Source organism: Borostomias antarcticus (assembly GCF_949987555.1).
Source record: "Borostomias antarcticus genome assembly, chromosome: 6".
Lineage (NCBI taxonomy): Eukaryota > Metazoa > Chordata > Actinopteri > Stomiiformes > Stomiidae > Borostomias > Borostomias antarcticus.
The window spans coordinates 12,974,209-13,046,297 of record NC_140239.1 but is presented as its reverse complement, the minus strand read 5'-3'; the positions used below and the strand labels follow the sequence as shown (position 1 = coordinate 13,046,297).

At 44.9% G+C, this 72,089-nt stretch overlaps 2 protein-coding genes across 2 annotated transcripts; both read left to right on the top strand.

The window, feature by feature from the left end:
• Positions 1-17,120: 17,120 nt before the first annotated feature.
• paip1 (poly(A) binding protein interacting protein 1) lies at positions 17,121-31,156 on the top strand. The gene is made up of 11 exons (XM_084439736.1): positions 17,121-17,454; positions 18,156-18,304; positions 18,469-18,666; positions 18,867-18,979; positions 19,858-19,969; positions 23,643-23,768; positions 24,081-24,187; positions 24,667-24,784; positions 26,092-26,146; positions 26,235-26,316; positions 29,830-31,156. Exons 1-11 carry the CDS (start codon positions 17,259-17,261, stop codon positions 29,915-29,917), a joined length of 1,344 nt encoding a protein of 447 aa, XP_084295862.1. The 5' UTR covers positions 17,121-17,258; the 3' UTR covers positions 29,918-31,156.
• A 406-nt stretch (positions 31,157-31,562) lies between these two features.
• On the top strand, positions 31,563-36,053 carry cUnh5orf34 (chromosome Un C5orf34 homolog; the record flags this gene model as incomplete). The annotated part of the gene is made up of 9 exons (XM_084440004.1): positions 31,563-31,772; positions 32,028-32,261; positions 32,555-33,046; positions 33,186-33,448; positions 33,667-33,768; positions 34,274-34,406; positions 34,861-34,943; positions 35,193-35,262; positions 35,811-36,053. The coding sequence occupies 9 exons, from the start codon at positions 31,563-31,565 to the stop codon at positions 36,051-36,053; spliced, it is 1,830 nt and encodes a 609-aa protein (XP_084296130.1).
• Positions 36,054-72,089: the final 36,036 nt, after the last annotated feature.

Genomic DNA, 72,089 nt, shown 5'->3' with positions numbered 1-72,089 from the left:
GCTGTGGGGGAGAGAAGTTGCTAGAAAACTAGATCATATATCAGAAAATACTCTTGGTAATGACGAAAAAAACATTAAAAACAATAGTGAGTACAATGAATAAAGGAAGTAAATGTTTGATACTTAACCACTACGTTTTGACTGTATTGAAATTAAATTATTTATTTTGTGTAATATTTAACAGGAGGGGGAAACTTACAAGGCAAAATATCTCTTTGCATTCTTTACTTTTCATAGGAACTCTCTATGTGAAAATAAAATAGTCTTTTCCTCCTCAGTAGCTGTTGTGTGTACTTCTTTGACCTCACTACAGCAGGCTCTGGCAGATTCATACTTGTACGCAAGGGCAGCCTGGGACATGCAGGGCAGCCTGGGACATGCAGGGGAGTCTGGGACATGCAGGGGATCCTGTGACATGCAGGGGAGTCTGGGACATGCAGGGGAGTATGGGACATGCAGGGGAGTCTGGGACATGCAGGGGATCCTGGGACATGCAGGGGGACATGCAGGGGATCCTGGGACATGCAGGGGGACATGCAGGGGATCCTGGGACATGCAGGGGATCCTGGGACATGCAGGGTAGTCTGGGACATGCAGGGGATCCTGGGACATGCAGGGTAGTCTGGGACATGCAGGGGATCCTGGGACATGCAGGGGTGTCTGGGACATGCAGGGTTCACCCACTTTACACAGAGTAAACCTGCTTCTCTGTACAGTTATGCAAAGGTGCTATTAGATTCAGATTCAGATCAATTTATTGCCATGGTAGTTTACACATACTAGGGATTAGTTATAGGTTGATGATGGTGCATACACTGGAGACAGCATTAGACAGCCCAGGACAGTGCAAAGAAAACAATATATCAACAAAAAAAAAGAAATAATAAAAATGCAAAATACACAATATACACACAGGATGGGGTGTGGTGATAGAGTATACAGTGTGTGTATGTGTGTGCAGAGTGTAGTGTAATGCTATACGATGTGTGGCACGTTCAGAGCGGTAGACCTGCTTCTTCTTTAGTCACCACAGCAGCACAGTCCGGTTGGATGTCTGCCCCTTCCTGACACTCCCAGAATGCATCTGGACAGCGTGTTGACAGACAGCAGCCCCAGAGCCGGTGGAGTGGTCAGGTCACAGTGAGTCTGTACTCTTATCAGGTCTGTGGTGGGGAGGAACAAGGAGGCAGCCATTACTGCTCACCAGATACCCCATGTGGCAACCATTGCACTAATGATTAGAGTTCCCAAACAAACTGGAAACATACAGGCCGACCACATCAAAATGGGAGGGAGGTAACTGCCCTAATACGGGCTTAATGCTGACATCATTTCCTCCTACCACCCCATTAGCCTACTGCGTAGCTGCAGCATTCCTGAGAGACAGCAGGCCCAGGAGGATTGGTCTCATTCCTGAGAGACAGCAGGGCCAGGAGGATAGGTCTCATTCCTGAGAGACAGCAGGGCCAGGAGGATAGGTCTCATTCCTGAGACAGCAGGGCCAGGAGGATAGGTCTCATTCCTGAGAGACAGCAGGGCCAGGAGGATAGGTCTCATTCCTGAGACAGCAGGGCCAGGAGGATAGGTCTCATTCCTGAGAGACAGCAGGGCCAGGAGGAGAGGTCTCATTCCTGAGAGACAGCAGGGCGAGGAGGATAGGTCTCATTCCTGAGAGACAGCAGGCCCTGGATGATACAGTAGGTCTCATTCCTGAGAGACAGCAGGGCCTGGATGATACAGTAGGTCTCATTCCTGAGAGACAGCAGGGCCTGGGTAGGGCAGGAAAGGTCTGCACATACACACGCTGGAAACGCTTGTTACCATGGTGATGTGAAAGCCAGTGAAGTGGTTTTAAAGTGTAGCTCGTTCCCCTCTGAGTTGTGTTGTGTTGTGGGGAATCACATCTAGACCACATCTGGGCCATGAAGTAATAAGTAGAATGACACAAAAGGTGTGACAGTGATTCTGTTTGAGGCAGAAAGACAGAGAGAGAGAGAGAGAGAGAGGGGGGGGGGGAGAGGGAGGGAGAGATGGAGGGAGGGAGAGAGGGGGAGAGGGAGGGAGAGGGAGAGAGGGGGAGAGAGAGGGGGAGAGGGAGCGAGAGAGAAGGAGAGAGGGGAGAGAGAGATGGAGAGTGGGGGGGTGGAGAGAGGGAGAGGGAGGGAGAGAGAGAGAGAAGGATAGAGGAGGGGGCAGAGAGAGAGAGAGAGAGAGAGAGAGAGAGAGAGAGAGAGATCAGTGAATTGACCTGTGTCTGTCTGGCCACCCACTTCCTCCAGTAATCATCTGCAAATGCAGTAATCAATGCCAGCTGGCCTGATGCCAGATCAAAGAGCATTAACACCACAAGCTTCCGGCTCTGCTCTGCCTCACCCCCCACTCCCAACAGCCCCGCTTCAGACGGCCACGACAAATTAGGGAAAGTATGAGAGGAGGCAGAGAGGGTGTGCAAAACAGGAAGTGAAAGATGAGGGCGGGGGGCGTGTGAGGGGGTTGTGGAGGAGGGGGGGCGGGTGAGGGGGTTGTGGAGGAGGGGGGGGGGCGGGGGGATGTATGAGGGAGTTGTGGAGGAGGGGGGGGCAGGGTCTGTCAGGTCATATCTTCATTCCTAAATTCCTGCAGGTCACCTGGAGTCCGTGCTCTTCCTGTCCCCGGGGGGAGGAGAAGGTGCTGGTCTGGTCTGCTCCCTGCCCCCGGTCTAGTCTGGTCTGGTCTGGTCTGGTCAGGTCAGGTCTGGTCTGATCTGGTCTGGTCTGGTCTGGTTTGGTCTGGTCTGGTCTGGTCTGGTCTGGTCTGGTCTGGTCTGGTCTGGTCTGGTCGGGTCTAGTCTGGTCTAGTCTAGTCTGGTCTGGTCTGGTCTGGTCCTGGTCTAGTCCTGGTCTGGGTCCTGGTCCGGTCCGGTCCGGTCTGGTGTGGTCCGGTCCTGGTCTTGTCTGGTCTTGGTCTGGTCTGGTCTGGTCTGGTCTGGTCCGGTCTGGTCCGGTCCTGGTCTGATCTGGTCTGGTCTGGTCCGGTCCGCTCCCTGCCCCTGGTGTGCTGGAGGTCAGCGTGGTCTTCTCTCTGAGCCAGAGACGCTCATGGCTGACTCAATCACCCGGCTGACTCAATCACCACCATAGTGAATGATGAATGCCCTGGAACGCTGCAGCTCATTCCATAATCACCATCGGACGGATGCCTGCTGCTTCCTGTGGATGCGGACATGTTGAATTGTTGAATTAAATTTATTTAATTAAATTTAACGCTCTATTTAAACCCAATATTGTTCATCACATGAAGTCTATTTGCTAGTTGTAAAAACATACCATGAGTAATTAGGTGCATGATATAATATTGTCCCTTGCAGTTGTGGTGTACGGGGCTGAGGTGAATGAAACCACATCAGCTAACACACTAGTGCTAAGCTGCAATTGGAAGTCTATTAATCCGGGTGAGAAACACATATACAGTATCTGTAACTTATTGTACAATATGTGATTGTAATTGTTCAAAGGCCTTGAATGAACAGTAAAGCTCACACCATGGCTGGGTCTGTCTTCCTCTGTGTTGAAGGCACTCTCTCAGCTTTCATCCAGAACATTCCCAGGGCTTGACTATGAATGTTTGAACTCCCTCCAAGACACTCTTTTGGGGAAAAAACAGCAATAACAGAAAATAGGGGCAGCAATCTTTTATCAAAGTGGGTCTCTACAGTTCTAGAGCGGGAATGCTCTTTCACATAATCTGATCCAGCTTTGGGGAAGCAAGTGGAAAATGACCAGGGGCAAAACAGCTAATGAAGGCTTGTTCTGAGAGCAGCCATGGAGGGGATGAGGAGGGCAGCAACACATGTTTGTAGCTTGCAGCTACTGAGAGGAGGGTGGGGGGGCACACTTCTGAGAGGAGGGTGGGGGGGGGGACACACTTCTGAGAGGAGGGTGGGGGGGGGGGGGGAACACTTCTGAGAGGAGGGTTGGGGGGGGCACACTTCTGAGAGGCGTCATCCACAGCTGCTCAAGCTGCTCTGGGTTGGGTTTGTGTGTCTATGGGTTTAATAGTGAAGTGATAGGAACCCATTTAACTTGATAACCAAGCTCTTCCATTGCCGAGGCAAATATACTAGCAATGACCTGATAAGTGTATGCATTAATAACTTATTTTATTATTAAAGTTGATTCTATTGTATGTGAGGTCACAATCATGTCCACATGGAGGAGGTGTGGTCTGTTGTTAGAGGAAGTGGCCCATGCAGGGGGGAAGGGCTCTTTTATGAACTGAAGTAGAAATTGTACAATTGTACAGGGGTGGCGGTATAGCTCAGGAGGTAGAGCAGGTCGTTGGGTCGGTGGTTCGAATCCTGGCTCCTCCTGACTACCTGTCGAAGTGTCCTTGGGCAAGACACTGAACCCCAAATTGCTCCCAATGAGCAGGCAAGCTCCTTGCATGGCAGCTGCCGCCATTGGTGTGTGAATGGCGCTCCGGGCAAGTGTAACTGGATGGGGAGCGTGTTACAAATGCAGTACCTATACCTACTAGGTTTGATTTGAGCTTTGGTAGGGACACACTGGGTTGTTGTTGTTTCACGTAGTCTGGATTGAATCTGGGTGGTGGCTGAATCAGATTCATTTCTGTCGCCACTGATTGGGCAATGTGACAACGAATGACAAGGTTTATCCACAAAACCTACATCTGTTGAGTCAGACTATAATCTCACCTGTAACCCTGATGCATCTCCTGCCTCTCCTGATCCTGCCTTTCTGCTGTTTGACCCAAAAAATTCTAATGTCCATTTTTGTCTTCTTTTTTTCTGGTGGCATTTTGCCCTCCACTCACCATCTATCATAAAAGGTAAATGACTGACAATATCAAACTACTTGCAGACATGAAACACTCTTTTCCGTGTAGACTACAGCCTATTCTGTGTAGCATATGAAACATGAACATAATTACGCTGGACTTGAACTATTGAACTGAATTGCATAAACAAACCAGACGTCTACGTCTCGTTTGTTTAGCCTACCATGCAATTCAGTGGGCGAGTGAACCTAGCTAGTCATTGCTCAAACCTAGGAGTCTGTAACGGTTATATCAAAACTGATTTATTACTAGCTAAAGACAACTGTTATGACAACATAACAGCACCTTATCTGTCTAACGTTATAGCTAATAGCTACAGTAGCTAGCTCTGACTAGCTGCACCACCAGCTAGCACTAACATTACAGTTTATAGGCATTTAGTAGGACGCAAACTAAACTATTATCATTGATACAATTCTGTACAGAAAAGTAATTGTCGGTCAACATATTTTATTCCCTATTGTTCAATAACTTCAATCTTACTTGCTGCCTAATCAAAATTCCCGCTGTTGCCGACAGTTGATGCTCGATGTGCTGTGAGCTGCGCGCTGAGCTCGCGAGGCAGGCACTCCCTGGGTCACAGAGGCGAGGCTACTGTAAATTGTTGATTGGATAGCTTGCTTAACGCAGCTGTCAACCAGGGATTAATTCCCAACTGTTTTGCTTTCGCAAGTTGTGAATGGTAATTAACCAGGCCAGGTCCAGCCTGACTTATGTGTGTTGGCTGGCGTGCGGGACTGGTAGGACGGTAATGTCTGATAAATAAAGATGGGTCTTGTCACCTGGACACATCAGTTCCTATGCTTCCAATGCTAATCCAGCACAATGAGAGCGGGATAGCCAGTAAGCTCATGGGCTCACAACAACTAGCAGCAGCTTCCATAACATTAATGGTAGCGGTCAGTGGCTAAAGCAGTTACACTGACTATTCCTGTAATGTTAGCTATTTTGCTAAAATGGGTTCAACTTTTGTTTCTGGATAAAGGTCATGACTTGCTGTTTTGCACTTGAATAAGTAGACCCAGGACACAGTGGGTTATTTGGACATCTACTAGGATCTTGATATTATATTGATATGAAGATATGAAAGTAAAGTATTTGCTCTTAGAAGTAAATTGTAATTAAAATGGTTCTTAGCTTAGTAACCTAAGTGTAGGCAGACATGAAAGGTCAATTGTAATAATATCATGAATGAACAATTGTAAACATAGTACTCAACAGAATAGGTAATACTCAAGTCTTGATTGAAACTTTTCCTAAATGCTTTATTAAACATACAGACATGCACATTAAAAGTAGCCATAAGTTGTTATTTTGCATGTGCTCTCAGGACATGTTGTGGTTGTGACCATCTTTGTAAAGAAGAGAGGCATGTAATGCACATGTATACAGTAGTACAGAGTCAGTTGTCTATTGTATAGACAAGGTGTTCAATTGCTCAGGTGTTGGTTCGAGTGTACATTGGTGCATAGTCAGTTGTCTATTGTATAGACAAGGTCCAAGGTGTCACGTGTTCACTTGTTGGTCCAGGGGGTGGCATGTGTGCCATTGTTATAATGAGAGTGAGGGCCTATGTATAGTACAACCAGAGTACTGTAAACGGACAGTCTTTTTCTGAGCTGCTGGTTGGCAGGGGGCTTCTTCCGAGCTACTCTTTGGCAGGGGGCAAGTGATGTCTTGAGCCTCATCAGAACAGAAGTGAACATGTGACACATTGCACCTTGTCTATACAATAGACAACTGACTCTGCACCACTGTACACTCGCACCAACACCTGACAACACTTGAGCAATTGAACACCTTGTCTATACAATAGACAACTGACTCTGCACTACTGTACACTATCACTTGAATCAACACCTGACAACACTTGAGCAATTGAACACCTTGTCTATACAATAGAGAACTCACTCTGTACTACTGAATACTACTGTACAGTATACTTGACATGCTATGTAATTGCACTGCCTGTATCATGGACACAGTCACAGCCATCCATGATCAGATACTGCTGTCTGGCCATGTCCAATCCGGGTGGGGCTTGCACCTGAAGACCATCTTAGTGGGGGCTGGACATCAGCGTTGCACAGCAGCCGACACCTGACTGGTGTTGCATCACGGTGTTCTCTGGCCTCAACCACACCAGGCATCCCAGCATCAAAGCTGCAACAGAACAGAAGGGAGATAGTGCATTAAAATAGTGCATTAAAATATTGGCCACAAATAACATTTATATAAAGCCTTTTTTGTGTCATGTAGACATACAGTACATTTAATCTGGATAATAACATGATATGGTGTTGAATAAAAACAGTGGTCAGAGCAGATTCCTGGTGCCACAGCACAGGTGGTGTTGTAGTCCTATCCCCAACAGAAAATATTGATCTAGTGATTAGTCAACCCATTGCTAAATCACAAACTACTAAGCTATCCCATAGGAATGAGCCTATAACCATACCAGCTGGGCAAGCTGACTTTGCTACATCAGCTACCTAACCTAGCCTTAAATGATATTGCCCTGCTCGATTGCTGTGCAACATATCAACTGACCAGTTGTTAAATGTATTTCACAACACTGGTTATTACTCACGAGACAGTCCCAGTCAGCTGACGTTGCTTGCTGTAATAGTTTAGCTACTTACTGTACGTTGTGAGGCAAGTGTTGGTGACAAGGACTAGCTAGCTTGTAGTAACTAACCATAGCTAAAGCACTTTGAGAGAACGTGCACAGTATCTCCAACTCCTCGGGCCTTGAGTTAGGTAGCTAAAACTAGCTAGCGTGTTAGCTAGCACTAGCTAACGTTAGCTAGCTACAGATGTGGGAAGTTAGAAATTTCACATGCTGCAGCATTTCACGTCGCGGTATTTGGCAGGGAAATCCCGTTGGAAATCTCGTGGGATTTCAGACGGGTGTTATTTCGATTTAGTGATGCACCACCGCCAGGTGGCGTCTTTGAGTAGATTTAGCAGGCTGGGCTCTGTTTTTCTCCTATAGTCTACGAATGAAGCATCATTAAGTTTCACATTCTTTAATTTAAATGCTCTGTTGTGAAGCACTTTGAGCTGAATTTATCTGTATGAAAGGTGCTATACAAATAACGTTTAATTGTTATTATTACCTTGTTCTCAAACACATGTTTTCTCCATCTGGATGTAATTTAATTATTAAGAACACCTATATCTAGGCCTACAGTAGCCTATCTATCTCGGTAACTGACGTCGGGTCAAGACGTGGTGGCTGTTAGGTCAAATGCGCAAAATAACAGTATTGTAAATATATTTGTAAGTAAAGATATGGTGAACGTGGGGGTTTTGCGTTTTGTTTCTGGAACGCATTCAACTGGTAGGCTACTCGTAAACCCCGGAAGTAAATTTGAAGACGGGGCACCAGCTAATGTAGCCAAGTCTGAGCGCAGTAGGCTATATGGCTTCAGCACGATACAAAGAAAAAATAAGCTTGATCGACTTGTGGATCCATACAAAATTGACATAGTCGCCATGAGTAAAGATCACTCATTGCCAATCATATCCGGACATTAACTATCTTGTGCATAGATAGCGGCAGGTTTGACAGTGAGTGCCTTCACATGCACAATATACACAATATTTTGTTATTTGAATGATCTTGAATATATATATATTCAAGATCATTCAAATAAGAAAATATCGTGTATGTTTTTATTTATTTATACCGGCCGCCAGTCGTTCCATGAACGGCTATAGGGAATGCGCAGTTTCGCGCTGGCTACAGCCTATTATATGCACAGTTTCGCGCTACGTAGGCTATTATAAATAAGTATTATTCATTGGGGGAGCTTGGACTCGCTGGGGACTGGTGGAGAGACGCAGAGCCTCCCCAGACGCGACATCTCCAGTTGGCTGAAGAGCTGCGCGCTCTGGCGTCCAAACAGCCACCGGCTGTTTGTCTTCACCTGCATGGTGAAGACAAGCTGCAGCAAGAACAGAACTGTCTACCAATGCATGAAGTGCACCTAGCTGTCTGTGAGAGGCTATAGCAGAGGATATGTGCGAAGTGTATTTGAGCTGCCGCCTCAACCGTGCGTAAGAGCAGAGCGCATCAACTCGTGTATAGCTACAACTAGTAGCCCATAGCCATTAAAACGGCTTATTTTTTTATTCATATATCAACTAGATAATTCGATAATAATGGTTGAGACATGAATGTAAAAATTATGTTTTATTGATGAAAAGGGTAAAACTGAAAAACATGGAGAGTCATTGCATTGATCGATGCAGTCCGTTCAAATAGGCATCAAAAGATAAAGTAGGCCCATTTAAAATGACCAATTACATCTTCAAATCCCTTCTAATCTTGGCCTTTGATAGGGTTTTTTCCCGCCCTACTGCCAATTATATCCGAACATTAACTATCTTGTGCATACAGAGCACAAACAATGAAACAATGAAACGAAAAGATTTCCTGTCTGTCTGTGTCATTCGCTACCAGCAAACACTGAAAATACAGGTCCTCAATTTATTTAGATTAGACTAGCCTATCCAACTGGACCACTCCAATGAATGTTGAACGTAGTCTACTTTTATTCTTTAGGTTTTACAGAATCGGCCTACAATGTCCACACATGCATGCGCCATCTGACTAGCTCGTCACTCGCCAGCGAACCTGGACTAGACTATTGTAACACCCCCCCCCAAATTCTTTTATATTAAAATAAACTGGATGAACCGGTTTCCTAGCCCTGGATCGTGGGGAGGGGGGTAGCCTGCGTTAGCGGGTGCTTTGCCATGACCGGCCATTGAATTCGCTAGTTTGATTGATAGATGGATTTAACGTCCAAAGTAGATTGTGCAAGTATTGTATAGGCCCATGTGTAAGAGATGAATCGTTGTAACCATGAACTCAGCCAGAGGTAGGCCCTACTGTAGATTATCAGCATTATCACCAGTCTCAATTTATGTTTTCCTCTAGGCTACGTGTTGCCATTCATTTAAACCACCATCTCATCTAGACTACTTCTGTTGCTGCATTTTTACATTTATGCTTTCATGATTTTAGAGCGCAATAAACATTTTCCAGGATTCCAATAAGTCCATCCATTCATCCAACTTTGTGCTGAGCGCAGCGCAGGCTGGTAGCCTACTGTCAAGGATCACGACTGATGCACTCCCTTAACACGTCTCGCAACTCCCCAGACCATCAAGAGAATTTCAATATGAAAGACCTTGGGATTCCAGGAGTCAAGGCCGTTTCAGACGGGGAGCGACATTCCGCCTGCGTTCTCGCTCGGATCAGCGGGGCACGCACGCGTCCTGCGCGCAGCGGGGAAAGCTGACTACAATTCAGCTCTTGTCGCGGGCGGGCGTGTGCAGCCTAGTTCCATATGAGAACACTCCTCGGTCCAATTCCGTATAGTAGATCCGCCTGTGTACTTTCAACGAATGTATTATTAGACATAATATCATAATAATATATATAGCCTTCATAATAATATATATAGCCTGAGCTGCCTGCCTGATGGTCTCAGGGCTAAAGAGACCGCGCGTCGTTTTCCTCCCCCTAACTATTGGCATGCTATCAATGAAAGAAAATACATTGTAAATAAACATGGTTTTAGGCTATTGTTTTTATGTAGGCCTATAGGTTAAGCTATTTGTGTTCATAAGGTAACGTTATTGTAAACGAAAGTAGCCTATAGCCTAATCCAATTGACTGGAACGAGGGGGTTTGACAAAAGTTAAGAGGCAAAATAATTTGTCTTGACTGCATTCAAGATGTATCTTTCACATTAAAACTACATACAAAGCTGACCAATAGCATTAGAAAGATCTCTTCGAGAGCTTTCATTTCACCTGTTCATTCTGCCCAAATGTCACTCGCGCACCCCTGCAGCTATGTTATCATGTAGCCAGTAGATATGCTAAGAAAATTGCATATGTTTGCAAACTAAAACAAGTGAACACAATTTTACAATCGAAAAATGCTTATGAGACCATTATTTTACTTATATGGGGCAAAAGTGGTTTCTCTTCCTGCTTCTGCCTAAGCCCTCCACAATACCACAACACAACGGTGTCATGTTTTACCGAAGGAGAAGTGAAGAAGACGGTAGCTAGCAGTAGCTAAAGCAGTTAGCTAATGTAAAGATCATTCCTCTAGCTGCTTTGCTGCTAATGCGAGTTCGTCTCCGTTCCTGCCCGAGAAACAGAAGTTGAACTAATAGCATCAAAATCAAAATAGCTACAGGAATCAACGTTGTAAAGTTAGCTATCTGTTTTTTAGCCACCGACAGCTACCTTTAATATTATGGAAGCTGCTGTCGTGAGCCAACTTGCTATCACGGTCTTATCGTGCAGCTTCACAGCCTGCTATTAGCAGTTGACGAAAGCAGTTGAAGTTGACAAAATCACACTTGCACATCATTAGAATTCCAACCATTTATATGGGATTTATCATTCAACTAAACATGGAACCTGAATACTACCTGATATTTCAACCTGCTGCCATCAGTGATCAGCGCGTCTGCTTGTTTGAGTCATGAATATCTTACGCAGTTAGTTAAATCATTCCCCATGTAGTTCACTATGAGTCGCACTCAATACATCCATGGTAATAGGGAAAAGGGAGTGAGTGAACCATTTCAAACACATCTCTGGTCATCTCCGTTAGCCATCTTACTCGTCCTGATGCCATGTTCCATATGAGAACACTCAGCCTAATGTATTAAACTTCTACTTGTCCCGACAGTTAACAGATATAGACCCGGCGACATTTACAGAGATATAAACTATAAATAGATAGGCTTTGTTCGTAATAATTAAATTACAACCAGACAGAGAACAAGGAGTTTGAGAACGGTAGGCTCATCTAATGTGCGAGATGAGCTACAGCAATGGGTCAATGAGTGGTATTACTGCGCCCCTATGGGCAGGCGAGCGGTGGTGCGGAATGCCGTAAAGCGCCTGTTAGAATACCGCGGGTCAAGTTACATTCTTATGTTCCCACATCTGTATCATTGGGCTTCATTTCCTGAACTTAGCTTTAGCTTAGCGTGCAGCCAGGTTATGGGTTACTGTTTACTTCAGATATTACTCTACGTTTCAACTAGCCCTTCTCAGTCCCTCAGTCCATTCACTTTGCCGTCAAAATTAATCGGTGTCGGCCTAGTTAGGAGAGGCGCTCATATTTACAAGTGTCAGATAAACATGAAACTTCACTTACCTAAGCAAACGGGTGTATTTTAACAAATGCTGGGTTTTGAAGCCTCGGCGCTACCAATAAATAACTTATTTAGACGTGTTCTGTCCGAGTGAAATAATTTTTCCAAGGTAGTCTTCTTCTGTGGTGGTGGCGGTGCATTGAAGCTTCAACCCAGCATTTGTTAAAATAGACACTTTTGCTTAGGTAAGTGAAGTTCCATGTTTATCTGACACTTGTAAATATGAGCGCCTCTCCTAACTAGGCCGACACCGATTTATTTTGACGGCAAAGTGAATGGACCAGCAAAGGACTGTTGTCTGGCATGAGTGAGCGGAATGCAACAACGGGACTGAGAAGGGCTACATTTCAACCAGACATTCCAGTGAAACCAGGTAGTCAAAATAACTTACCTGATATAAAATGGGCACCGCAAACGCGGGCATTTTTGATGATGTCCTCAGTCCAGTCCGTACGCTTAATAATGGCGATTTCGTCTGTCTTCCTCTGCTACTGTTTCAAGAATGCGTGCGCATACCTGTGCTGACTAGGCTGTAAAAGGGTCTATAATGAAAAAATATGACCCACGCTCGTTACATAACTTATTGACATCCAGTGACAAACTTACAACCTTTGCGGTGATAAGCAGCGCACATGGAGGTATAATATAAACAGCGCACTATCCACTCAGCCTGACCTAGGAAATCTGTGGAGTCTTTTTCTTTTGATGTTCTGGGACCACTGCCTCTTGTGGTAGCAACAATAGAACTGCAGGTCAACAACGACAACAGGGAGGGAGTGAAGGAGCGACAAATAGGATTCCCTCTTCTTGGTGTCGGCTTACAGCCAACACACAAAAACTACAGTTTTCACTCTGTATTATTTTTGCTAGGGACAATTCGTGTTTCCGTAGCTTTGGTATGGACATGTCCATAGCGTCCATACCTAAAACTACGCCTATGCCTACAACAGTATACAGTATGGCTAGTGATCCCGCATCAGCAGTGGGCTCTTTAGAAAACGGGACACACAATACAAACATAATTATAACCTATTAAAAGACAAACAAATAATAGTAAAATAGCTGTTTTCTTTTTCTTAAACTTCAGTGATTTGCAGTGCAGTGCTAGCTCTCATACAAAACACCAGTAAGCGTTATGGTCTTAAAGCATTTAAAAGAATACAGAATTTACCTAAAAGAAATAAAGGATTCAACAGAAATTCAGTTTCCTTATCCTCCATTATGATTCCAAATGTAATATGATTTCTGGTTCAATGGGAGCGAGAGGAGATTTTTGATTCTAGCCGATGATACAGTATCACACCAGAATGTGTTGCTATGAAGACAGAAGAGAAATAAGTGATCCGTAGTTCCTACTGTACAGTATGTGTCTATCACAGAATATACAGCTATTGTGATCAAAATTGAACCTTTGTCTAAGGACTTCTCCTGAAGGATATATATCATTAAATCATTTGAACTGAGGGTCATTTGTTTTTGGGGGTTTTGGAGGCAAGCATAAAAGGTTTTAAAGTGTAATTTATTTAAAGTAGGCTAACACAAGGTATGGGAAGCTGAGCTCCAGCTGAACTGCAGAGGATATAAAACATAAAGAGACCAGATCACTTTGTTGGCAAAACCTCCCATGAGAAATCATGTCCATTAATCATCTGTGAAGGGGATGGTGGGCAGCCATGTGAGGGAGGGTGGTTTTAGTCATAAAAATAAAATAAGTTGGTATATTTTAATAATCATGTCTTAATATTGTTTACAGCTGCAGTATACAATTCCTCAAAAGGCAAATTGTTGCCAGATTCATCTAATAAATGAGTGACAGTCACTGAAAAATAAAGACTTATTTCTAAAAAGAATGCATCTGCAATTCCAGATGGGACCATTGTGCAGTTTGAAATGTGTACAATAATTTGCATTCATCCATTTTGTTCCATTTATATTCACAGTTTCACTTTAATTGAGTCTCCTTTGTAATATGCACACCTAAGTATTGACCATAGTTTTAATGGGGGCACTATATGTTGCCACAAGATGGCAGTCTTTTTCAAGTTCAGTTGTAAACCAAAGGCTTTGGAAAATAAATATATCTTAAATCTGAATAACCTTGGAACCTGCTCAACATTTTTCAAAAACAAAGTTGTGTAATCTACCAGTTGTCTGACTAATGACTATTTGGTTCTCAAAGATACTCAATTGCTCATGATCTGAATTTTTTGATAAGAATTGAGAGCATTTCAGCTGCAACTAAGAAGAGTGAATGTGAAATTGGCCAGCCTTGATTTATACCTCTGTTATTGTAAAACAGCAGCATCTGTTGTTGCGATCCCTGAGCCGAATAAGCCTGAAGGGGACCCTAAGACTTACCGCCCCATCTCTGTTATGTATGCCCTTCAAGATCCTGGAGCGTCTCACCTACGCCCGCATCAAACCAATCATCGACCCGCTGCTTCCACAGGAGAAGGCTGGGTTCCGACGCGGGAGATCAACCATAGATCAAGTCACTTTGATGACTCAAGACGTCGAGGACAGCTTCTCAGCTAAAAAGAAGGCCGGAGCTGTCTTTATACACCCGACGGCTGCCTATGACACCGTATGGCACCACGGCCTCACCTGTAGGCTACTCAGCTGGAGACTGGCAGGCCATGGAGGAGACACTGAGCCAGGACATGCAGACGCTAGCAGCATACCTACGGAAATGGAGATTGAAGCTCAGCGAGGCAAAGACGGTGTCGGCGGCCTTCCACCTAAATAACAAGGAAGCCAAACGTGAGCTCCGAGTGCACATCGATGAAACACTCTTGCCATGCAGCGCCCGAACCAACCTACCTCGGTGTGACATTGGACAGGTCGCTCACGTTCCGCCAACACCTCGAGTCACTGCGCAAGAAGTTAACAGCTTGTGTGGCGTTGATGAGGCGACTGGTCCGATCAGGCTGGGGCACCGCGGCTAAAACACTGCATACGGCAGCCCTAGCCCTGGTCTACTCCACCAGTGAATACTGTGCACTGGTTTGGTGTCGCAGTGCTCAGACCCGCCTCATCGACCATCCTATCAATGAAGCCTTGTGCATCGTGACAGGATGCCTGCGTCCCACTCCTGTGGACAACCTTCCCATCCTCGCAGGCATCCAGCCACGACAGGCTCCACGACAGGCTCACTGCAACAGCGGAGCCTCCCCGGCGTCTCAAGTCGAGACACCCTTTTGTTCTTGCCGCACGGGATCTCTTGCAGCAATGCAGAGATCTTAACATCAGTGAGGCAGGATGGGTGGACCACACCTGGCGTGCGGAGTGGGAGGCAAACACCTCCAGACTCCTTATCCCGGCCGCCGGTCCTTCCCCTCCCGGGAAGGACTTACCCAGACCGGCGTGGGTGAGGCTTAATCGCCTCCGGACCGGCGTCGGACGCTTTTGCTCATCGATGCACAGATGGGGCTTGGTATCCTGTGTGGCGTGCGAGTGTGGCGCCGAGGAACAAAACGCAGACCACGTCATCCAGGACTGTCCGACATACCGGACTCCCAACGGAATGCATGGCCTGACGGTTGTAGATGAGGAAACGGTGACACGGCTCCTGGAGGTGTGCCCGGATATATAGCCCGGGTGACCCCTCACCCAGGCTTGGGGTGGTAAAAGGATAGCCCCTTGGCCCCGAGCTTGGGGGGAGAGGACGCAACAACGTACCCACACGAAGAAGAAGAAGCAGCACCTGATAAAGATATTGGGTTGTTAGTGTCATGATAAAAGCACTTGATTACATTCCTGAAATTCTCTCCGAAACCACAGAGTTCCAATGCCTTGAAAATGTGAACATGTGTGTTCTACCATGTTGACAGCTTTATAAAAATGTACATAAAAAAGAATAAAGCCATCATCATGTATAATCACTATAGGCTACTCAAGCAAGTCTAGGACTATAGGCTACTCAAGTACGGCTAGGACTAGGCTACTCAAGTAAGGCTAGTACTAGGCTACTCAAGCAAGGCTAGGACTATAGTCTACTCAAGCAAGTCCAGGACTATAGGCTACTCAAGCAAGGCTAGGGCTATAGGCTGCTCAAGCAAGGCAAGGACTAGGTGCACAGTGTTATTGATCTATCATACAGTAAATCCTGACTGAGTGTCACTTATTATATGAGAAAGCCCTTCTTTGAGATGATTGTGTGTTACCAGTTTGAAATCATTGTTGAGGGGCGTTATTGGTCACCAATTAGCCTATCCAATATTTAGGATCCATAATTATGCTTCAAAATAACAAAGGAGTGCTCTATTGAAAAAACACAGGATCATGTCCGGGGAGTCCATACTTTTGGAAGTAATTATTTTTCCAGGGATGTATTAGGTCAATAAAGTGACTTCAGTTATAAACTGAACAGGTAAGCTAATTAAAGGGACCATAATTACTTTTCTATGTAGCCAGCCAACGTAGTTCACTCTCTGACCATCTTCTCTGGTTTGATCTGTGGTCATACAGCCCGCTGCTCTCACCTCCCTGTCTGCCGGTAGGATGTGCTCTACTCTGCTAAACTTCCCATCCCAGCTCCACACTGAGCCCTTGATGAGATGCCAGAGCTCATCCCTAAACTAGGCCTACATGATGACATGGCGATGCATTCTCCTTTTTGCAAAATTTTTGCAACATTTCTCTCTCAATTCAATTTAAAGGGCTTTATTGGCATGGAAAACATGCGTTTACACTGCCAAAGCAAACATCACAAATAGGGCCAAATAGCAATCTAATTTGTTCTTTTTTTTTGTAGATTCTTTCCAGCGTGTCAGATAGTTTTCTTAAATTCGGTTTAGTTTGGTGGGGGTTCTGTTTGGTCGCTCTGCTTGTGTTTGTGGACACATCAGGACCAGCTGGCTGAGGGGACATCTCTCTGCAGTCTGGGTCACTTAACAGTTTTGGACACTGTTTTATATTTATTTTAACTCCACACGTTCGGCCACTTCTGCAATCACGCCAGTGTTGTTCCGGGACAAGTTTGTTTATGGGGAACAAAACAAACGGAGTTCTCAGAATAACAGCTAGCAGTTCGCCATTTTGCCGGAAGTGGTGTCGAAACAGAAACTATAAATATGAAAGCGAGATAGAGGGGGTGAGAGAGGGTAGCCCTCCTTACAGATAGAAATATTAGCTAGCGGGCCTACTGTATCGGGGCACGTCAGCTGTTTGAATCGAATGCTGTTGTGAATGCTGTTGTGAGTCAGAGTCCCACCAAAACAAGCAAACATGACCGAGAATTTCGAGCGAGCTCCCGGGGCAGGGAGAGCCTCAGCTCGGCTCCAGGCAGCCGCGCCCGGCCTAGACGAGGACACTAGAGCCTCCCAGTCTCTCTTCAACCAGCGGGGGCCGCTGAGGCAGCCTCGGACATCGCCGCCCTTAGCTGAGAACAACATAAACACCGGTACCGATGCTGCAGGCGGAGGTAAGATTCGTTGTTTGCCGTGTATGCAAACCGCTAATGCTAGCTATACGTGCTAACTCTGGCTAGCTAGCTAGCACTAGTTTTTTTCCTCAGATTTGACATGAATGGTTCCGCTAACGTTACCGCACACTAACAACACGTTTTTCTTTTCACTTAAGATAACGTTGTTGTAGCTAATTCACATTTTTATTGAAATAATGATGTTATTAAAGTATTAGAATAGAAATACCAGATAGCTGGACAGCCATTGTTAGCTAACGATAGCTGGCTATAGGCGTTCGCTAACATAACAAGTATTACATTAGCGAACGTCGTTAGCTAGCTAGCTAACGTTAGCCGTCAGTCTGTCGCATGTACCTGCAAGCTATTCTCTTCTTGCTAAATTACACTGGTCAGTGAGCTAGCGGCTAAGTAAAGCACACGTAGCCACGGCCAAATCCCGTGACAAACGACCAGCCGGCCAGATCTGGAGCTCCAGCTTCCTCAGCTGGACTCGACACTTGTGGTAGCTAATGTCAAAGATCACTTCAGCTTTTAGCACTAGCTACAGAACTAACAGCCGTTGGCCGTTCATTTGGATTCCACTGGCTTGAGAGAAAAAACTTGCTGCCAGACAGCTTTTTCTGACGCATGTCCGTCAGTATATCCAAATAGTTTCCAGGGTCATTATTCATCAGCTGTGTGTACATTTGTCTTCGCAGATGGCAGAGGATCAGGCAAACCTCACCCAGCCACTTACAGTAACAGCCCCTCGTCATCCAAGGGCAGTAAGATGGACTCGGTGGTCAAGACCTCCACCTTGTCAGTACACGCTCCGGAGTTCATCCCAAACAGTTTTGTCCAGTACGAAGTAGGTGAAGATGTCACAGGGGGCGTTCTTGAGTCTGGCATACTACCTTTTGGGGGTTAAATTGATTTGCTGGGCTGTGGTGAAGGCACATAGTCGCTCATCCATAGTTCAGAATGATTGAAATCAGGTCTGCCTTTCACCAATTGTCCGTCTTTCCTTTAAAGGAAACTGTTTCGGAAGATGGAAGCTACGGCTGCAACGAGGAGGCATCATTGTCCGATATGGTTCAGGAGTTCCTCGGCCACCTAAGCTCTTCACCAGGGTCTTTTGAGTCGGATGTGGAGCACATAGCTCACATGCTCAACTCCTGGGTCACCACCGAGGACATGCTACAGGAGCTAGTGGAGCTGATATACACTCAGGTGTGTATGACGCACATGCCCTCTCTCTCTCACACACACACACACACACACACACACACACACACACACACACACACACACACACACACACACACACACACACCTGCCAAGAAAGCACCATGGTGTTTTTAGTAAACCTAACATTAAACATCAATCTTCATGTTTCCAATGTATCCTAATGTGTTGTTTCTGATTTGCAGTCCACTAACATCCCAAACTTCGCCTATACTGGGGCCAGGCTCTGTAACTACCTGTCTCATCACCTGGCAATCAGCCCAGCGAGCGGAAACTTCCGCCAGCTTCTCCTCAAAAGGTACTAAGGATCAAAACTAAACTTCATCTTCCCTGCGATTAGGGATGCAAATAATTAATCGAAAATCGTTTCATTGATCGTTAAGAATTTTTACTCGATCTACTATCAAACAACGTGGTAGCGAAGCAGCCATCTCGGGAGAAATGCAGAGAAATCAACAGCGGCATATTTTGAAAATTGAAGCGGGCAAAGCATTGCATGCGACCACTTCGCAAAGAAAGGACAAGAAGCCACTTGCAAATAGTGTGATGCCGTGTACACATACAACAGCAATGCTCTATCACCTGAAGAACGTTCACTCGGATAAGTTGTCTCTCCTCCTCGTCTCACCTGCAGCAAACCCACCATGGGCTCAGTGTTTGCGAGGAGGAGCTGTGACGCGCAGCAGGCAGAAGAAAATAACCCTGTCTGTCCGTAATAAAGAGTTGATTAGGAAAAAACATGTTTGGAAATGTTGGTATTTTAATTGCAATTAATCGATTGATTGATTGTTAACATTACCAATGATCGATTCAGGGACGTGCCTACAATTTGCAACCCTAACTTGCGATGGCATTTCCAGTTTGGCTGGTGTACAGCTGCTTGTAAACTTTGACACACCTCTCTTTCTCTCCCCTTCTCCCTCTCTCTTATCCCTTCTTATTCTGTCGTCCCTCCTCTTTTGTCTCCATTCCTCTCTCTACCCGTCTCCTGTCTCCATCCCTCTCTCTCTACCTCTTTCTCTCTACCCCCTCTCCCCTATCTCCATCTCTCTCTCTCTACCTCTCTACTGACTCCATCTCTCTTTCTCTCTTCCTCCCTCTCTTTCTCTTCTTCCTTCTCATTCTGTCGTCCCCCACCCCTGTTTCCAAACCCCTCTCCCCCCCCCTCCTCTGCAGGTGTCAGACCGAGTATGAGCAGAGGAACGTGGCAGTCAGGGGTTGCCTGAAAACCCAGAAGAGTTTCCACTGCTACGTGCTCTTCCTGGGAGAGCTCTACCTTAACCTGGAGGTGAGGAGCCCACCTCCTCACCCTGGCCCACTGCCCTGCTGCCACCCTCCGACGTGGTCCCCCTCTTTTTCTCTCTCGCTCTCTCTCTCTCTCTCTCTCTCTCTCTCTCTCTCTGTCACATTCTGTTTTAACCTTTAGTGCCCCTCATAGGGCTGGCCCGAGTAATTCGAGTATTCCACTATTCGTTCGGTCGGTTGGTATTCGGAGCTCAATTCAGTATTCGGAGTTCAATTCAGTATTCGGAGTATTCGTTTTTTGTCCCAATACTCCAAATCGATACCAACGTTGTCGGATTTCATGCTCGTATTTTCTCCCTCAAAACACTCTCTGCGGGTCTCTGGTTAGGGCTGTCAACTTAAAGGAATAACACAGTGGTTGAACATGACATGCCAGTTATCGTTAGGTAAAATCAAAGTGAATGTGTCCATACGTGTTGTTATTCTGTCATTTTTAAGTACTATAAAACTCCTTTTTATATGCCCAAATTTCCCCCTCTCAAAGTTCTCCCCATTTTGTGGGCATGTCAGAGGCCGTGTCAGTCAGAAATGATTGACAGGCCGCAGCCCCAACTTCCACACATTTGTTGCTTGTAACCATAGTTACCTCGACACCAGGAAGTATACAGGCATTTACAAAGAAATGTAAGATGTCACACTGCCTTTTTAACCCCCAAACATTATAAAGATACACGCTACCTAACAGGCCATATCTTCGAATATGCATTATTCAGAAAAAGTACGATAAGGTATAACGATGGTGCATCTCCCCCGCGGCACAGAGGAAAAGCACCCTGCAGCCGGCCACGCAAGCTTGGAGGCTTGGGCTATAGACTAACGTTATAGCTTTCAGCCAGCTACGAACGCAGATGCCTATTTAGTCAAATAATTGCAGTGGGTCTTAGCAGAAGACAGATCATTTGCGCTGTGAAACCGACATTAAATCCGCACTGTTCACCGGTCTAACGTTATTTATCTTAGTAGGTGGCCAACACAGCCAGTTGAACACAGAAACGTTACTGTTCTGGGATCAGTCAGTTCTGGTGATATAAAGGAATCGAGCAGAATACCACTGCAATAACTGATTATTAGTCAGATCAATTTAATCATAATAGACCATTTCAGACTATAATACAATACGCTTTACAGAAAGGGGGAGAGGATGTAGCCTACTTGTCCTACTCCTAATTATGTGCGAGACTGCACACGTAGCGCAGCGATTCAGGATAATCGATGAGTTTGGAGAGACAGAGGGCCATGCACCAAGACTCCGTGAGCGCACAGCGGAAAGGGGGTAGGTTATAGCCTACTCCGGAGTCCAGAGACGTAACAGGTCATGCAGTCAATATATCTCGTTTTGAAGGTTACTGTAATGCCCTCTGGTTATAATAGAATATCGCCACTGGAGCTGTTTAATCCAAAAATGCGCAATGCTTCCTGCAGTTGGGTCGGATCGAGGTGCTGGGATGATCAACATTATGTGGAGCAGATGCCACTGCAGTGATGCTTAGGCTTCCACAGCTTTCATAATGTTTTGCAGAACTTACAATTCTTTGGTGTTGTAAATTATGAAAGGAAAATAATAACTTGACTTAATATCTTCACCTCCACCCACCCCGAAATGTAGTCATAATGTCATCGCAATAGCCTCTATGCGCAGCACAACACTGCAATGCAAGACCTTAGGACAAACGATTCAGTACACAGGTGTGTTTGATCAAGTGAAGATCTCATTGTGAGAATAGGCTGTTTTCTAGAATAAATACATGACAAAAAACGACACGGGTAGCCGTGTCGTTTACTGTAGGCCGTTTATTTTCTGAGGTAATTGTTGCACATACAACATGATATAAAATGAAGACAGGCTACTTTCTCATAAAACGGGGGTTGTTGCAACATATTTATAATAATATCATTAGGTGACATTGGCTGCAACCTGCCCTCCAGGACCTGCACACCTCCAGAGCCCTGAAGCGCGGGACCTGGACCTCCCGAATCCCAGTATTGGAAATGTAGTTAGTGATCTGGCTACAAGAAAAGGGGACAAATTATAAAAGCGATTAGTAATAGCATAGTTATTTTGCATATACAAAACAGCATACATTACAACACTGCTATTTATCAGTAAGTCTACAGCCTATCGAATGTAGTTTGAGCGACAGATAACAATCAGGAGATTCTTGGGGAGACAAACTGACTTCTAACCAACTTTGACTGCGTAACGTTGCCTATTGGCCTCTACAACACAGCACACTCTACAGTTCTGGTAGGCTATCGCTTCGGAAACCTTACAGCACAGTTTGCACCTGATTAATTCTGTGTTTAATGCCAGGGAAGGGTACAGTATGGTGCGCTGTGTTAATGCCATTGCACAGGAGGGCTAACGTTACCAAATGCATTGAGAGCTAACGTTAGCATGCTAGGATAACTAACACAGTTAGCTAGTACCTAACATTAGACTAGCTATCGTTAACATGCTTGATAAAGACAGATAGCTAGCTGGATCAGACAGCTTTTTAAAAACTTTTGACAATTCAGCTGAAGTTTTGTTTATCTAACATTAGCTAGGTTCGATACTAATCATAGACAGAGATCATGGTAACTTCCCAATTTGTATGTCAACCACAAATACAGTTATAAAACGTATGTACAAAATCTATAAAAATTAGTGGTGGTCATCGTTGAGACTGCAACTATTCAATTATTCTCAAGATGAGGAGAAAAGGTTCAGAGCTACCTTACCAGGTTGGATAGATGGTGAAATGGCGCAAAGATAGCAGGTGCGCGAGCCAGACAGATTTCTGTTGGGAGCAGGTTTTTCACACTTAAGTGTGATGTCAAGAAAGGGAAAAGCGTCACGAACGGGCATTTTCAACTTTCATTTTCAGTCAAATTGGACTGAAATTTTTAAGCTTCCAGTTTCTCCAAAGCTACAAAACAGATATATTTAATGTTTTTATTATGTTTCTTCAATGTCCTCTTGTGCAAATGGCACGTACAAACTCAAAAAAGTTAAAATTGGCAAGTTATACCTTAAAGCATTTTCACCTCTGTCTCTGAGCAATGCTGGACTAGGATGACGTAGCCTACGTTTGGTAGTAAACAGCCCAAAACATTTTTTAAGCCATTTTAAGTTTTAAATGACTTTAGTAGGCTACTATCAGCCTCTAGTTTATTGTGGTACAAAATATATTTTTATAAAAATATATTTTTATAAAACCGAATTGGAAGTGGTTTTCAAGAGTTTATGGATGTAGCCAGAATGCCAATATGAAACTTACTTGTCAGAACGTGAAAGTGAAACCTAAACTTAGGCAAACTGACACAGTCACAAGCCATGATAAAATAAACCCACGCATGATTAAATCATGAACAAATACTCAGCTAGCAGGAGCAAGTAGCAGGAGGCAAAAGGTGAACAACAAGGGAATGACTGTCTGGCACATTGCTCCGCTTGTCACCGGTAGATATAGACTATGCAATGCTGCCACCAGGAGTTGAGAACGAATACTATTCGCCATTCGCTCGTTCCCACCAAAGAGTACCCGAAGCCTGTTAAAGGGTATTCAGGACAGCCCTACTCCCTCACCCCTCTTTCCATCTAAACGGTATTATTAAGTGGATAGACTGATGTTGTGCTGTGTTTGTATGTGCATGTGTGTGCGTGTGTGATTCAGCTAAAGAGTGTGAAGGGCCCTCCTCGTCGAGCGGAGATCTTGCTCAGTGCTCTGAGGGAGCTGATGAACGCCCTGTTCTCCAACCCTGTGGACGCCAACCTCATCTGCGCCGTCAAACTGCTCAAGGTGAGACCCCGCACATCTGACCTCACCTGACATCGCCCGATCCCACCTGACTTTACCCGACCTGATCCAAACTGACCAAGTAACCTGGGTCCAATGGTCCTACGGTCCTAGGGCTGCTAATCCTAACACAAACTTAACATAATGTGTATGCCATTGTGTGTTGGTTGTATAGGCTGTGTTTTTACTACAAAAACAAAAAACTACAAGTGTTTGTGTGTCTGTGTCTGTGTGTGTATGTGTGTGTGTGTGTGCGTGTGCGTGTGCGTATGTGTGTGCACGCTTGTGGTTGCGTGTGTGTGGGTTCACCTGCAGTTGACCGGTTCGGTTCTGGAGGACACCTGGAAAGAGAGTGGCAAACCAGATATGGACCAGCTGATCCAGAGGATAGAGAACATCGTACTGGATGCCACCTGCAGCCGGTGTGTGTGTGTGTGTGTGGGTGTTGGTGTGGGTGGAGGATGGCACCTTCTGTTTGTTGTTAGGTTTACTAAAAACACCATGGTGCTTTCTTGGCAGGTGTGTGTGTGTGAGAGGAGGATGGCACCTTCTGTTTGTTTTGTGTGTGTGTATGTTTGTGTACTGTGTGTATCTGTGATTGACAGAACATTCACTGGTTCACTGATATAACCAGTCGCCTGTACGCCTCACAACATGAGGATGCGAGTATTTGTTAGTCAGGGATGTGAAGTGGACTCCGTCATCGATGTCTCAAATCAAGCATGGACCCTTAATCCCTTCATCCCCCCCTCTGATGTGGTGGAGATGATTAGCAAGACCGCCTCCCCTCTGCTCCGCAGTCTAGATAGCGCTCCTGCGCTTCACTCCATGTGCACTGGATTTAGGTGGAGACTGTGAACAAGGGTGGGAGGTGTAATTGTGTGCGCGTGCGTGCGTGAAGGGATGTGAAGCAGATGCTGTTGCGGTTGGTGGAGCTGAGGTCCAGTAACTGGGGACGTGTCCTGGGTGCTGCCGCCGCCAACGACGCCACGCCCGACAACGACCCCAACTACTTCATGGTAAGTTCACCTGAAACCTCCTCTCACTGTCATATGTGGAAGAAATGCCACTATGAGCATTTTGATTGGTTAACATGATCACAGTGAGCTATGGAGGCTTTGATTCTGTAGTTACCTTTTAGCTGCTGTTAACTTTGTAACCTCCAAGACCTTTTTTGGTTACATGCAGTGCTAAATAACATATCTATTATCATTATTATAATTAGGGCTGCCAATCGATAAAATTAATCAAATTACATGATCTGTAATTAATCATAATTAATCACATGTATTATTTTTTGCTGGTAAAAGCCCCCCAAATGAATATATTTAAATTAAAAGACATAACATTATTTTAGCAGACAAGTAAAGCATTGAATAGACATTACAAAAGTTGGCTTTAGAGGTCATTATATTGTTATTATTTGCAATATCTTATGCGTCAGGGTATCAATTAATCTGAGCAACATATTCATCTTGCGCCAATACGTCCGTGGATTTTCTAATCTATTGTGCCTCTTGATGCTGGCTTGTAGCTGGATTGGAGGATGTAATTTGCAACGCTTCCATTAAGCCCTTGTCTTCTACCATAGCAATTCATTGCGACTGAGTTTGTAAATTTGTCTGAGGTAGACTTGGCCTACTCATTCTGTCTGAGGTAGACTTAGCCTACTCATTCTGTCTGAGGTAGACTCAGCCTCTTATTCCCAGTCCCACAGATGCTCAGAGTGGGACATTTAAAACAAAATGCAGGAAAAATTTAATACAGGAATAAAAGTTACAGTGCAGTGTATGAGTGAATAATTCAATAAAAGGCAGCGATAAAAAGAAAATTCTTCAGTCTTGATTTAAAGGAACAGAGTTGCAGCAGACCTGCAGTTTTCTGGAAGTTTGTTCCAGATATGTGGAGCATAAGAACTGAACGTTGCTTCTCCATGTTTTGTTTTAACTCTGGGGACAGAAAGCAGGCCTGTGGCAAATGACCTGAGAAGTCTGGATGGTTCATAACATAGCAGCAGATCAGAAATATATTTTGGCCCAGTATATTTTGGGCAGGTATATGAGTTAGAGCTTCAAACCCTGGTCTTAAAGGGCAGGTCTATGAGTTAGAGCTTCAAACCCTGGTCTTAAAGGTCAGGTATATGAGTTAGAGCTTCAAACCCTGGTCTTAAAGGGCAGGTATATGAGTTAGAGCTTCAAACCCTGTTCTTAAAGGGCAGGTATATGAGTTAGAGCTGGTGGTCTTGACAACTGACATACAGTCCTGCTGTCTTCCCGCTGGTTGGTGTGTCTTGCTGCTGGTCATTGTCATGTTCTTGTCCTTCCAGAATGAGCCTACCTTCTACACTACAGACGGCACTCCGTTCACAGCAGCAGACCCAGGTGGGCATATCAAACACATCCTCCTGTACACGGAGCTTCTCAAGCTACAGAACATCTCTTGATCCCACCTGCTTCGGTCCTTTTCCAGAATACTCTGAAAAATACCAGGACATTCTAGACCGGGAGGACTGGGTGGACCCGGAGCTGTATGAGGAGAACGGCACGGACTCGTGAGTGGAACGCTATAGAAACATTATATAAGCGTCAGGGTGACCAGCTGTGTTTTATATACATGCTATATAAACGTCAGGGTGACCAGCTGTGTTTTATATAAACATTATTGAAACGTGACCAGCAGTGTTTTATATAAACGTTATTTAAACGTCAGGGTGATCAGCTGTGTTTGATATAAACGTTATTTAAATGTGACCAGCTGTGTTTTATATACATGCTATATAAACGTCAGGGTGACCAGCTGTGTTTTATATAAGCGTTATTTAAACGTCGGGCTGATCAGCTGTATTTTATATAAACGTCGGGCTGATCAACTGTATTTTATATAAACGTTGGGCTGATCAGCTGTATTTTATATAAACGTCGGGCTGATCAGCTGTATTTTATATAAACGTCGGGCTGATCAGCTGTATTTTATATAAACGTCGGGCTGATCAACTGTATTTTATATAAACGTTGGGCTGATCAGCTGTATTTTATATAAACGTCGGGCTGATCAACTGTATTTTATATAAACGTCGGGGTGACCAGCTGTATTTTATATAAACGTCGGGGTGACCAGCTGTATTTTATATAAACGTCGGGGTAACCAGCTGGTGGCCAGCGTTAGCCTGCCTCAGGGCTGTTTCTCCCTCTAGTGACACCTCTCCTGCGGTTGATGGTTCTAGAATGTCACATTCCACTGACAGTCTTAGGCCAAATGTTTTTGCATATTTGTAGTATTTCCCCCCTTTGATGATATAGGTTTTTGCAAGCATTGCAAGTGGCCATGTCATCTTGTTGCATGAAATGTAACCACATTTTAGAACGTTTATGCCTAGACGACATGTTGCTGGCTTCTCTACCGCGGTCTAATAAAACAAAACAAGGCAGTGTGTGTGACGTCATCACGCTTGCGCAGCAACGATAGGAAACGATAGCGGAATCGTTAAGGATTTTGGCTTACGATTCCAAGGAATCGATTCACTGGGAACCGGTTCTTGTTGAGATTCCCATCCCTATCCCCTCAGCCCTACTCCCTATCCCCTCAGCCCTACTCCCTATCCCCTCAGCCCTACTCCCTATCCCCTCAGCCCTACTCCCTATCCCCTCAGCCCTACTCCCTACCCCCTCAGCCCTACTCCCTATCCCCTCAGCCCTACTCCCTATCCCCTCAGCCCTACTCCCTATCCCCTCAGCCCTACTCCCTATCCCCTCAGCCCTACTCCTCATCCCCTCAGTCCTACTCCCTATCCCCTACCCCCTCAGCCCTACTCCCTATCCCCTCAGCCCTACTCCCTATCTCATCATCCCCTCAGCCCTACTCCCATCCCCTCAGCCCTACTCCCTACTCCCTATCCCCTCAGCCCTACTCCCTATCTCCTCATCCCCTCAGCCCTACTCCCTACCCCCTCAGCCCTACTCCCTAACCCCTCAGCCCTACTCCCTATCTCCTCATCCCCTCAGCCCTACTCCCTACCCCCTCAGCCCTACTCCCTATCCCCTCAGCCCTACTCCCTATCCCCTCAGCCCTACTCCCTATCCCCTCAGCCCTATCCCCTACCCCCTCAGCCCTACTCCCTACCCCCTCAGCCCTACTCCCTACTCCCTACCCCCTCAGCCCTACTCCCTACCCCCTCAGCCCTACTCCCTATCCCCTCAGTCCTACTCCCTATCCCCTCAGCCCTACTCCCTATCCCCTCAGCCCTACTCCCTATCCCCTCAGCCCTACTCCATACTCCCTATCCCCTCAGCCCTACTCCCTATCCCCTACCCCCTCAGCCCTACTCTCTATCCCCTACCCCCTGTTTCCTTGGCTGAGGCACTTGGTGGAGACCGGCTGCTGCCATATTGCTTGTCCAGTCCAGCTGCATATCCACCAGCGCACAGGGAGGTGTGAGCTCTTGTGTGTGGAGCTTGGGCCTGGGACTCACCCACTCACTACCCGCTGACCAGGTCTGCTGACCTGGGGGCCCCTTTTGCCGGACGGAGGGGATTGCGTGTCCCACAGTGCAACAGGGGAGGCTACCCCCCTCCATTCAGATGAGTCAGCAGACAGACAAGAAAGAGGCTTAGCTAGCCTGGTGCCTAGCAACCTGTCCCTGCCTCACTCACTAACTCACTAACCACTCACTGTGTGTGTGTCTCTCTGTGTGTGTGTGTGTGTGTGTGTGTGTGTGTGTGTGTGTGTGTGTGTGTGTGTCTGTGTGTCTGTGTGTCTGTGTGTCTGTGTGTCTGTGTGTGTGTGTGTGTGTGTGTTTGTCTTACTCTGTGTGTGTGTGTTGTCTCTCTTGTCCACCTGTTGTCGCTTTCATTTGCACCAAAGCAGTTAAAATTGATGCACCATCGTTTACGCTTCCTAACTGGACAGATCGATGTCCCAGAAGTTTAACTGACCTTGTGTTATACTGTGATGATTAAGTGTTCCCTTCATTTTTTTGAACAGTGTATTTGGATTTTTGTCATCCTAAAGAACAACAAAAAACCTGCATGACTGTTCTGCTAGTGCACAGCGCCCATGGGCTCGTCTGGGTCTGTTTGCTGCTAGCGCATAGCGCCCGTGGGCTCGTCTGGGTCTGTTCCGCTCATTCTATCCATCTATCTCTCTGGATCAATCAATTATCAGTGATTCAATCCGGAACCAAACACAGCAAACTCTGTGTGGCTGCACGTGTATAGAAAGCATTACTCACAACACTAGGGGCCGATAAATCCACTGAATCAAGTCACCATTCAGATCTTCACCTCCGGCGTACACCACTGATGAGAGGTTTTTCTGTCTGTAGTGCCATAGCTATTCTCAGCACAACCGGAATGAACATGACTGTTCCCATAACTGAATAAAGTCTTCCATTCGCTCATTGAAGGCAGGCTGTAACTAGCCAAGTTGTGTACCTACTCATCTCACGCACACCTTAAGTGAAGAAAGTGAGGTGCACGCAATTGGGCCGTAGCACTGCACGGGAGAGTGTTCTGTATCCTGCCGCGGAACTACTTTAACCGGATACTGACGGTCAAGAAGAGCTGATCTAAACTTCATAGGTGACACTGCATGTTCAGGGGGGATGAGGAACATGGGAAGGAAGTTTGGTTCAGACGTTGTTCGTGGCTGTTGAGATGATCGCCCACATGGTTTTCTGGAGTCATTGGAAGGATAAAAGGCGATGGTTTTTGTGTGTCATGTTCACTAAATGGTCTGTTTGGTGTGTTCAGTCATGTTCACTAAATGGTTTGTTTGGTGTATTCAGTCATATTCACTAAATGGTTTGTTTGGTGTGTTCAGTCATGTTCACTAAATGGTTTGTTTGGTGTGTTCAGTCATGTTCACTAAATGGTTTGTTTGGTGTGTTCAGTCATGTTCACTAAATGGTTTGTTTGGTGTGTTCAGTCATGTTCACTAAATGGTTTGTTTGGTGTGTTCAGGCATGTTCACTAAATGGTTTGTTTGGTGTGTTCAGTCATGTTCACTAAATGGTTTGTTTGGTGTGTTCAGTCATGTTCACTAAATGGTTTGTTTGGTGTGTTTGCAGGTTTTATGATGAAGACGAGATGGACCCTGAGATCGAGGAAGCTTTTGAGAAGTTCTGCCTGGAATCAGAGAAGACAAGAAGACAATGAGAGAGATGTGTGTGTGTGTGTGTGTGTGTGTGTGTGTGTGTGTGTGTGTGTGTGTGTGTGTGTGTGTGTGTGTGAGAGAGAGAGAGAGGGAGAAAGAGAGACAAAACTAAGCTGGCACATTGAGTACCTTTTGTGATCTTTTGATTTGTATTTTTTAAACTGTGCTTAGTTTGCAGTCCCTGGCGCGTCCGCTGCAGGTGTTTTTGGTGGCTGGGCTTGTGTTGGTCGGACGATGGGGGACAAGCAGCCGGATCTTTTATTCTGACGCTGTTCTGAGTTTGGGGTTTTTGGGGGTGGAGGAGGAGAGTTTGTTTGCTGCTGCGTTGGATTGTTTCCCAGCCGTTGGTTCTCCTGGGCCGTGGACTGGACGCTTTGCGGTGGGGAGGGAAGCTGTGCCCTGGATATTAAAACACCTGGGCTACTTGTATAGTAGCACTGTCAACTGCATAGTTTGATTGCATACTAACCTTTAAAATCATTGACAATACAAAGATTTCAGGCAGCACTGTAACATCAACATGTGTGTATTCGTAGGACACAGCTGAAGCCTGGTGTATGCTGTGTAAGATGAGCTATGGCTCAGACACACACAGCTCGTGTTTAGTGTTGGAAATCCAAGTACGGTGAAAGGAGCGTTTCTCTAAGGCAGACTCTGTTGACGGCTGCTGGAGGCCGGGCAGTAGCCTGCTGACAGAGCCGCTGGTTCTGCGCTGTTTCCATCTCCAGAGTCCTGAGTGTCGTGTCCTAGCTGAACACCTGACCGGGCTGAGACTTGGGTCAGAGCACACCTTCCCTGGGCTGGCCACGCGCTCCTGCTTGCCGGCCCGGCCACTCAGAGCTCACTATGCACTTAGGAGGACGGGTGTGTTTTACTAACTAGAGGATCTTTACTGCACTGTATACCAGACCGGTCGGCTAAGTAAAAAAGAAAATCCAGAAAAAGATCCAGTCCAAATCAGTTTTGATTTTAGGGATGTTTTAGTTCTTCCTTTTTATAGGTTCACAAGAGCCTTTTTAGAAAAGTTAAGTTATTTGACAGACATGTTGGAATACACACAGTACTTCTTATTTCAACAAGGATGTTTTGGATGCAGTTTGTCTGTTGAGCGTAGCTTCTGTCTGGCCTTTTGACACTATTTACTTTCACTGAGAAATACACACCAATGCAACAGGAAGGTCACAATGGACAGATAAAGCTCTTTAAAGATTGAATTGTTTTTACCAGCAATTTATGGATCCCAAACCAATTCATGTTTGTTTTATAGTTTGTAAATATTATTTACAGTATTTTTTGCCTGCAATAAATCCTTTATAATGTGAGCGTTGTTCGACTGACTCTTGATTCGTGTTGTAATCTTGTGTGTGCCTGTTCTGATAGTCGTCGCTGTGTTGGTGTAGCCTCGCCTGCCGAAGGGGGCGCTAGCGTGCTTCTCCAGAGAGATGTTACTTTTCTCGTGACTCCCGCAGAAGAAGAACCTCAGCCAATAGAAGCGCTAGCTCGAAGTTTGCGGGAAGTTTGTTGTTGACAACCAGACAGGCAGCCAGCCGGTAGCTAATGACTTTCATAGTTCTCAAGTTTTAGTATGTAGTTATCTAGCTTTAGTATATTTTGCACAGACAATCTAATCTATAATATCGATTTATGATGGCCACCTACGGCAGTATCAGTCTGATGATCATGTACGAGGATGAATCGGTGGACGTCCGTTACGGTGACAACTCCCGGTTACAGCTGTCACCGTGCGGCTCCGAGTTCGTGCTGGAGAAGCCCCACCCCGTTGCCCCGGCGGCACACACACTCCAGAGGGTTCAGAGAATCCGGCAAAGAACGAGATTCGCCATCAGCAGCTACAAGGTAACTAGCTAGAAAGACGTGGTTACTGCTCGTTGATGACAAGTTAATTACCTAACTTCTATCTTTAATACATTGATTAGCATATTAATTAAGGAAAATCATCTATGCATTCATCCATCCACGACGATATTGATTGGTTCTGGTGATGTTATTGTGATGGTGTAACTAGCTAAGCAGACCTGAACTAGAGAGTTAATGTCCTCAGTCAAAATACCTGTCTGTCGTGTCTGACTGTCGTGATCCATATGCTTACAGGGCTTGCTGCAGAGGGCTTTAGCGTTCAGGAACAATTATGCCGACAGACCCTACCTCCCTGGAGAACTCATCCCTGCCGACAGACCCTACCTCCCTGGAGAACTCATCCCTGCCGACAGAGCCTACCTCCCTGGAGAACTCATCCCTGCCGACAGACCCTACCTCCCTGGAGAACTCATCCCTGCCGACAGACCCTACCTCCCTGGAGAACTCATCCCTGCCGACCTCGTACAGGTAACAGCCGAGCCTGCAGAACCCAATACACCTCTTTACAGAGAAAAACAGTGGTTGGGTGATTGATTGATCGATTGATTGATTGGTCAGTGTACTACTACTCACCAGAACTCACAAGTGCATCTCCTTTCCACACAAGTGACTGAGAGCATACTCTAGTGCTGCAGGCAGAGTGCAGGAGGAGGGCATGTCCCACACAGCACCCCCCTTCAGTGTTGATGTTGGAGCACGTCAGTGAAACTGTGTTTTTACCACCGGTTTCTTCCTGACACCCTCCTCTCCCCCTGCACCAGCGGCCGTTCACCGGGGACCGGGAGGGGGCGTGGCCAGCTCTGGACCAGGAGGGGGCGTGGCCTGCTCTGGAACAGGAGGGGGAGTGGCCTGCTCTGGACCGGGAGGGGGTGTGGCCTGCTCTGGACCAGGAGGGGGTGTGGCCTGTGGCCCTCTGGCGCTGCGTGTCTGCGTGTGGCCCTGGTGGAGAGACCCTGGTCTGCTGGGCGGGGGGGTGGGCCCGCCTGCTGCTGTCCCCCTCTGGGGAGGACTTCTCTGTAGAGTTCAGTTGTAGCCTCAGCCAGGACCAGAACCACAACCACAGAGGCCCGGTCAGAGGCCCAGGAGCAGAGGGCAGCAGGCCTCCGAGACAGACCAGCTCCACGGCCTCCAGCCCCCCGCCGCAGACGCCCGCCGCCGGGGGAACCAGAGCGGCCGAGGCCGGAGGAACCACAAAGAAGCTTCCAGACCAGCCGAGGCCTGGCTCACCCCACACTGACATCAGACGTTGTGAGGTAAAGCTAAGCCACCGTTCACTGGATGCACCATGAACGTCTCTTAACTGTCACAATGGAGGAGCTAAATGCAAATACTATAATTGTATTGTATTGTAATGTATTTTTTTTATTATTATTATTGTTTAATCTATTGTAGTCTCAGCCAGCAGTGCCGTACCAGTCCACCAGGGTGATCCAGCATCACTCTTGCAGCTGTGTTCCTGAGGTGTGGTCCTACCCCCTCTCCCTGGCTCTGCACCGCCGGGCCCTCGGACAGAACCGGGCCCCCCAGGACCCCGGGGGAGAGACGGGGGCAGGGCGGACCCCGGCGGAGCCAGGTCCATGCGCTGGACAGAGGAGGAGGAGCTGTACCCTGCCGGAAGCCCTGCCCCTGAGATGTCCCTCTCCACACCAGCACAGGTCTAACGCTCCTGGTCACATGACGTCTGATGAGGCGGAACTCCCAGCTGTTAACACAGCAAAGCCCTGGCGCTTCACCAGTAAAGGCTGTTATAGCTACTGATTATTTACTGAACTAGTATTGCATGTAACGTCATATTCACTGTGTGTGTGCGTGTGTGTGTGTGCGCGTGTGTGTGCGTGTGTGTGTGCGTGCATGCGTGTATGTGTGTGTGTAGGTGGAAGTTGAAGGACAACCTGTCCTCAGGTGATCAGAACTCAGAACAGGACCTTCCCACAGAGATGCTCAGAGTGATGTGGTGTCAGGGAGTGGTCTACAGGTCAGGCACCCTCTGTCTGTCTCTGTCTGTCTCTGTCTCTGTCTGTTTGTCTGTCTCTGTCTGTTTGTCTGTCTCTGTCTGTTTGTCTGTCTCTCTGTCTCTGTCTGTCTCTCTCTGTGTCTCTGTCTGTCTCTCTCTGTGTCTCTGTCTGTCTCTCTCTCTGTCTGTCTCTCTTTCTCTCAGCTTCTGCTGCTGGGTCTTACTGTACAGCATGTAGACGATTTGTGGTAGGTAGTACATCAGTACATATCAATTTTTAGGGGTCAGCGTAGCTTCAGAATGAAACATTTTTTTCAGGAAGCAAAGGTCATCCTCAGTTCGGCAGCTATAAGCTTTGCTTCAGCCGAAACCCTTTTCGATCAGTCATACCTTATTTTATTTTTTTCTTGTACTTAAATGATTTGAACATTTTTTGCTGCTGATCGAAATAAACTATTCATTCCTTCATTCATTCATTCAAGTCACTGGGTTTGTTGTGTCACTGTGACCTTTCTCCCCTGGCCAGGATTGTGGGCGGAGCCATCCCAGCCATAGAGGTTTCCCCTGGCGACGGCTCAGTCATCAGGTCTAACGGTGCCCTGGCCAGCTACTTCACCCACCACAGAGCTGGACCTGGGACTGGACCTGGGACTGGGGAGGTATGCAAAGACAAGCTGCAATCTCAGGCCAATAGGACGGCTGTGGCTCAGGAGGTAGAGCCGGTCGCCCAATGACTGCAGGGTCGGCGGTTTGAATCCCGGCTTCTCCTGTCCACATGTCGAAGTGTCCTTGGACAAAGACACTGAACCCCAAATTGCTCCCAATGAGCCGGCTGCTGCCTCAATTGGTGTGTGTATGTGTATGTGTGAATGGGTGAATGAGAAGCTCTATATAAGTGCAATCCATTTGCCATTCAACAGCTCAGGTGAATGGGAGTGCTGCAGATGCAGTGTGTGATGTAATAGTCCTGAGCTCTCAGGTGTGTGTGGTAGTAGTCCTGAGCTCTCAGGTGTGTGTGGTAGTAGTCCTGAACTCTCAGGTGTGTGTGGTAGTAGTCCTGAGCTCTCAGGTGTGTGTGGTAGTAGTCCTGAGCTCTCAGGTGTGTGTGTGCAGGTGACGTACCACCTGAGCGGGCTCCCTCCTGACCGCCCAGGACAGACCTACTCTGTGACCTCGGTGGTGACTTGCGCCAGCAGGTGACCCCCACCAACACAAGCACCCCCGCAATGACACGATACAGTCAATAACACAGCATTTACTATCAACACATTCAATAGGTGAATAAAAGTGGTACTGCTCTAGAAAGACAGGTTAAACAAAAGCAATATGGTGGAGGATATGTCTGTCTGTCTGTCTGTCTGTCTGTCTGGCTGTCTGGAAATTATATTGAAATAAATGAGTCTGTAACCTAATGTATCTAATTGATGTTTTCCTCCTCATGACAGGATCCTGAGCTGCTATAACCAGGCCAGACACTCTCTGAAGCTGCACACCTCTCCTAGCTGTCTGAGGCAGGTCAGACTACAGGCCTGCACCACTACCTGCCCGTCTGCCTGCCTGCCTGTCTGTCTGTCTGTCTGTCTGTCTGTCTGTCTGTCTGTCTGTCTGTCTGTCTGTCTGTCTGTCTGTCTGTCTGTCTGTCTGTCTGTCTGTCTGCCTGCCTGCTCTTTTTCTCTTTCTCTGGTTCATTGTCTTTTACTCTCTATTTCTCTCTCTCCCCCCCTCTCTCTCTCTCCCTCCCTCTCTCTCTCTCTCTGTCCAGGAAGTCAGTTTTTCAGAGTCTATGTCATGTGAACAGGAAGTGCATCACAACCCTGAGTCTGGCCACATGAAGACAGCAGAGGCAGTCCAGAGGGGGTGAGGCTCCCCCCCCCGTCACTGTGAAGGAACTTCAGTACTGGTTGAGGGCTGTGGGTGAGAAGCGTGTGCCGTGGAAAAGGTCAAAGGTCATTCTCACGCCGTGTTTTTTTCCCCCTGCCCCAGGCCAACGTTTGTCACTGCAGAACTGGAGAAGATCAAACGCTTCAACTGTATCCTTAGTGTTGTTCTGAGACGGTGGTCAGGAAGAACACGCTTCTGACAACTTGACTTGGAAAAAAAGAGCCTGGTTCTTTAACAGCCGGTGTCCAGTCCTGCTAGAGAACAGCAGCCTGCCGCACGTCCAGATGGCCTCCCCAGGCCTGGTCCAGGGCCTCACAGAGCACCGGGCCCCCGGGGGGCCCCCCATCACCCAGGCCAGCGTGGCAGAGGCCCTCCAGAGAACCAGCAGGGCCATACAGGACATCGACGCCCTGTTCTTGGCCTGAGGAGAGGGCCTGGTTTAGACGGGGTCCCAGGAGACCTGACGCCCTGGAACTAGCACTCAGAGACAGATAACAGCAGCTGGTTAAAACACTGTTAGTTGAAGGGAGGTGTGAAGACATGTCTATTCACACCAGCAGCACTCCAACTTCCTGTCTGTGTGCACAGTTGCAGAGGAATAAAAATAGGGTGGACATATGAGAAATACGCTTTCATGAATTTGAATATTATTCTCTCAAACCTTCATCTTTATAAACGTTTTATTGTCCCAGAGAAGAAACTTGTCTTGGCCATATACTGCTGTGCATCAGTAACATGCTCAGTTTGCTCACCTGATGAACGGCAGACGTTTTCTGAACGGAGGGTCACATGGTGTCTGCCTCTGCCCCGGTTCTGAGGGACGAGGAGAGGGGCAGTCCTCACTCCTCCCAGATGTGCTCATTATAAACCCCTGGGGTCAGTCCAGACTCTACTTCACCAGATTGGGGTGTCATGGCGTTTCTTTAAGTTCTGACCCAACTTATTATCAACTGTTGCAAGACATCAGTCATTGTCCGCCCTCATTGTAATTATTGCACTTTGACTAATGTGTTGTCGTCCGTATGTAAAGTTATTTGAAATAAAAACCTAGTTGATCTGAAATGGAGACCTTTGTGTTTTGTTTGGGATGCCACTGTGTTGTTTAGCTATGCAGAAAATAGTGTTGAGTAGGTCAAAACGAAACAGGCAACCACTGTCTTCACACCATTGCAAGTGAAAGATGGTCTGAGACTGTTCCCGCTCTCAGAGAGATGGTGAGTTGGATCTCTTAATTTTGTTTTTTTGTAGGCTTTACTGATACTGAATCTACCTTCTGTCAAACACACTAATACAGGGTTTCATCTGGACCGCTACAGAAGAACAAACACAAACCCCGCCATTACAGCTCTATGAATATCACACTGTTTCTACGGCAACAGCAGCCCACAGGGCTGAGAGGACACTTCTCATTTCACAGCTCATCTGTGGGCGGCGTGGCGCTTCCTGAGCAGGTCTCTACTGTGAAGGGCTGTTCTCACCCTCCTCACCAGGAAGGCCAGACTGGGCTTCAGACAGACACACAGACTCCAGGAGACTCAGACTGGGTGAGTGCTCTGTAGAGAGAGGGGATGTGTGATGGGGGGTCTCTTGTTTTCTTTTGAATCCAACGACCAAAACTAAACAGTCACATGTGCAGTGTCTTGTTCTGGAGTGCTTTGTTGAACAGTCTCAGCTCATCTGACCCGTCTGTCAAACTCCTCTACAGACATGAGGAGGATGGCCTCAGCAGTGTAGCCATGCGTTCATAGGGTCCTTGGATCATACCAGATGTGAATACGGACGGACGCGTGTAATGGAAATTACTGTTCTAGTAAAAAGGATTTACCAAGATTCGCTCAAAAGGTTAAGTCTGGTTTATTGTGAAAAACATACGAGCGCAAGGACTTTCTGAACAACCCAACAGAGTGGTCTATCCAGAAAAGCCCCGATTATGGGTTTTGCTGTGCCTTATATGCAATCAAAACAAAGGTACGGTGCTTCCAGGATGTGATTGGCTACTCCATTGTACGTCATATGAAATGGCAGGCGTGGCCAAGAGTACAGACATGTGACATGAGAAAAAGGCGGCAATTGGGGACAAAGGATGGTTATTCTGTTGTAGACAGATGGCCTCCTGGAAGCCATTTTGTATGTTAGCACAGCTATGTGAATATTTGGGGGAGGTGATGAATTACAAAAGGAGTGAGAGGACAAAGGTTTAAGGTGTTTGGATGTAAATTCCACAACATTCCCCCATTTGTGCCTGAACAGGTACACAAAAATAAAATATAAAATCCAAACACAAAGTGTAAACATTCAGCTATAATATACATGTGGAAAGGAAATAATCTCTCCACTAGGTGGAGCAAAAAAAATAAAAAAATATTTTTTTTACTTTTTTTTTTATTGTGAAATATTTAACAAAAAAAAATAGATTATTTTCTTTCCACGTGCAAAATCACGCACCAAAACCCCTTGTTTCAGAAATATGACAGGAAACAAGGTAAAAAGATGACATGATTATATACTATTTATAGTCTAAAAGTGGACAACCGTTCACCAAAAACCTTGATTTTAAAGTTTGAACAAGGCAAAAAGATGAATGGTTATTAGTGTAAGAAGGGCAAAAAACCTCTTGGTCAATTTAGAGGAAAAACCCAAACTTATTTATCAACTCATGTTTCAACCATTGTAACTCTTGTAAACAAATATGATATTTTTTCAAGATAATTTCAAAGTTCATTCACTCTTGTTGTGAATAATCGCATGTAATTTCCTCTGGATCATAGCTTCCATGTTTGCGTCTCTGAATGTTTAATGTAGGTTCCAGTGTGTGCGGTTAGAGGTGCAGTCATTGCTGTTGAGATTGTCCACGTTGTCATACCACAACCACGAGAAGGAGGTGACCGGTAAGGTCGGTCTCCGATTGCTCTTCAGAGGAGAGGACAGTGTGGCGGTGACCGTCAAGGTCACTCTCCGATTGCTCATCAGAGGAGAGGACAGTGGCGGTGACCGCTTTGCCCTTGAGATCTCTGGTTCGGCTACATGGACCGTCCTCTCAGCTACTTTTGACAGCTATTCCACACAGGCCAGAATGCCCTGGTCCTGATTGTTCCATCTTTGACGGGTAGGTTCACCCCGCAACATCTACTTCTCTTCCATGTTTTCTGGCCTGTTCTCAGGCTGCTAATCTGCTCCTTGGTTTTGGGACGCAACGGTTTCGAAGTTCTCTCTCGAAGTTCTCTCAGCTGCTCTGGCAGCCGTCTGTGTGGTGAGTTGAATCTGGTACGGCCCCAGGTCGCGGATCAGGACCCAACGGCCTGGTTGGAGATAAGAAGAAGCCCTCTCTGGCGTCCGGAATGGTCGCCTTCCTTAGTTGGGACTTCATACGGGGAGCAGGCCGGCAATGTCTTTGAGAGACATGGGAGGAGAGACCTGTGAATCCACAGATGAGAGAGACAAACAGAGACAAAACAGAAGAGCAAAAGGAGAGTCCTCTGGTCTGGTCTCCCTGTTCCCCTCTTTGAGTCCTCTGGTCTGGTCTCCCTGTTCCCCTCTTTGAGTCCTCTGGTCTGGTCTCCCTGTTCCCCTCTTTGGTCAGGAACGGTTATCAGCAGTCTGATGAAGATACTCAGAAACATGGTTAAGTGCAAGCTCCTGCTTTGGGGAAAAATGTTGTTATTCAGTCAGGAAAAACTTAAACAGGTTGTCTGTTCAAGTGTCATTAGAGCCAGTCGGCCTCGTCAGTCTATGTAGTTTGTCAGTGGGGATCTAGCTTTTGTCCATTTACCGAATCGGACAGTAGCAGGGATCTAGGCTCTGCAGTAGCCTACAGTGACATCAGGGGCAGTGTAAGAATTACTTTAACACGCCCAGTCCCCAGTCGTGATCAAGGCAATTGGATTTTGCTCTAGAATTTCGCGATTTTATGAAATAAAAATAAAATAAAACATTCTCGTCTCAACAAAATAACACCCCCTAAGGGTAAAAACAAATTCCCTGAAGTCAGGATAAAACAGAGATGGGGGAAAAAAAAATGCATCACTCAAATAAAATAACACTAAAATGAACTCGCTTCATTTACAATTAACAAAACATCAATTATCAATTAATCAAAAAATCAATCAAAGCCTCATTTGTATAGCTAATTATTAAATATTGTATATCTAAAACTTCCCTCTCCTGCATTTGAGGACAGAGTATTGGGCACGCTTCGGACAAAATGGTCTCTTCCCTATGTCATACTTATCTGTCGCTCACGGTGAGTCGGTGACATGGCGTTGGCCCTGCATCCCACGAACCACAGGTCGCCCATCTGTAGAGAAGCAGGCCGGTAACCTCCACCTCCGGTCCTGTGCCCGTCTCCTGGTTCGGCATTCACCCATCACTCCCGGAATGACAGTTGTCTGTAAAAACACTCAGAAAAACACTCAGGCCCGATGAATGTGCCTCAAACTATAAACATGAGATATTTAACATAACCATTTAAAAATATATAATTGGGTTAGGAGATGCTGTATTCAGATCAAGACACTGGCAAACATTATCTATCCCCCCACTATCATGTACAAACCTTACGTCCTCAGCTACATCTGTCTTGTCCTGTTTATTTACCTTAAAAAAATAAGTCTATATTGGCTAGTTAAAATCTACCTTGTGGGTTGTTCAAGGGAACCCCAGCAGGTGGCGCCGAATCCCAGGTTGCAGGATTCTCCCTCTCATTTTGCCTGCGGTAACTGTAACAATTTCTAATCCAGTGGCCAGTTTTACCACAATGAAAACACACGTCAGTTTTGTCTCTGTTTTCGTTTCTCTCGCTCTTTTTTATCCTGTAGTCCGTTCTGTTTCTACCTTTACGATTCTTGTTCATGTGACGGCCCTGTGGTCGTTGTTGGTTGGGAGCAGACGGAAAAACAGAGTTGGGAGGCGGGGCAGCAGCTACAACAGCGGGTGAACCAGTCATAGTTTGGGAAGGATGTGTGAGCTCTGAGTGCCGAGTCGGCGTGATAGAGTTCAAAACGGAATGACTAGGAGGGGGGAGGGACTCTGAATATTCACCTCTCTGATTAACTTCCTCAGCTACGCTTCTTTCTGACTTGAAAAAACACTCGTGTGCGACTATTTCCCACTTCCTGAATGCATTCCAATCTATCGCATTTCCAGGCTCCCTTCCTAACCTAGTCATCTCAAACGCCTGTAACTGAGCCCTAACAGTCGCTAACTCACTAATCTTGAGTGTACTGGACAGGGGGAAATCAGAATATCTCGCCCAGAGCAAAAACTGCATACAAGCATCATCCCAAAACCTTTGCGCAACAATCTTAGCTGGCCCAGACAGCGAACTAGTATTGGTATTCATAATTAACACAAATACCCTACAGCCTATAATTCAAAACTAACGGTGAAAAGAAAAGTATAGTTAAAACAGGCGGGAAATAAACAAAGGAATACAATTTCGAAAGAAACAAAGACACATTAAACCGCTAAGTAGGCTAACTCACCCAGCAACTGGTCCTTTGTTCTCCCTCTGGCTCGATGGCGGTTCACGGGAGATCGGAGTGGTGTTTTCCTGCGTTTCCCAGGCGACCAGCTACTAGATTCTAGCAGTTAGGATTTAACAGTCGAAACAGTGTACAAAATACTTACAATACTTTACCTGGATCAATGGCGCGCTTAACAAACAATACAAGGCAAGAGCCGAAGCTCAAACAGTAAACAACAAAACGAGCAACCCCGTGCAGGGACACAGAACACAAAAGACGAACAAAGGGGACGAACACAGGACGAACACAGGCCCAGGTTACAACACTCGGCTGACCCCCAGCCCTCTTGGTTGGAAGCTACCCAACCACCCGGGATAAAAGGGACAAACGCTTCTACCAGAAACGCGGGTCGGACTACTACCAAACCACTCCCCGTAGCTACCTTCGCTGAGAAAAAATACAACGGTACAACCTTCGCTGAGAAAAACATTCAACGGTACAACTCCTGCGACCGGCCAAAGGGAAGCCCGTTCTGTGCCAACTTTGGCGTATTAACTCACTAAGCTGCTACCGATAAACAACCTTAACTGTACATCAACTGGAGGGGAGACCAAACTCACACTTCTTCTGAAAGGCATATACCCTAGTAACGAAACAAGGACGAAGTCAAAGAACAATACAATATAATATATCTACTGTTGTTCACAACTCCTTAGATAGTTACTAAACCCACCCCGGGGGTTTCTGTTTTCAATAATCTAGACCAACACAATCTGAAACGAAACCAAGGCAAATACCAAGCATAAAAGGATTCGTTTTTCAACGTACCGTGAGTTTAGCCGAGTGAAACCAACCGAGGCGGACTTCTCCGAACCAATGCAATAGGCGCAAAGAGAGAAGATTTCCAGAGCTCGCTAATGCTCTGCACGTCTGGCTTCCTTCGTTGTTCACTCCAGGCGAAACTCACAGCAGCCAATCCCGTCCCGAGTTGCCAAATTGTAATGGAAATTACTGTTCTAGTAAAAAGGATTTACCAAGATTCGCTCAAAAGGTTAAGTCTGGTTTATTGTGAAAAACATACGAGCGCAAGGACTTTCTGAACAACCCAACAGAGTGGTCTATCCAGAAAAGCCCCGATTATGGGTTTTGCTGTGCCTTATATGCAATCAAAACAAAGGTACGGTGCTTCCAGGATGTGATTGGCTACTCCATTGTACGTCATATGAAATGGCAGGCGTGGCCAAGAGTACAGACATGTGACATGAGAAAAAGGCGGGAATTGGGGACAAAGGATGGTTATTCTGTTGTAGACAGATGGCCTCCTGGAAGCCATTTTGTATGTTAGCACAGCTATGTGAATATTTGGGGGAGGTGATGAATTACAAAAGGAGTGAGAGGACAAAGGTTTAACCCTCTTGGCGCCAAAGTCGCATTTCTGCGACAAGCTGCGTTACTGAGTAAAACAGTGATTTTATGATATTTACACGCTGAAACCTCGATTTTCCCGCCACCACTAGATGGCAGACATGTATTACTTTGCTCTCGATTCAGTATGACACCATCTTCCAATGCAATATATTTGAGAAAATCTCATTACGAGTTCCCTTTTTTATACACGGGGCGCGCTAGCGCTCCTCAATACCATATGTTCTTTAGGACGGCATATTTCTGAAATAGTTTGACCTAGAGACAAGCGGTTTTTTACCTGTAAAAGTAGACAAATTGCGCTGTCTGGCAAGCTTCGGTTTATCCATTTGTGTAGCCGACTTCCGGATTTACGTACAACCACAAAGTTGTAAACTATGGGGATAGGTTGTTTTGCCTGGTGCAGTAGCCTACTTTGTCTATCCCTGTGGATGGGGATCTCAAACTACTCGAAAATACCAGGATGGCTGAGAGTTCATTGCAAGATAGCCTACCGTCTAAAGTTGAGTTTTTGCGTCGTGTTTTTACAAATAACACATCCCACGTACAACAAAATAATCTCGACAAATCTAGTGACTTTTCCTGGTCATTTGGGAATGATTGAGATGACGAAGCCCTGCGCATTCCGTGGTTCACGTTACAACCGATTTCACCAGAACTGAGGGTAAGTCACCCTCTCCATGACACTCGGCCAGTCTGACTAGATAGCGTCATGTTTCCAGCTCAGACACCGTGGCCGCTCTGATGAAGAGCAGCCTGCAAATGAATCGCGCGTGCGCAATTTATGACCAATCACAACACTGATTTTGAGTAAGCACAGTATAATATTTATAGATATGTTTCTGTCCTTGTACTCTGCTTCTCTCTCACGTTTACTATAAATACACACGATGACGGTTCATTCAGTTGTGGGTTGAGCAGAGCGGAGCAGAGTTTTTGAGAGAGAGTTATTGAGAGAGAGTTATTGAGAGAGAGTTATTGAGAGAGAGTTATTGAGAGAGCGAGTCAGTAGAATTGTCAGATTATTGAGTTGGAAAAACGCCAAATGGCTGCGAGAAGGTTCAATTGTGAGCAGGCTTTGCAGATGATATTTGCAGATCCTGATTCTGAAGGGGAAAATGTACCTTTTGCCTTTGGTGATAATGATCAGTCGTCGACGACGACTAGTGACAGTCACGATGATAGCTCGCATGGCAATAGCGCAGCTACCCAAAGCTACCCTTTGCCCAGCGTAGCTCTGGCTAGCATGGATATTAGCCATTGCAGAGGTGATGTGAATGGCGCTGGGACTAGCAGTGCGCATTCATTCTACCGTGCTGCTCACGAAGCACACACGTCGCCCAACATGAGGGGAGTTGGCAGGGCTGGTCGTGGTCGCAGTGTCCATAGAAGAGCTGGAGGACGGGGAGGCAGGGAGAGGGAAATAAATGACAGGGTGGACAGTAGTGATGATGATTCCATTTTGATGAATAGACGAGGGGGGGGCAGGGGCGCACGTGGCCGTAGTGTGCGTAGGAGAGGTGGTGGACGACGAAATGACAGGGTGGACAGTAGGGTGGAAAGTAGTGAGGATGGTTTTAGAAGAGGGGGGGGCAGGGGTAGACGTGGCCGTAGTGTGCGTAGGAGAGGTGGTGGACATGGTAGAGGCAACAGGGGGGACAGGGTTGGAAATGGTGATGCTGGCTGGGTTTTTTTGAGAAATGAGGAGGTACGTGAGGAATGGATAAAGCCATTCGATGAGCCCATAGGCTATCGTGGTTCCAAAGAGATCAACAATGATTCCGAGCCCTTTGACTTTCTGTCCCTCTTTCTCACTGAGGATTTCTGGGATCTTATAACGACAGAAACAAATCGATATGCCCATCAGTTTTTAGGCTCTCATCAATTGAAGGAACATTCTAGATTTCATGAGTGGTATGATGTGACTGTCCCTGAAATGAAAGCCTTCATGTCACTGCATTTGTCCATGGGGCTGGTAGAGAAATCAGAGATTGAGGATTATTGGGCACAATTTTGGCCAACTTCTACACCTGGATTTGGCAAAGTGATGTCTAGGAACAGATTTGAAATCATCCTGTCATTTCTGCATTTTGTAAATAATGATGAGTATGTTGAGAGGGGACAGCAGGGCCATGACAGACTATTCAAGGTGCGGCCAATCATCAATATGATCATTCCACGTTTTTCAGAGGTCTATGGTCCACACAAAGAACTCTCACTGGATGAGATGACAATAGCTTTCAAGGGAAGGTCCACCTTGAGACAATATAATCCCAACAAGCCAGACAAATATGGTTACAAAGCATTTGTGTTGAGTGAGGCCAACTCAGGCTATGTTCTGCAGTGGTCCATGTACACTGGGCAGAATGTGGATGATGCTGTTGCTGAATTAGGTGCCACACATCTCATTGTTCGTCAGCTGATGGCCCAACACACAGGGAAAGGTCACGAGGTGTACATGGACAGCTACTATACGTCACCAGGCATAGCAGAGGAGCTGGCCAATAATGACACTGGTTTGTGTGGGACAGTAAATAGCCAACGGCGAGGCATGCCAAGAGACCTGACAAAGACGGTGTTGCCCTTGAGCAAAGGGGATGACCCTGTGTTCATGAGACAGGGCAAAATGTTGGCCTGTGCCTGGCATGACACAAAGCGTCTCACTATGTTGACAACACTCCATGGGAACTCGTGTGTCCGGAAACGAATTAGAACCAAACACACTGAGAGTGGTTTTCGTGACATCAACAGACCTCTCTGTGTGGATAAATACAACTCATTCATGGGGGGAGTAGACACAGCAGATCAGAGGATGAAAACCTATCTCTTTCCACACCGCTCAAGGAAGTGGTATAGCCGTATATTCAATGCCATTCTGAGCATTTGTATGGTCAATGCCCACATCATCTACTGTCGCTCTACTGCCGGTCCACACAAGCCACTGAAGGTCTTTGTGCAGGATGTCATCACCACTTTGCTTGAGGGCTTCTCAAAGAGAGAAGGCAAAAAACAGGGAAGGCCTTCAGCAGAGGGGGGGGAAATGCCACTGAGGCTTACAGGACGCCATTGGCTGTGCAATACTGACGATCGCCCAGATTGTGCAGTGTGCTCTGATCGCACCCGCCCTAAAGGCCGTTGTCAGACGAGATACAGGTGCAGTCAGTGTGGGGTGGCTCTGTGTGCTGTGCCTTGCAATGAGAGGTACCACACTGTGAAAAACTATAAACAGTGTCACCTGGATAGATAGGTACACTGGATAGATAGGTACACAGGCCTCTGCGGCTAAGAGACGCCTTTTGTTTACGTGAGTGATGCTACTACTGTAAGTGGCATAGTAATTCGTTTGTTTACTACTGTTGGCTTACCATTTACTGTTTTCCTGTTCATTTGATAATTGGATAACATAACAAATGGACAGAGGTGTGGAAATCTGTTGAAATAAGTTCAAATTGATTAAAAATATCCCATATTTTCTTAAAAAATTGCATAATTCAAGATGGCCGCCACCCTATGACATCATAATATGCAAATTAGTTGGATAAATTTAGACCCAACATAAACTTTGGGTCATTCTCAACATTTGTCTCATTTACAGTGAGTCTCTATCTCTAACCAGTTTCAAGCCACACTCTTTTGAAATTTAGATGTCAAAATAGTGTTTTAAAAAAAAAAAAAAAAAAATCTGGCGCCAAGAGGGTTAAGGTGTTTGGATGTAAATTCCACAACACGCGTGTGAAGTTGTATGCCGTCTTCATCTCTTCCTCTTCCTCCTCTCCTGCAGGCGGAGCAGACAGATGTCAAGGCTCTCATGGCTCGCTTAAACGCAGCGGGCAGCCCCACACACGGGGCAGGGGTTCAGCCCAAACTGGCAACCCAGTCCAGCCTCTCTGCTGGCTCCCCTCTCCTAGCCCAGATGACAGCCCTGGAGAAGAGTCTCTCTGCTGGCTCCCCTCTCCTAGCCCAGATGACAGCCCTGGAGAAGAGGCCCTCCGCTGGCTCCCCTCTGCTAGCCCAGATGACAGCCCTGGAGAAGAGCCTGTCTGCAGGTGCTGCTGCTGCGGGCCCCAAGCCTGCCGTTCAGAGGAACGTTGACCCCCTCACCAGGAAGCCTGTACGGTCCCCGCCCCCTAAACCTCCGCCCCGCCAGAGCTCCCTCTTCAAAGCTCCATCTCCCTGTCGACGCAGGGCTCCTCCCCGCAGGCCTGCAGGACTCCTCCCTCCCCCAGAGCAGGAGCAGGACGCAGCTCCACCCACCCACCCCGGCCCTCCTCCAAACCCCAGACGCTCCAGAAAGCTCTACCCGTCCACCACCAGGACAGCGCTGATCCCTCTGCTCCCCCAAAGAGGAGGCCCCTGCCCAGTCTGAGGGCCCTGGGCAGCCCGCCGCCCAAGGCCCAGCGGCCCCCCCACATCAACATCCGGAGGTTCACAGCAGGCGCTAACGGTGAGAGGCCTTTCTCTGTCCTTTATGCAATTAAATCCTCTTGTTAAAACATTTTCTGGTGTCCCTACATCAACCTCAAACATTGGTTCTGTGTGCATTTACTAATCATAATAATTTAATGACTAACTGTTTACAAAGCTTTTCATTAATAGTTTGTTAACAATAACAATAATAATAATAATAATAATATCGTAAATGTCGTTATAATAATTATAATTATAATAATTATTAGTAGTAGTATTTGGGGGCCAAGCAGCGCAGCGCTGGCACCCATTGTTCTTGTACCTTTTCTTATTATTGGGGGCCAAGCAGCGCAGCTGCGCAGGCACCCATTAAGTTTCTACCTTTTCTCTTTTTTCTTTCTTTCTTTCTTTCTTTCTTTCTTTCTTTCTTTCTTTCTTTCTTTCTTTCTTTCTTTCTTTCTTTCTTTCTTTCTTTCTTTCTTATTATTCCTCTGCCATTGTAGTCTATGGCAGCCCATAGAAGCTTATGGTAGAAAGTTATGAAAAATGGCACACTCATTCGGGACAGTGCCCTGACCCTCCTCACCAAGTCTCATGTCCACACCTCACCCTCTCTAGCGCCACCAACGTGTCAAAGTTGGAGGTGCATTTATGCATGCAGCTTTTCTTCAGCAAGTCCAATTTTCAAACTTCAGGTGTACTTCAATTCCTTGGCTCAAGCCGGATTCAACGCACTCTAAGACGTCATTGTGGCCATCTTGGCTCCTCCGCCATTTTGAATGATGTGCAAAACCCTTAAAATGTATCTCCTCCTAGGAACTTTCACCAATCTGCACGGACATCGGTGGATGTCATCTATACACCAATGTCTACAAAGGATGTACAGGGATTTTTGATTAACTATTGCGTTCGCTCGTGACAGCCAATCAAAATTGGCAGAAAAGCTGCAAAACAGGAACAGGGATCATATCTCAGTAATGTTTTAATCCATCAAAACCACATTTGGCACACTCATCCGGGACATATCCATGACATCTGTCACCAAGCCTCATGTTGACATCTAGTGCACTCTAGCGCCACCAGCGTGTCAAAGTTGGAGTTGCGTTTATGCCAGTAACTTTTGAATTGTATGTCCAATCTTCAAAATTATGGTAGCAATGGATTCCCTGGCTCATGCTGAGTTCAAAACACCCCATGGTTTCATTATTACTTCATTTGTTTGATTGCAGAATGAAAGGAACACTTTTTGTCTTCTGCACAATTTCACCAGTGTCAGAGTGGTGAAAGGCGCATTTTGGAAAAAGTCACACATTTTCTAAACTGCCATCCCTCTTCCAATTCTCACAGCTCATACACATTTTATATATCAAAACGTTCACACGACTCTTGGGATTCATAAAATCAAAAAAGCTAAGCTCTTCGATGTATATTTTTCACTCTGTGACAGTTCGAATAATGACCCCCCCCCCCTCCATTGAAATCAATGGAGCCACACTCTAGAAAATCTCTCTTCGCTCTAGAATCTCTAACTGTTTCTAACTCTTCACCTCTCCTACACTTCTGAAGACCGAAGGACATATTATACATGGAAATGTTCACGTGATTGTCTGGATTCTGAAGAAGTAAATAGTTGAGCTATGCTATGTATACTTTTCGCTGTGTGCCAATTTAAACAACGACACCCCCCCCTCTCACTCTACCAAGAGGAAGCAACCCTACCAGGTGACATTAATTAAGTGCTCAGGACTCACTCTACCAAGAGGAAGCAAAAGCTGACATTATCCACTCAAATCTGCGAATTGCGTTCCTAAGATCCGTCGTGGAACAGCGGGTAGCGCATCAGTCTCGCAAGCAGCGAGTTCAGGTTTCGATTCCGGTTCATCCAAAATGCCTTCTTATAGTTATTGTAATTATGCTGCTGTGGAAGTCAATGGCAGACAACAGAATCGTTGTCGGTCGCTGCTGCCAGTTCAAAGTTGTGAAATTTGGCTCACAGACCAGGGACTCTTGTGCCTATTGTTCAGAGTAAGTAATATGTGTGACTTTCGAAATTCTCGGAACCATCCTTGACCCTTGTCAAACATGTCGCCACGTTAGTCTAGCCTTGTACTTGCACCATTATGTTTCTACCTTTTCTTATTATCATCCTTTTTTCTTTTTTTTTTTTCTTTCTTTATTATACTCTTCTGCCATTGGAGTCTATGGCAGCCCATAGAACCGTATGGTAGAAAGTTATGAAATTTGGCACACTGATTCGGGACAGTCCCATGACCCCTCTCACCAAGACCCATGTCCTCAGCTCCTACACTCTAGCGCCACCAACATGTCAAAGTTGCCAATGCATTTATGCACGCCACTTTTGAACCGTAAGTCCAATTTTCAAAATAAAGGTGCTATATGATTCCTTGGCTCAAGCCGAGTTAAACAAACCCTATTACGTCTTGCATACTATATTGAATTGTCTGCCATTTTGGATTTAGTGAAAAACACTTAAAATGCTACTCCTACAGATTTTCACTAATCTGCAAAACAAAATAATACACATTATCTGGAGACCAATGTCTACAAAGGATTGATTTGAATTGTTGATATTCCAATGCGTTTGCTTGTGACAGCCAATTGAATTTGGCGACAAAGCCACCAACGGCTGAAATGCCTTGTGGACTAGGGCAATTCTCCTTTGCAAGATCAGGCATAGCACAGTGGATAGGGAGTCGGCCTTGCAAGCAGCAGGTGCAGAGTTCGAATCTCGTTCAACCACATGTAAGATTTTCCTCCAATCTGCATGAAACGTGATAGGCCTACACAATATGTAGACTAATCCTAGTCTACAAAGGTTCAATATGATTTTTTCTAATTTTCCAATGCGTTCGCTTGTGACAGCCAATTGCATTTGGCGACAATGCCGCTAAACAGGAGTTGTATCAGAAATGCTTTAATAGCATTTAATTCAGGGCCCTTGCACCCTCTGGCCTTTCCAGCTGACATTAATTAAGTGCTCAGGACTCAGGCTCAAGTGTGAAGGGGCGGAAGGGTGGTTTGCGCACTCAGATTGGGATTCAGCTAATGTATCAAAACCACATTTGGCACACTGGTTATGGATCCCCTGTCATCAAGTCACATGTTGACAGCTTGAGAATTAGATACCATTCATGTCGTTTTAATCTAATATATTTTTATACACTTGCCTTTTTATATAATAGCCTTGTTCTATTAAAGCTGTAAATGGAATGCATGCATTCTGCAATCATACACACTATCTCAAACAGAAATACCATTAAAGTTATTAAAGTCGAAATTCCTTTATAAACACAGAAATAATTGTACTTAAACATGACTGTTACAACAGCAACTATATCACACATACATCAATTATACATAGCCTACAGTATAATATCTCTACCCAAGGCCTTCTACAGAAATGCACACTTTTAAAAATGGGCCTCCATAACCTTAAATGAGTAGATGGCTGCCTCTGCTGCTTAGGGGCCTTTGCAAAAGAGGCCTTTCTATGAGGCCTGTAGTGTTGTGGGTGGGCTAAGCCCTGCAACTGGTTGATGGAGTTTGTGGCTGGTGATGGTTGATGAGCATCAGCAATAGCAATAATAATAATAATAATAATAATAATATTTTATTTGTAAATACACTTTACATTGAACACATTGAACAAACAAAGTGCTACAGGACAAAACATAAAAAAGGTACAGCAGCTAATGTAAAAAAAAAAAAACTATGACAAGACAGGCTACACAGGGCTAGAACTAACACAAACAATCTGACACAATCTAACAAAAATCTTTCATAAAAAAAGGTGGGTTTTTAGGCCTTTTTAAAAAGCATCCAGAATCTGTGGCGCCCTCAGATGGTCAGGGATAGCATGGGAGCGGCGGAGCAGAAGGCCCGTCTCCCATTTGGAGCTTGGTCCTTGGGGGCTGGAGGAGGTTGGCCTGTCCTACTGCTGGTGAAACTGAATGAAATTCAACAAGCCCCACTACTGGTATGTGCCACACAAGATCAATGCTTCTTTATGACCGGTAAGCTCAGAAACATTTAAAACAGACTAATTTGGTGATCAATTCAATTCAAACAACTTTATTAGTCCCACTAGGTGCAATATATTTAGAGCAGCTTGTTGCACAAAAATCATAAAAACAAATGTTATACTAATGTTACTGTTGGCTGTGTCGTAAACACTTGGAGACAGCTGGCTGTAAGCGACAAGCAGGCAGACTGGAAAAGATGAGCTACCTGCAACAGTGGTCTCTCTAAGAACCTGTTACAGACATGTACAGGGAAGTAATAAGACAAAAGACCAATGCATCTGCACCTTCACACCAGATAAGAATAATTAAAAACAGATGTATTTGTTGATCGACTCACTGTTTTCTGGAGACGGCTAGCTGTGAACAACAGGTAGACTGGAACATGTGAGCTATGTGAGTGGTTGTGCCAAGAACCTGTTACAGACATGTATAGAAAAATAATGAGACAAAATGAATGCTTCTTCACAACATGTAAGCTCAGAATAATTTAAAATAAATGCATTTGTTAATCAACTAATTCACTGTCACCTGGAAACAGCCACGGCTTCTAGTTCTACTTTAACTTATCAATTACCCCCATAATAGGTCTACCTGAGGACTTCTACATAAATACCCACTTTGAGAAATTAACTGCCCTCCACAACCCCAAGATAGTATAATTGCCTTTGTTGCAAAAGAGGCCTTTCCATGAGACCTGTAGTGTTGGTGTGGATAGGCTTCGGCAAACCTGGCTGATAGTCCCTATAGGAGGTGATGGCTGATGAACCTGAGAAGACAAGAAATCTTTTATTTTTTTTAGCATTTTGAGATTGTCTCTCATTGGAAAGTGCATTATAAATATTATGATGAATATTATAGTTATTTACCAGCTATGAAGAACCAGAGTAGGGGGACGAATGGTAATACACTCCACAGCATTTCTCTCTCTCTTTCGTGTCTTTGAAGCTGGTTGGTTATATGACAGTTTCGCATGTCTTTACACAGTCCTTTGCATTTTTATTGAACACTGTGAGGGTCATTGCTGATTTTTCAGATGAGGTTCCATGCCTTTTTGCTGTTTCTTGCCATATCAGTTGTCTCCAGTAGGGTTTGCCATTTCTGCTGGCGGTGTTCTGATAGGGAGGTCATGAGTCTCTCACCTACTTCGATGGTGCTGTCAGCAAAGGGATCAGATTCGTAGAGCTGTTGGTATTGCTCATATAGTTTGCTGTTGCTGCTTGGAGCATCGAGGCCGGCGATGTATTGGGTGCGGCAGCCTCTTGGGATGTTCTTCCGGGCTGCCTGGTGTACTAGTTTGTTGAAGATTTCGTAGTTCTTGGGGTCCGCTGGGAGGTTGCCAATCTTCCCTTCAAGGTCTTCTTGGAAACCAGGCCAGTTTGCTTTCCCAAAGTTGAATCTTCTCCGGAAAGGAATTGTGGCTGGGGTTACTGCGGCATTGACTGTAAGGCCAATGGGGCGGTGTTGGGTTTTTGGCAGTGGCTCCAGTACCAGCTTCTTGCTCAGTCCAGAGATGCTATGGCTGATAAACGCAATATCAGGGTTGTAGCCGGCTTTCCATCGCCCACAGCATTGTAAGGTCTCCTCTACATTCAGGGAAGCAGGAGCAGGGTCGACTACCTTTGTAATAGTTCATTTCAAATCTGTAAGGTAATTAGAGGAGACATGTCCTTCTACAAAAAGTGTACATGCTTTAACATACAGTAGGTGAAGCAAACCAACATAATGCATGTTTAACAAGAATAACATCACTTATAATATATAGTATATATTATAATATAATATATAACTTATAATATATCATATATAGCATGTGTATGTTAGAAAAATAAACACTGTTAAACTATATACTCACAATGTGTTTTGTTGTAGTTCGTTTCACACAGCCAACAGTAACATTTGTATAACGAAAAAAAAACTTGATAAACCAGCAAATTCAACAGAAATGAAAAAGAATAAATAAACAGAATTGTGTAGTGTTATTAAATGAAATATGAATTAAATTAAACCTGCTACGGGGAGCCGTCCAGTCTTATGTTCCTCCCCCCCCCCCCTGCTTTGCGGACGGAATAGGTTAGAACAAACTTTGAACATTCACAGTAGGTATACTTTACTATTTAATGGTGAATATCTTTAATTGTGAGAGATATTAACAAAGTGATATAAGTACCATGCTATGAAAACTATAATGCTGTAAGTCTGCGCAACAATAACATTGACAAGATTACATTGTGCAATATAGGGCACTCAGAATATAATAGGTATACTTTAATATTCAATGGTGATTATAAAAAATATTACACAAATGAAATAAGTATCGCTTCATGAAAACTGTAGTATGTCTGAACAACTTCAACAATAACATTGTCTGTGCCTTTAATGTACACATGGTCTATGAGAGTACCTTTTTCAGTTGTAGCTGTTTGTACATGTTGAGTATATCCATGGTGTTCCATTACCTGTAAAATTGTACATGATCCAAAGACATCTTCATTAAAGTCTCCCATTATGATTTTCTTCCCTGGATGCTTCTCAAGTTCACAGATTACCTTTAAGAGTTGTTGCCGAAACATGTCAATTTTATAAGAACTAGGCCTGTACAAAACAGCAGCAGTCAAATTTACATGAGGTATTGCAAAATACAACCATTCCAAATTGGATCTTTCTGGAATCACGGTGTTCATGTCAATGTTGTCTGAATAATACAAACCAACTCCACCTCTTTCTTGATGTTTCAATTCTGCAAAAAGTGGCTGAGTGTCGTCATAACAGTTTGCCCTTGGGTTGTGGTTGAAGCAAAATCCTGGAAGTTGTGGTACTTCTTCAGTGTCTACGTTGAGCCATGTCTCTGTTAAGCAAATACAATCAGCTTGCATTAGGGTTTTATGGGCATGAATGTCTTGAATGTGGGCTTTTAGACTTTGTACATTGTGAAGTGCTAGTGTGCAGGTATGGTTAACATTAGAGAAAACAGACTTTTCAAATGAAAACCGAGGCAAGTTTTTCAGGGCCAAGTCTATTTTGTTATTGCAATATATGGTTGACTCTTTGAAGTCTTCAATTATCAATCCAGTGAGAGTTTTCACACGACTCAAAGCAACGTATGCTTGCCCTGCAGTAAAGATCTTCTTGAGTGATACAACAGCTTTTTCAACAGTAAGACCTTGAACCTTGTGTACTGTGCATGCCCATGCAAGTCTCAGTGGAAATTGACGGCGTACTCCACCAGCATATGTGACTTGATCCTCTTCCACTTTGATTAGAGTTAAATGTTCAGAAAACCTCTGATGTGTTTTTGATCTCTGAATCTTGCCAACATTTGGGTTATCAAACTCCACATGAATAGCTGTAGGGAAATCATCCTGTTGTTGACCTTTACTGATGTGCACAACTCTACCAAACGCTCCATTGACAAGGCCATCAGACACATCAATGTTTTTCTTCAACATCACTCTTGCTCCAATACCCAAAGAAACACAATTTGATAAACATGAATTAAACACTTTGCTGTGAAAACCAACCATCTGTTCCATTCTTCCAGTTTTGGGATTTCTGATAAAATCTTGAGCATGTATACTGATTGCGTCTGGGCAGGTCTTTTGCAGCCTCTTAAGGTTATAGTCATCAACTTCTCCATTAGTAGCAAATATGTGGATGTGGTCAGGTTCTTCACCAGTTTCACACCGTTTCAACATCAGAAGATCATTGGCGCTTAGGGGTTCTTTCTTTTTACGAACTCTCAGTCGGTTCAGCATCTCAGCAAATGTTGCATCTTGTTGTCTAACAACTTTAGTTAGTTCAACAACTTCAAAGTTGCTTTCCCACAGATTGACTCCTTTGTTATCGGCAAAAAGAGGAGTACCTTTTACAGCTGGTAACTGATAGAAATCGCCCACAGCAACAATGCAAACTTTTCCAAAGGGGGAATAATCACCAGTCTGCTTGATCTGACGTAGTCTACCATGAATGTAGGCCAGAAGGCGGTGGTCAACCATGGACACTTCATCAATGATGAGAATTTGCAAACTGCTCATTTTAGTCCGTAAAGAATTAACCTTCTCATCACCTAGAGGTTGATATGGCAATCTGATATTAGCACCAATGGAGAATGTGTTGTGAATTGTTGCAGCACCAATGTTAAATGCAGCCACACCTGTAGACGCTGTTAAGAGTACAGTGACATCATCAGGGTTTTCAGCAAGCGGAGACAACAGTCGGGAGGCTTCATAATGTATTGCTTTGATCAAATGGCTTTTCCCTGTACCAGCACCACCAGTAACAAATAGGCGAAATGGTTCTGGATTTTGTCCAAGCTGCTTCTGCAAACACCACTTACGGACACTATAGAATATTGCCGACTGCTCTTCATTTAATGAGCGCAGTAAATGCAGTGCATCCTGTCTGGGCATTGACACATGATTTGTTTCAAGAGTGCATGCGGTTTCTGGATTTGCAGTAAGGTCTGGAATAAGTTGCTCATGATCATCCTCATCATGCATAACTTTGTCTTTCATCAGTTCCAAACAATGAAGACGTTCTCTTTCTGTTTCAGGACATATTTGAGCCCAGGCATCTTCTAAATCAATGTCCTGTTCAAGCAATTCTTTAGCTTTGTCTATTTCGTCACTTTCTCTTTCAAAAAGAGATTTATTAACATCAACAATTGACTTCACTGTTTGGAGATCATTGACACATTTCACTGCGCCATTCTCATAGAAATGCTCAAATGTATCAAAGTGGGCTGGCTTGAGCTGTTGGTCATCATAATATGGCAAAAACAGTTGTAGCAAGGAATGAAAGTACTGCTCTGGGTTTCTTGTTGGAGAAAATCTGGGATACCTTACAACAGCAGGTTCAGTTCGAGTCCTTTTTTGGATAAAACCACAGTCGTTGTCTAGTTTTATGACACATTCTGAAGACTCTTTCTTTGGTGACACCTGTGACCTTGAGATTACTCTGTATTCAGAACAAAAACTGGCAAGGCATAGAATTTCGAATTGCTCCGTCTTGGGTCTGTTCTTATATCTCTCAACCACATTGGTCATCCACAAACTGCTGTCATCATGAGACCTTTTATGTTCAGCTTTACCTTGGAGTAGGTGCAAAGGCAAACTCATTCTTACAGGGTTTTCTCCAATGGGAATAAACTGTACTTGACGAGAGCATTCCTTCAAGTGCATGTGTGTTAACCGATACACTGCTTCTTGAGCTGAAACTTCTCTGTTGTGCAGGTATATGCTTCCAAGCTTTTTAAATGCTCCTTTTGCATCAAGGTTCCCATTCATGGCCTCATTCTGTGCACGTTGCAACAACAATCCCATTTCTTGTTCAGATTTTGTGATATATGTCAGTATATAAACCACTACTGAAAAAGCATCCGTCACATATTGGATATCCATATTGCCTTGCCATGCTGCAGTCTCTGTTATACTGATTTACCCAAATGTCTTTTGGATTTCGTTTAAGGACAACGCTTTTCTTTTTGGAACATGTATTATATGCTCTTTCAAACAATCCTTGATCTATCCCAAGAGATTCAAAAAATGCCTCAGTCGAATCAAAATTCATGTCAGGGATCTTCAATGCACTTTTGACTTTCTTCATAATTGCACTTGCATTTTTAGTTTTGTCTTTGCCATTCAAGTCATCCGAGTTGCCTCCTCTTGTGATAAAAGTACGGCTCGATGGTGGTCGTGAGAAATTAAATCGACAGACTGTGTTTTTCTTACGGCATGTTTTGGAATGTCTTGTACTGTGCTTTTGCACGCTGTTCACAGTCTCATAAAGCTCTGCGTCAGTTTGAGGTGGAGTCTCACAAGTAATGTATGTGTCTATGAAATGTGTTACTTCGGCATCCTCTTCTTTATCAATCTTAGGAGCGTTTTCAATCCAAAAAAGACAGTGTACATGAGGAGACCCACGCTGTTGAAATTCAATCCGATAAAAGTAATCCTTGACCTTCCCTATGGGCTGAGCTTGAGACATGATTACATTACGCAAAAAAGAATGCCATCTGTGATCAAACATTCTTGCTGCCGTGACAGGATTACGGCGTAGAAGTCCACATTTTTCAGACCAATCAAGGTTATCCACATCAATTTGTTGTCCTTCTAGTCTTGCCATAGTGTTCAGCATTTCAGGCCATCTCAAGTCAGCAGAGCTAAAAGATGCAAAGAAAGTGGGTATGGACAGTTGTCGTATCATGGCAAACAAATCTTTCTGTGCTGACATCCAGTATGGAGGTGTCCCACGAATTCCTCGTAAAAACTTGTATCCTTCATTAGTGTGTAATATTTTACGAAGAGACTCAGAGTTTAACAACATGTCTGGTGTTATTTCTTTCAAAGAACTATTGCCACCACCTTTGCGTAATGCAATGGAAACACTACACACAACTTGATACACCTCTGAAATGTATTGTGCATAAAATATAAAGTCTGTGTTTCGTGCAAAACGACCATCTGCATTGAGTAGGCGTGTATTCAGGTATCGTGCCAGAGTTATTTTTACCTCTCTCTTATCATGGAAGGTAGGTCCGCCAGTTGGATACAAAACAGGGAAAGATTTTGCTTCATTGGTTATATCTGACAGCAACCTAACTGGACTGTTGCCTTCACCAGGTGCCACATTGACTATGTCTTGAAAATTCTGATCAATTATCTCAGAACCCAGATCAACTGGTTGTAATGACGTATCTGACAAAAGCCCATTCTGATCTTTAATATATGTTAAATCTTCCTCTACTTCATCTTCACGGCTGTTTTCATCATCACTCTTTTCAATTGTTTCTTGACACTGTGTTTCATGTTTTATATTTTCCTCATCATGATCAATTCCATCCAGAGAGTTTACCCAATCTTCATTAAACAAGACATCGTCATACCACTTATTGTTTTTCATCAAATACTTCAGTGCATTTCTGACTCGATCCGTATGGACAAACTTATACTCGTAGTGACCTTTAAAAGTCAATTTCCGTTTAAGTTTTACTCTTATCATTTTATCATCACATTCATTTCTTGGAAGAATATTTGTTACATCTGTAGTATTAATTGGAACAGACACACATGGTCCGTGGCAAGCATTCTGACGTCCTCGAGGCAAACACAACAATTTCATGAAGGGAATATGACGTGCAATAAGATGTTGTTCCAAAGAGTTAAGACATTTAAGTTTGGCGGGGATTTCTTCCAAATGCATGTTATTGGTAACACTCTCTTCTGGTAGTTTTCCACAAAGTATTTTTCGATGGCATGTATAACAAATCCATAATTTGTTTGATGGACTAGTAGAGAAATAGCATTCATGTTCGCATTCAGCATCACACACATGTAAATATTGCAATGTTATACATCTGTTAGCAACTGCAGCAATTTGCTCTCCTCTGATTTCATAGCAATGTCTTTTACACTCAACCACCTGTTTCCTGAAGAGTAAACGGTGACAGACAGAGCACACATATTCTGGACCACGGCTGACTTCTTGACGAAAATTAGCAATAGTACAATCTATGTCTTCCTGTCTCTTTTGCGACTTAAAATAATTCTCACGACTTCTTTGGATTTTATTTAGACGAACATCATTATTTTCATGGTACTTCTTCATGCTGTAGTCACGCATGTCCCTCTGGAACTTTGGATCAGTCTTGTATTTAATTCTAACACGTTCGCGCATGTCCCTCTGGAACTTTGGATCAGTCTTGTATTTAATTCTAACACGTTCGCGCATGTCCCTCTGGAACTTTGGATCAGTCTTGTATTTAATTCTAACACGTTCGCGCACACGTTCGCGCATGTCCCTCTGGAACTTTGGATCAGTCTTGTATTTAATTCTAACACGTTCGCGCATACGTTCGCGCATGTCTCTCTGGAACTTTGGATCAGTCTTGTATTTAATTCTAACACGTTCGCGCATACGTTCGCGCATGTCCCTCTGGAACTTTGGATCAGTCTTGTATTTAATTCTAACACGTTCGCGCATACGTTCGCGCATGTCCCTCTGGAACTTTGGATCAGTCTTGTATTTAATTCTAACACGTTCGCGCATACGTTCGCGCATGTCTCTCTGGAACTTTGGATCAGTCTTGTATTTAATTCTAACACGTTCGCGCATACGTTTGCGCATGTCTCTCTGGAACTTTGGATCAGTCTTGTATTTACTTCGAATACGTTCACGCATGTATCTCTGGAACTTTGGATCAGTCTTGTATTTACTTCGAATACGTTCACGCATGTATCTCTGGAACTTTGGATCAGTCTTGTATTTACTTCGAATACATTCACGCTTACATTCTTGAAAATCTGTGTCTTTGTGATATTTATCTTTAAGATCTTTAAGTTTCTTTTCTCTGTAATCGCTCTTATTCTGGTACCGTTGGCGTTCTCTCTTAGCTTTTACATTGTCTGGTTCATCATTAAGCTTCCTTTTCCGTAATGACCTCAAGTTATCACCCTTATCATGACATGTTCCTGCACAAGCATTTCCTGCATCTCCCTGTTTAACACATGTAACAACTTCATAATGATTGCCAGTGTGGTTTAAATAAATACAATTCTCTGTGAGCAAATCTGTAGTAGGCATATGTGCATTCCATCTATCATTAAAAGTCATGATGGTTGTTTTTAATAAGTCAGCTGCAGCAAAAATGTCTATTTCGGTTGCCCATGAGCCACTGTAATATATTCTTGATTTGGTCATGTAGTCCTGCACAGATGTGTACTCATCTCTCAAATATGTTTCAAATTTGGAACTGTTGTCTCGAAGGTGTCGCACGATAGCCCGTCTAATTTTAAGATGCTTCTCTTCGTTTTGGCATATGCTAAAGGACAAACTACGGTAGAAACAGTTTCCATCTGGCTTTATGCTCTTCATCTTACAGGGAGACCCGATGCTATAAACATTTGCAGGTGCAATAACATCAATGTTTGCATTAGGCAGTTCTAAACATGTGCACAGAGCCACCTGATCCTGACCTGTTAATGGTTTAAAAGGTCGCTCATGAATTCTTATATCATTAATAATGACACTGTCCGAATCTGATCCCTTACTTCCGTTATGGGTTATTTCTATAGGTTCTGTTATGAATTGTTTGTCTCTCTTTCTTTTTGAAAACTCTGTTGCCTTATCACTGTCGTCTCTCACTTGTTTGTTATAATGGAATGAACGACTCTGGTGAAGCTTCTCTGGTTTAAGCTCAGAACGATTAAGGGGCTTGTGGTTTCTAGGAAAATCATTAGACGCTTTAGGTTCAATATAGTGTCGGCTTTGTGTTTTCCTTGGTGTACTGTGTTTTGTTTTTACATCCCTGCCAATCGTATATACTTCAGAAAAATCTGAATTGTGTTTCGCAGCACCAATACCAAAGTCAGCATCACATACCTTGGCCTTACGTTTTAAAACGTCACTGTAGAGTACTTTACTGCTTGCTTTAGATTCAGTGTTTTTCTCCATTTCCGCCTGAGTACAATGTGATTTTCTGCCGTTTTCAGAAGTTGTTACAATTGTAGTGGACTCGCTGAAAGTATTTCCAACTGCCTGCTGTCCGTACACTTTAGGCTTACCTTTGACAACATTGCTGTAAAGTGGGTTGCTGATCGTTGTAGTCGGTGTGCTTACCATGTAACTGGAAGATGGACCAGATGTTGTACGCACCTCAGCACTGGCATCAGTTATGGTCACTTCAACTCCAGTTATCTCAAACTGTGGTGTTCTTAGCTATAAAGAGATGTAGCAGAGCTAAAATAAGCAACACAACTTGCCTTCTGTAGTTTCTGATTAACATTTCTATTAGCATGTGAATCAATGACCGCAAACCATGATCCTGCTTTCACAATAGCACATGTATTAGCACAAATGGTTAAGAGGCATGCGTCATTACTCAGCAGTGTCCGTTGTAATGCTACATCAAATGGCATGGCAACATCACGTACCGCATCATCATAATCATCAACTAGAACAAATCCAGCGAAAGAATCAGCAAAGTTAATTGAGAAAACAGAATTCCATAATATGTGTTGCCTTGGTAATTCAGAGACAGCAATGTAACCCCTTTCTTGAACATGGTCGCTTATCTTACCTTCAGCTCTCATTGACTTATACAAATCAGTCCCTTTCACAAGAACATCATCCAAATCTTGAGTCTCCCAAGTCAGCACACTGTTCATCTTGCACTTCAAAATTGCAGTCAGACTGATTGCACCACACTGCTTGTTACGTACATCTTGAAACTGTGGATGACCTTGGTGAAAAGATCCCAATAACACAGACCTCTCTGGAAAATCAACAGATTGAGTTAAAGAGAATGAATCATCAGTAACAACAGGATGTTCTTTTACCACGGTTAGTGTTTCAGTCTGGTAGTGCTTTGGATTCACAAGTTTCACAGGTTTCTTACAGGGGGTCGTACAGAGGGTCGTACAGGTGTTCTTACTGAGGGTTGCGTTTTCACTCTGTGTGCGTTGGGGTTTCACTCTGTGAGTGCGTTGGGGTTTCACTCTGTGAGTGCGTTGGGGTTTCACTCTGTGAGTGCGTTGGGGTTTCACTCTGTGAGTGCGTTGGGGTTTCACTCTGTGAGTGCGTTGGGGTTTCACTCTGTGAGTGCTTTGTTTCTAAGTTTTTTTTATGAGGAGTCAGAAAATCCTCAGCCGAGGCACGTGTCTCCACGTGTCTCTTAATGGCAGCTCGTGACTTTTTGCTTCTTTTTGGCATCTGGAAAGAAAACAAACAGTATGCATGAGTGTTCCCCATAGTCTAGGACCTGGCTCAGATATGTATGCCCTTGCCCTATGTATGCCATTTGGGAGAGAATATCTCAACTGTTTTATTATTACCATTTTACAGTAGCAGGCTCTTTTAATTTGTGCATTAATTGTCTAAAATATTTAGCATTGTACATTTATGCAGTTTAAAATTCAACATTAATAAAGCTAGATTTAAAGCTGACATGAGGAGTATTATGTTCTTGGTTATAAAACAGTGGCATGTTTATGCTGTTTCCTTATGCAAGTGTGATGGATATTTACACATTTAACATTTGGAAACCTACATTCAAAGTGGCATTTGACCATCCTACACAATCTAAACTCATTCTTAACAATAAAGATTAGGGTGTGCAAATGTTTTTTTACGACTACGCCGACGTCTGCCCATGTCTCGCATGTTGTCACTCTGTAACATCACCTTCAACAGATGAATAGGCCTACTATTTTAAACCTTGCCGCAGATATGGGCAAAATAAGCATATTAATTCATTACAAACGTTCATTTAAAACTCACTGAGGGACACCCTCAATTTATCCGTAGCCTAAATCGACGCAAGCCCTTAGCCCTATTTAACATAGCCTTCTGAGACCAGTAGATGATGTAGCCTATGCTATGGAAAGAAAAGGCCTACTGTAGCCTTATGTCACTCTGCTGCTGTAACACCCCAAATCACCAGTGGGGATTGATAGTTATTTTATCTTAATATAGCAAAGACAAATACATAAGTAAAACTTATGATCAGGCTAGCCAACGTTAACCCATACCCTAACACTGGCATTCATTGACGTCACCATGACCTAGTTGCATTTGATTAGCACATTATGGTCGATTAGGCTACATTAGGCTACATTAGCAAATACGTCGATGTTGCATTTACAGGACAATACAGGCTAATCGATTGGGCCTATAAAATGTTCACAATGAATGGAGGCCAAGCAATTTGAACAACCAATTTGATTGAAGGAATGCCGATTAGGCATTCATTTGGCATTCATTCACATTAGCAAATGGCCGGACAATCCGTAGAAACTAGTAGCCTATATGCCTAAGTCTTTTGTCTAGGCCTATTTCATGTTCCAATGTTCCAATAGTCCTTCATCAGTTCATCAATTCATCAGTTAGTTTTAAGCCCCACAACTTTTACCAAGAGGGCAAAATTAAGTCCACCCATTCACCCAACTTGTAGCCTCGCCTACTTGGTTCACCGCATCCTCGGGTCGTTGACGGGCCTCCCATCTTCTTAAATTATTTTTTTCCCCAGTAGTCCAAACTCCATATCCAATTCTTATTTTTAATCATTTACTCACTCAATCATTATTCAATGATTACAGATCAGGATTGCTGACACAAACCCATTGAATAGCCTACCTCTCGTCATATTTAAGTCTCGTCATAACATGGGAGCTATAACGTCAGGGAACGGATGAGGGGTTTAACGAACTGATTATAAGGACTCTTTATTGAAACATTTGGACTGAATTACATAATAAAGTGGTAACTGTCGTCGGGTCTAGCTATATCTGTTAACTCAGGGTGGGCTGGGCTGGGCTGGGCTGGGCTGGGCTGGGCTGGGCTGGACTGGACTAGACTGGACTGGGCTGGGCTGGGTTAGGCTGGACTGGGATGGGCTGGGCTGGGTTAGGCTGGACTGGGCTGGGCTAGGCTGGACTGGGCTGGGTTAGGCTGGACTGGGATGGGTTGGGCTGGGTTAGGCTGGACTGGGCTGGGTTAGGCTGGACTGGGCTGGGCTAGGCTGGGCTGGGTTAGGCTGGACTGGGCTTGGTTAGACTGGACTGGGCTGGGTGAGGCTGGACTGGGCTGGGCTGGGTTAGGTTGGACTGGGCTGGGTTGGACTGGGCTGGAGATTTGAGGCTTTGAAATGTCCCAATGATGTCTGGCATATCAGAAAGAATGACTTACCATTACGTTCTATGAAGAAAAAATGACTATCCCACTCGAGTAAAAAATGTCCTGTGTTCGTCTTCAAATTTTCTTTTCGCTGCGCATTTCTTTCCAGCCATTCTTTGGTTGTGTACAGTAGCCTAGGCTACGTTAGCTTTTGTCGTAAAAGAGAATGCCCCACGCAAAGCAAATTATTTTGTTTACAATTATTTTGTTACCAAGGTGATTTGCTACCTATATGGTTTGAAGTGGTTCTCACGCGACTTCCTCGCGACCTAGCGAAACGAATCATATGATTTTATGACAAATCTGCAATAAACTAAAATGGGCAGGAAGAAATGCACAGCGAAACTAGAGAGAGAGAGAGAGAGAAACGTTCTTAAGGAATTATTAATTAATTTTTTTAATGAAAGGATGGAAGAGCCGCAAGCCAACTTTTCTTTTAATCAATGAATGGAGGAGCCGCACATTGACGGGCAAAGAGCCGCTTGCGGCTCGCGAGCCGCGGGTTGGCCACCCCTGCCCTAGAGGTTTAATACAGTAGGCTAACTAGCTAGCAGAGTGTTCTCTCTATTCAAACGGGATCGGGAAATTATGTTTAGCGCTGTTGACTAGCCTACATATTTTTTTCGAAATATGGTCTCATGGGACAGCTCTTCCTGCTTCCATTAGGCACTCTATGGCATTCATTCACAAGATGATGGCCCAGTCCGATTGTCCACCCTTACATGAATTTTCATACTCTGGGACACACCCAGAGTCACACCTTTCCGGCCACGCCCTTGCCCAGCCATCAATAAATACTCTGCCTACAACAGTGTCTACCCTACAGACCCACTGACAATGAACACCAATCGTTTCTACAACAAGAAGAAGCCAGGCTGCAATGCATCCTCCTCTTCTGACAACCTACCGAAAAGGCCGGCTCCAAATGCAGGGCGCCCAGCACTTGGCCCTCCTGTCCAAGCCGGTCCTAGCCAATCCAAGAGGATTTTGAGAAAGGTACGTTTGGCTCAGCTATTATACACAAAAAACAACCGTAATGTTCTCTATTCCAAGTACTCAACTGAGCTTTTAATGGCTGTTCTGCTTATTAACTGCAATATTCTGTTTGTTTCTTTTACAGAGAAAGAGGCTGGCTCCAAATGCAGGGCGCCCAGCACTTGGCCCTCCTGTCCAAGCCGGTCCTAGCCAATCCAAGAGGATTTTGAGAAAGGTACGTTTGGCTCAGCTATTATACACAAAAAACAACCGTAATGTTCTCTATTCCAAGTACTCAACTGAGCTTTTAATGGCTGTTCTGCTTATTAACTGCAATATTCTGTGTCTGTTTCTTTTACAGAGAAGGACGCCGGCTCCAAATGCAGGACTCCCAGCACTTGGTGATGGTCCTACCCCCCGCCCTAAAAAGCGGACTCCGTGTGGGCCTACAGCTCCAGAAGAAGCATGCAAAGACACCCCACAGCGCCCTAAAAAACGGATGGTGGCAAAGAAAGCGGTACGTTTCTCTGTTTTCTCTACATTTCTAATCAGTGTTATTGCCAGGTAGTTTTTACATGTGTCGTTATAAATAAAACATAAAATAGCATACTGATTGTCTGAGGATACAATGTTTCTTATTCCATTTTCATTATTCTGGTTACAGGCAGTGACAGTGGCCTATCCGAGACCAATGCCACTCTCGAGCCCAGCAGTGTATGGTGACATTGTGGCAGAGCAGCTGCAGCGGAGAGCCAGTGAGGTGGACAGCGTCAGGGCCGAGCTACAGGCTGGACAGGCTGCAATGAAGGTGGAGCTACGGAGGGCCATGCAGGAGAAAGACAGAGACATGCAGCAGAAAGACAGAGACCTGAAGGAGCTGCTACAGAAGGCCATGCGAGAGATGGAGGAGCTACGGGGGGCCATGCAGCGGAAAGACAGAGAGATGGATGAGCTGCGTGCAGCGTTAGCATCTGGCACCCCCAGCCCCCTGAGAACCCCTTCCACCCCTGGGAGCAACACCCTGGCGAGGCACACCCCTGGCAGCTCAGCGAGTCACACCCCTGGGACTATGGCACACCTCACCCCGGCAAACCTCACCCCCAGACACCCGCTGCTGCCTGTCCCTTCAGTTCTCCCTGACATCCACATTCCTGACCTGGACACAGATCACTGCCGGAACCTCTGGCAACGGACCAACGGTCGTCCAGATCGTTATGGTGCCCTTCTGTTTCGTGCCATCCTAACCCGTGGGACTTATCAGGCCTGGGTGCGGAACACCAACTGGGATGGTTCACGAGGCAAGCAGGCCTTGCCACAGAACGTCCGGAAATGCATCACAGATGCAGTTCTCCTAAGATGCCCCACCTTCACCAACATGAAACAGCTGAAGAACCGAATCAACGAGATGTTGCGCACTCGTCGGAGTTCTATTTCAAGGGCTCTTTTTCGCAGTTGAGCTGGCTGTATGGGGCAAGAGAGGACTGTAAAATACAGTACTGTATTACAGGATATACAGTATGCATTTGGTACTAGGATTAAGGCATTTTATTTTGTGTTTCTATATCAATGACATGCATGTGTGAAATTTTTTTGCAAATAAAAAAAACGGAAGAAAAAAAACATTGACCAACGGTATCTTATTTCAAAATATCTTGCTGCACTTACCATTTGTATTGTTCACGCTATAATGGCCATATGGTATTACCATACCATCTGAACACACCCTGTCCCCAGGAGAAGTTCTAGTCATTGTTTCATTGTTAGCGATGATTTGACTGTTCAATGGATATCAATCGGTCCTTGGTCGCGAAAAGCCTATTAGCCTACAGTATAACGACGCACACTGAAAGTAGGCTATACCAGTAGCGAAATAAAAGACTGAGTCTACAGTCTACTGTAGATATAAAAATACATTGATTGCAAGGTGCATAGCCTGAATAAAGGCAGAACGTGAGACAGGGAATCCATTCTAGTACAAGGCTACTGCGTGCGTGCAAGACTGAGTGCGTTCACATTTTCCATTTCCAAACGGTTTTCCACCTCACCTAATTTCGCTGTTGATTGGTTTCAGCTAACGTTAGATTATAGTAGCCTAGGTACAGTACTGGATATTTATTTAAACCGAAAATGGATTTTAGTAAATTAATCATCATTCCATTGTTATTGCTCCAGAATCAAATGACAACCGCTTTCATGATACTTTTGATCCTAACAGAAAGAGAAATACATCTCTAAGTATCTAAGTTAATATAGGCATATGAGAACGCATCACTTTTTACGGTAGGCTAGGCCTATGCGTCTTGTAATTGTAGCCTACTGTACAACGTAAGGCGTTCAATAGGCCATATTGAATTTCTTTTATAGCCTAAGTAGACAGTAGATAGACAGTTCTGTTCTTGCTGCAGCGTGTCTTCACCATGCAAGTATTTTTTGGGGGGTATTCTTCTGTGGACACTGCGAGGGGCGCCGGACGCCAGAGCGCGCAGCTCTTCAGCCAACTGGAGATGTCGCGTCTGGGGAGGCTCTGCGTCTCTCCACCAGTCCCCAGCGAGTCCAAGCTCCCCAATGAATAATACTTCTTTATAATAGCCTACATACAGATGTTGGAAGTTAGAAATGTAACTTGCTGCAGCATTTCACGTCGCGGTATTTGGCAGGGAAATCCCGTTGGAAATCTCGTGGGATTTCAGACGGGTGTTATTTCGTTTTAGTGATGCACCACCGCCAGGTGGCGTCTTTGAGTAGATTTAGCAGGCTGGGCTCAGAGTTTTTCTCCTATAGTCTACGAATGAAGCATCATTAAATTTCAAATTCTTTAATTTAAATGCTCTGTTGTAAAGCACTTTGAGCTTAAGGTATCTGTATGAAAGGGGCTATACAAATAACGTTTAATTGTTATTATTACCTTGTTCTCAAACACATGTTTTATCCATCTCGATGTAATTTAATTATTACGAACACCTATAATATATCTAGGCCTACAGTAGCCTATCTATCTCGGCAACTGACGTCGGGTCAAGACGTGGTGGCTGTTAGGTCAAATGCGCAAAATAACAGTATTGTAAATATATTTGTTAGTAAAGATGTGGTGAACGTGAGGGTTTTGCGTTTTGTTTCTGGAACGCATTCAACTGGTAGGCTACTCGTAAACCCCGGAAGTAAATTTGAAGCCAGGGCACCAGCTAATGTAGCCAAGTCTGAGCGCAGTAGGCTATATGGCTTCAGCACGATACAAAGACAAAATAAGCTTGATCGGAGGTGTGGATCCATACAAAATTGAAATAGTCGCCATGAGTAAAGATCACTCATTGCCAATCATATCCATCTTAGGAGAACTGCATCTGTGATGCATTTCCGGACGTTCTGTGGCAAGGCCTGCTTGCCTCGTGAACCATCCCAGTTGGTGTTCCGCACCCAGGCCTGATAAGTCCCACGGGTTAGGATTGCACGAAACAGAAGGGCACCATAACGATCTGGACGACCGTTGGTCCGTTGCCAGAGGTTCCGGCAGTGATCTGAGTCCAGGTCAGGAATGTGGATGTCAGGGAGAACTGAAGGGACAGGCAGCAGCGGGTGTCTGGGGGTGAGGTTTGCCGGGGTGAGGTGTGCCATAGTCCCAGGGGTGTGACTCGCTGAGCTGCCAGGGGTGTGCCTCGCCAGGGTGTTGCTCCCAGGGGTGGAAGGGGTTCTCAGGCGGCTGGGGGTGCCAGATGCTAACGCTGCACGCAGCTCATCCATCTCTCTGTCTTTCCGCTGCATGGCCCCCCGTAGCTCCTCCATCTCTCGCATGGCCTTCTGTAGCAGCTCCTTCATGTCTCTGTCTTTCTGCTGCATGTCTCTGTCTTTCTCCTGCATGGCCCTCCGTAGCTCCACCTTCATTGCAGCCTGTCCAGCCTGTAGCTCGGCCCTGACGCTGTCCACCTCACTGGCTCTCCGCTGCAGCTGCTCTGACACAATGTCACCATACACTGCTGGGCTCGAGAGTGGCATTGGTCTCGGATATTCCACTGTCACTGCCTGTAACCAGAATAATGAAAATGTAATAAGAAACATTGTATCCTCAGACAATCAGTATGCTATTTTATGTTTTATTTATAACGACACATGTAAAAACTACCTGGCAATAACACTGATTAGAAATGTAGAGAAAACAGAGAAACGTACCGCTTTCTTTGCCACCATCCGTTTTTTAGGGCGCTGTGGGGTGTCTTTGCATGCTTCTTCTGGAGCTGTAGGCCCACACGGAGTCCGCTTTTTAGGGCGGGGGGTAGGACCATCACCAAGTGCTGGGAGTCCTGCATTTGGAGCCGGCGTCCTTCTCTGTAAAAGAAACAGACACAGAATATTGCAGTTAATAAGCAGAACAGCCATTAAAAGCTCAGTTGAGTACTTGGAATAGAGAACATTACGGTTGTTTTTTGTGTATAATAGCTGAGCCAAACGTACCTTTCTCAAAATCCTCTTGGATTGGCTAGGACCGGCTTGGACAGGAGGGCCAAGTGCTGGGCGCCCTGCATTTGGAGCCAGCCTCTTTCTCTGTAAAAGAAACAAACAGAATATTGCAGTTAATAAGCAGAACAGCCATTAAAAGCTCAGTTGAGTACTTGGAATAGAGAACATTACGGTTGTTTTTTGTGTATAATAGCTGAGCCAAACGTACCTTTCTCAAAATCCTCTTGGATTGGCTAGGACCGGCTTGGACAGGAGGGCCAAGTGCTGGGCGCCCTGCATTTGGAGCCGGCCTTTTCGGTAGGTTGTCAGAAGAGGGGGATGCATTGCAGCCTGGCTTCTTCTTGTTGTAGAAACGATTGGTGTTCATTGTCAGTGGGTCTGTAGTAGACACTGTTTGTAGGCAGAGTATTTATTGATGGCTGGGCAAGGGCGTGGCCGGAAAGGTGTGACTCTGGGTGTGTCCCAGAGTATGCAAATTCATGTAAGGGTGGACAATCGGACTGGGCCATCATCTTGTGAATGAATGCCATAGAGTGCCTAATGGAAGCAGGAAGAGCTGTCCCATGAGACCATATTTCGAAAAAAATATGTAGGCTAGTCAACAGCGCTAAACATAATTTCCCGATCCCGTTTGAATAGAGAGAACACTCTGCTAGCTAGTTAGCCTACTGTATTAAACCTCTAGGGCCTACTTGTCCCGATACCTTGTTCCGTATGAGTTAACAGATATAGCTAGACCCGACGACAGTTACCACTTTATTATGTAATTCAGTCCAAATGTTTCAATAAAGAGTCCTTATAATCAGTTCGTTAAACCCCTCATCCGTTCCCTGACTTATAGCTCCCATGTTATGACGAGACTTAAATATGACGAGAGGTAGGCTATTCAATGGGTTTGTGTCAGCAATCCTGATCTGTAATCATTGAATAATGATTGAGTGAGCAAATGATAAAAAATAAGAATTGGATATGGAGTTTGGACTACTGGGGAAAAAAATAGTAGTAGCCTAGCCTAGGCGAGGCTACAAGTTGGGTGAATGGGTGGACTTAATTTTGCCCTCTTGGTAAAAGTTGTGGGGCTTAAAACTAACTGATGAATTGATGAACTGATGAAGGACGATTGGAACATTGGAACATGAAATAGGCCTAGACAAAAGACTTAGGCATATAGGCTACTAGTTTCTACGGATTGTCCGGCCATTTGCTAATGTGAATGAATGCCAAATGAATGCCTAATCGGCATTCCTTCAATCAAATTGGTTGTTCAAATTGCTTGGCCTCCATTCATTGTGAAAATTGTATAGGCCCAATCGATTAGCCTGTATTGTCCTGTAAATGCAACATCGACGTATTTGCTAATGTAGCCTAATGTAGCCTAATCGACCATAATGTAGTAATCAAATGCAACTAGGTCATGGTGACGTCAATGAATGCCAGTGTTAGGGTGTGGGTTAACGTTGGCTAGCCTGATCATAAGTTTTACTTATGTATTTGTCTTTGCTATATTAAGATAACATAACTACCAATCGCCACTGGTGATTTGGGGTGTTACAGCAGCAGAGTGGCATAAGGCTACAGTAGGCCTTTTCTTTCCATAGCATAGGCTACGTCATCTACTGGTCTCAGAAGGCTATGTTAAATAGGGCTAAGGGCTTGCGTCGATTTAGGCTACGGATAAATTGAGGGTGTCCCTCAGTGAGTTTTAAACGAACGTTTGTAATGAATGAATATGCTTATATTGCCCATATCTGCGGCGAGGTTTAAAATAGTAGGTAAGTACAAACTTCTGCGTCATTACTGACATAAACCTGTTCAATAGCCTGTCTCGTTATATTCAAGTCTCGTCATAATATGGGCGCTATAAAGCCTAATTTATACTTCATAAAACGGCTCATGGCTCTTGCATTGTCTTTAGCTTCCATTCCATGGAAAACAAATTGCTTGGCCTCCATTCATTGTGAAAATTGTATAGGCCCAATCGATTAGCCTGTATTGTCCTGTAAATGCAACATCGACGTATTTGCTAATGTAGCCTAATGTAGCCTAATCGACCATAATGTAGTAATCAAATGCAACTAGGTCATGGTGACGTCAATGAATGCCAGTGTTAGGGTGTGGGTTAACGTTGGCTAGCCTGATCATAAGTTTTACTTATGTATTTGTCTTTGCTATATTACGATAACATAACTACCAATCGCCACTGGTGATTTGGGGTGTTACAGCAGCAGAGTGGCATAAGGCTACAGTAGGCCTTTTCTTTCCATAGCATAGGCTACGTCATCTACTGGTCTCAGAAGGCTATGTTAAATAGGGCTAAGGGCTTGCGTCGATTTAGGCTACGGATAAATTGAGGGTGTCCCTCAGTGAGTTTTAAACGAACGTTTGTAATGAATGAATATGCTTATATTGCCCATATCTGCGGCGAGGTTTAAAATAGTAGGTAAGTACAAACTTCTGCGTCATTACTGACATAAACCTGTTCAATAGCCTGTCTCGTTATATTCAAGTCTCGTCATAATATGGGCGCTATAAAGCCTAATTTATACTTCATAAAACGGCTCATGGCTCTTGCATTGTCTTTAGCTTCCATTCCATGGAAAACAAATTGCTTGGCCTCCATTCATTGTGAAAATTGTATAGGCCCAATCGATTAGCCTGTATTGTCCTGTAAATGCAACATCGACGTATTTGCTAATGTAGCCTAATCGACCATAATGTGCTAATCAAATGCAACTTGGTCATTTGAACGGAGCACATCTTACAGCTTACGATGGGTTCAGCCCGCCCTTAAAGTAGGCCTATCCCTTGTACCTTGAAGAAGAATAAGGCTCTGGGAAACGCATTGGCTCCCTCCGCCCCGCCCCCTTATTGTGAAGATAAATGTTGTGATCATGCAGCTGACCTCACCAGCAGACCCAACATCGCTTGATCAAGATGAAGATCTCAGCTGAGCAAAGTGAGCAGATCAAGACACTCCATCTGAACGGCTACTCCACCACACAGATAAGAGCGGTCTTGAATGCAATGGGGG

What these genes read in the sequence shown, in the direction of transcription:
- paip1 (XM_084439736.1), top strand. Translation starts at nt 17,259, where the DNA reads ATGACCGAGAATTTCGAGCGAGCTCCCGGGGCAGGGAGAGCCTCAGCT. An exon ending in AGCTCTACCTTAACCTGGAG is followed by an intron (nt 19,970 to 23,642) that starts GTGAGGAGCCCA and finishes TGTGTGATTCAG; the next exon opens with CTAAAGAGTGTGAAGGGCCC. An exon ending in ACGACCCCAACTACTTCATG is followed by an intron (nt 24,785 to 26,091) that starts GTAAGTTCACCT and finishes TTGTCCTTCCAG; the next exon opens with AATGAGCCTACCTTCTACAC.